This window comes from Ruditapes philippinarum, unplaced genomic scaffold, assembly GCF_026571515.1.
Source record: "Ruditapes philippinarum isolate M1 unplaced genomic scaffold, ASM2657151v2 ctg9565_1_1_1_1, whole genome shotgun sequence".
Lineage (NCBI taxonomy): Eukaryota > Metazoa > Mollusca > Bivalvia > Venerida > Veneridae > Ruditapes > Ruditapes philippinarum.
In genome coordinates this window covers 1-65,659 of record NW_026858713.1, presented here as the reverse complement: position 1 = coordinate 65,659, position 65,659 = coordinate 1, and the positions used below count along the sequence as shown (strand labels likewise).

Genomic DNA, 65,659 nt, shown 5'->3' with positions numbered 1-65,659 from the left:
GCCATTACTGTAATAATCAATATAATAGTCTTTAAATCCCAAGATAAAGAATGGTGAATAAAAAAGAATTACATTCTAATCTTGAATTTCTATCAGTTTGTAGAAATGTTTTTTTTTTACTTACATATTGTCCGATGCTAGTTAATTAATTATTACCATCAAGTGCAATAAAATCCCAAAGACGTTTGATGCATACATTGTCCAATTAATTGTCATTTAATCCGCTAATAAACACTTCAAAATAACTGACCGCCGTAAAATTAACTTTAATTTAACCGCATTACTTAAAACATACCATTTCACAGGTTTTTGTGATTTTAACGCTTATCACCGCTATTTGTAAACCAATCGATAGGGAGAATTTAAATCGTCCTTTGCAGGGTAAACATTCTCGATTTTACAATTGTTTTCACACCTTTGGTATTTCCGGTTTTTGGAGGAAAATTGCATTGATTTGACTTATTTTTTGCATACCCTAGTTTACCGCTCTATGCTAGGCTATGGCATGCAAAATACGGAAGGGACAGTGTTGTAATGTTTACTTTTGATCATCCCGGACATTCTGCAATCTATTTACAATTCATGTTTGTTCAACATGCTCAATGAATTTTCGTTGTAGAAACTGTGCTAAGGGATTCTCTCTCATAATTACCCAATAAAAATCCCTTACATGAATTAAAATACTCAAATAAACTTCTCAATGTTCTAACTTTTTTATTGGTATACATTAATATTTCTAACATCTTTCTTTATTTAAACTTTGTTTTCTCTTTTCCCACCTGAATATTTCCAAATATTAAAAACCACAATAACATTGCAAGCAGATGTAACATGACAAGCAGAAAGGGCAAAAACTCTTAAACCTCCCTTTTGGAAGGTTTAGCACCAGTATTATTGATAAATATCTTGTATCATAGTTTGGGGACCTTTCTGTTTGGAGAATGTTTCAACAGTTAAATTTGTAATACTATACAATACCACAGTGCGTTTAACTGGGTGCGGTATTAGTTTAACCCCCACTCCAGAGCATGCCCCATTGATTGACTCATTTTCTGCGTGGGGTTTACTTATTTGGGCGTCAGAAAAACTCGAGTAGCGATAGAAAATAATTCAAATTTTTTTGGTTACTTTTTCCCCGGGGATTCATAATTGTTTGATAAAGGGGAACGTGTTTTCATGTTTGTCAAAAGAACATCAAAACACTAGCAAACTGATTTATACTCGGGGGCTACGCCCCTTTCGCACAAATCATTCGATGCCCATTCTATTACTTATCTCTCAATATTTCGAGGTAACCCTAGTGTAAACTGACAAAGTTAAGTATTCTATATTGATGGCGAAAAGATTTAACTACGTGTTACCATACTAAAAACAAGCTGACTGACTCCAAAATTATCTATAATGGTAACCGATGATTGAGTTACCTAAACAAAACAATTGCAGGCCTCTTGGCCAGAATTTATGAAGGCAACCGTTGACAGGGTTACCATACTAAAATCACACACACTGCTCAACAGATTAATATTAATATATAATGTCAACAAATGAGGTCTCAATTCTCAATTTCTCACACAAAATCATATTGTATTTTTCTCAAACTATCAGCTTTTTTTCCGTCAATTTTTACAAAATCTCGCTTATTTAAATTAAACATAATATGAAGTACATTCCACCGACTTCTGTTATCTCATGCACGAGATAATGGTACCTGTCGTTTACATGTAAACGTGATAACCAATTATTACGTTTGTATTGTTTGTTTTTTTTCCTTCAAACATATTAATACACCCAAGGAGTCTGTAAACAAAAGTATTTTTCACATAGATGCTAGTAATTACTTTGCATACAATTAATAAGAATTTACTGATGTTGATGAATATATAGTTTACCACTATGTTCTATCATATTCTCAGACCCTTTATTCGCCTTAAAGTTTTAATTTTACGAAAAATACCGGAAAAGATCCCTTCGACTCCAAGTCCTTGTCCGGCACAAGAATAATTTCCCATTATTAAATAATAATAGCAGTACTTTATTTTTCAATCCCACACATATTCTATTCACTTCTTTTCAACATGAAATATCTTGATAAAGAAGGTATTCTATTTGTTTTGTATTTACATTGCTTCGTTGCTAAGTTTGGAAATTATTTTTTAAATAAAATTTTATCTAAATCTAACATATTAAACCTTTTGAAAAGCTGAAGGCTGTTTTTTATCAACAGATTTTACATAAATCCTTTTTTAATTTGAAAATGGTACTTTGCATATAATTGATTGGTGTTTACAATATTCGTTCTTACGGCTAATTCATTCGTATTTGTGCACTTGAACATTACCAAAAGAAAAAAAAACGTAAATCCCCTTCACGTAGCCTTCTTTAACAATAAAAACTTTCAAACGACGGTATTTTTTTACAATCCATAGAACTAATTACTGATTGGAACGTTTCGTTTGTCCAAAATAGCGTTTTTTCGTGCGTGGGGTTTTCGTATATCTTGCATTTCATATATCTTGCATCGTGCGTTTTGATAAAAACGCTTTGTCAAGAGTGCATCGGTTACAAGCGTTTTTACGGTTAGCGTGTTTTTCGTGTATCGTTTTTTGTTTATCGTGCATTTTTAAAAACGTGCGTTTGCTATCACCACTAACGTTTAAACGTGTTTAACGTGCGTCTGCGTTCGTCCAAAACGTTTAAGTACCGTGTTTTGCGTCTGTTACTTTTTGCGAAATTAAAGAATATCTTAAATAGATCTATTTTGTAAATTTCGGGTTTCTTAAAGATGTTATGTGTCTCTTTCGAAAGAATAGAAATATTATATATATAAATATTTATTGTGATGTTTACATTAAAGTTTGTGACCTCATGGTGAATACTGGATATCGTCGTGTTTTTTACGCCGAAGATAAGAGTTTTAATCCTGTTTTTTGGTAATATTTAATTTAGGCCCAAATTTTTTTTCCATTTTTTTATTTTTTTTTATTAGCAAATTTATTTTTTGATATGTAACAAAACTGGCAGGGAAAATCGAAACCCCCTTTCACTCGGGAAAACCATTCCGGGCTCTTTCCCCCTGAGTATTCGGCCGCTTTCACTTTAAAATCGTAAATACTTTAACAGTTCTAAAAACCGGGAAAATTTCTTCCCTTTCTAAAATATGCAATTTGCTTTTCGAATTTTCCCCCCGGTTTAAAGGGGAATTTTAATTAAAATCTGGGCTTTTTGTCAAGTCACGGGGTGAGAAAAAAGTGCAGGCCTACCCGGGGCTCCCAAAACCGTCACTCATCACCATAAAAATTTAAATGCAAAACATTTTTCAAGGGGTACATGGGAAACCCTACACTGTAAAAAGTATTAGTTTTATTGGGGTTTGTCGAAACTGGATGTCGTAGGACCAGGTCTTCCCTCCATTTAACATAAAATACAATATATAAAATTATTAAAGTAAAGCTGTCCCAAGGGTGAATTATAAACACAAACAGACAGGTAAGCCACCTTTTCAATATTGCCATAACTCTATAATAGAAAAAACATGAGCCAGTCAGATGGTTTTTAAAACCTTATTGAGGCAGTCAAAAATTAAAGCCATTTAATTTTATTTTTTTTTTTTTTCAAGGGGGGGCATGACTGGGGATACCCCGGTGTATGGTGAAATATGATCTCATCACCGATATTTTGATTTTGTTTATACTTGAAATTTTCACGTAAAATTCAACTGAAGGGAATTGTTGGAAATTACTGAAAAATATACAACAAGAGCACAAAAAAAACCCCCAAAAACCACAGAAACTAAGTTTTCGGGAAATCACGTATATCTTGGTAAAAGAAAACTTAATATTATTGTGGTTATTCTTCATCTTTATTATCTGTATTGATTTGTAGATAGCATAGTGTAAGAAAAAATACTGAAGAAGATAAATATTTGATTAAGAAGATAAAAGGCAAATTCCTTGATAAAGAAAGATTTAACTTCTTAAATAGGAGATGTGTATTTTTGCCGTAATTGTATTTTAATGGTTATTGTACTTATAAATTAAACGGCCCCTTTCCTTTCACCGCGTGATACTTTTACGGTCCTCTGCAATGATAAATAATAAACTTTTTAAATACGCATGTATACATTCTCTTCAATTGTACTATAGATAACCATATTCATGGAAAACTGACATTATTAACGATTCGCAAGATTATTTATCTAAACCCAAATATTAAAGTTATTGCACAGATATACAATCTTCATATCTGCCTTAATCTTTTGTTTGGGGATTACAGCTAAAAAAACATAAAACTTTTCCGGGGTTATATTTTAGTAAGCTTTTTCAGGTTTGTTTTTTTTTCATGAAAATTTAGTTTTTAATTAAAAATTTAATGCCGTTTAAAAATAAACGATCTTTTGGAAACATACACATTTCCAGCAAATTTTTTTTAACAAATTTAAAGGTTGTTCGCGAAGGGGGGACCCCAAAGCTTATATAATAATCAAAAAGGGGTGCAAGCTCTGGTTTGGGATTTTTTGATCTTTGGGAATCTAAATCTACTGGGCTATCTGTATTTTATTTTCCCCATATAAGTTTAAATTTTTTTTTTATTAAAAGCATAAAACGGCCATTTTTTTCCCCTCTTTTTCCCATGTTTTTAAAGGGGGCCCCAAAAACCCTGTGTTTTAAAAATAGTAAACCCCCTTGTTATGCCCGGGTTTTTTCTATGCGCCCAATACAACAGGGCCCAGTAAATTTTTAAACAACAACAAAAAATGACGATTTGGCCTGTTTGCCAAAAAATCATTGGGCGCTCTTGTTATATTTGAAATAAATTATTATTCGCATGGGCCTTTCCAATCGCATTAACGGCGAGCAGCATTCAACACCGGGTAGGGAACGTGTTTACAGTTATTCGCGTTTTTCGGTTTCAGTATAGAATTTTAAGATGGAGGAGATTATTTATGGGAAGAGAGGTAGGTCGATTTTTAATTCCGCCTGCGTCCATACTACAAGTAGTTTAGTTTCTTAAAAGATGTTTTTGGTGCTTTGCTGTTAGGAAAACAGAATCCGCGAGTAATTGTCATATATTTCTTCAGACCCTTGCACCGCCAGATTTATCGCTATTTGTCTCAAACATTTGCAGAATTTGACAGTTTTGGAAATTTGAATCGAGAGACCAACGCATTTGTCTGCAATTTCGACAATATTTATGCATGCCTAGAAAAAGTAAATCTGCAAAACGTTAGTCCTTTATGTTAGGAAACGTTTATAAAAGTAAATGACAGTTGAACCTATTTTCCTGTTGGTAAAATGCGTTTTGAAAAAATAAACAATGTTACAGTATAGAGCGAGGTAATTTGTGCAGGGTTACAGCATAGACCTAGCGATTTGTATCCGATTTTCGTTACAGTTTATACCCAGATTTCGGTTACAGTTTAGACTTCGATATTTTCTATATAATTATACTAGGTAAAATGTATGAATGTAACATAGACTTTTAAATCTCTGTGAGCTTATTGGCACGATGGCTATTCGTCCGTCTGTCGTACACATGTGTGTGCAATCTCATCCGCTCAGTATAACTACTTGGACTAAATGTGATGAAATTTACATGACTTTCTACCAATTAAGTTGTTCAAATGGTTTCGGTTGCAATCGGGGATTCGAAAAACCCAAAACATAGATTTTGAAAAAAGGCAATGTTTTAAAGACCCTTCTCATCTCGAACCAAAAGCATTCAAAATCAAATCATGATCATGGCGTCATTTCGAATGCTTCTTTGTTGAAGTTACGATTATTTTGTCATTATTAAATTAAAAAGTCGTTTTTTTTATTTCAGACATCCTGTATAGCAGTTTTCATGTTTCTGAAAAAGAAAATAATATTGAAAGTTATAGAGTATAAATTAAGGTCAGCCAATTACAATATCTTCTCTAGTGATGGAGGTACATAATAGTGGCAGAGTCGGGATAAGGCCATCGACTTCAAATCATCTTTCATTTACTGCTGTAGTTGAATTCAATCATGAAACTTTGGATTCTTTGTATGTGAGGAATCTATCAAGCTAATTTACGGAAGGTCGGTGGTTTCTAGTCAGGGCGCTCGTGTCTGAAATGTTTCACAAAGGGTATCTGGGGTCTTTCTTTACTTTTAAAGCAGGAAATGTTTTCAAATGACCTCACAGTGTCGTTTTGAAAAACTTTAAATCCAAGAAAGCCAAAACGTAACAAATAGAGTTAAAACAGAATCCCTAAAAGAATTACCAACATAACAAAAATTAAAAATGTTCATAACCTTTTAAATACTTACAAATACATTTATGGTAGATGGAATTCCAACTTAAAATAGAGTTGCAAGTATTGCTCACTTAAATACTGTTTAATCATTCTTAGGGTATTGTCTGATTGTTAATTGTGTCTTTTGACAGCTTATCGATGGTATTCAGGCTTCATAACCGCCGATCCCCTCTCAAAATTTCATTTTGTTTAGTTTCACTCATTGTATTCTCGTTTATGGCACACGCAATTTTTAACCTGGGGGGTAATATGCCGCTTTTCATAGAATGGCAATAACGTGTCACATTGAAGGTTCCATGATAACCGCCATATGAACACATCCACAGATATTAAAAAAATCTGAAGTGAATTCTGCTGAAGCCGGTGCTAGGAGGCGTGAACGGTAGCTTGCAGTTACACTACCGTCCATGAACAGGTTTAGTCAAACTGAGCTTGCAACATTTTTAATGTTTTTCCGTGTTGGACTTCTGTTAAGGATTCTTTTTTCTTTATTTTATTACTAATAGGCATTCTTATAATGTGTAATGAAATCAAGCAATAATCTTTCTTCTCTCATTACAATTCGATAAAAGTTACTGTTGTTGTCGTGACAACAGTCCTTACTTAGGACATTACTTATTCTGCAAAAAGTCTCAATCTGAAACTTAAAGTAAGAAAAATAGAAAACTATCACTTTTCTGCTGAAGAAAAAAAGTAATACAACCTTTCAAGAATGTTTTAAATAGAAAGGTATGAGTTATTTCATAAAAATAATGGATACACGAACTTTGTTTGAAATTTGGCAAGTATCTAAACTGTAACCGAAATCTGGGTATAAACTGTAACAAAATTGGATCAAAGTCGCTAGGTCTATGCTGTAACCATTCAAAATTAACCTCGCTCTATACTGTAACTTTGTTTATTTTTTTCAAAACTCATTTTACCAACAGGAAAATAGGTTCAACTGGTCATTTACTTTTATAAACGTTTCTAAACATAAAGGACTAACATTTTGTAGATTTACTTTATCTAGGTATGCTTAAATAATGTCGGAATGGGAGAAAAATGCGTTGGTCTCTCGATTCAATTTTTAAACCGTCAAATCTGCACATTTATGAGACAATATAGAGATAAATCTGCGGTGCAGGGTCTGAAGAAATATATGACTAGATACCGGATTCTGTTCCTTACAAGCAAAGCAAAAAAACATCTTTTAGAAACTACACTACTAGTAGTACGGACCTGAATAAAAATCACCTACCTTCCATAAATAATACCTTATTTACTCGCCTATAAGATGGACCACTTATAAGACGGGGTCCTGATTTTGACTCAAAAATGACACTTTTTGCTAACACCCTCTTATAAGACGGGTTGAAGTTTTTTAAAGGAAAAATACTACTGCACCTCAGTTTCTTATAATTGGAAACTGTTAAAAATTATTAAAAATGAATTGATTGATTGGTTTCATGAATAACCTTTTTTCAAAAAAAAACCTTACATTAGACAATCTTAAGATCTCATTCAAATTTCTAAATTCTAAATATAATGTAATCTATTATGTTCAAAAGCTTGGCAAAAAAGCAATATAATACTTCTGACTGTTAGAAATTACCCATGACAGGTATATATTATAATCATAATAAAATGATCCTCTTTCTTTGAGTATAAAGGTCTAAAAGGCAAAAAAAAAAAGTAAAGAAAGTCTGGGATGATATAATTTTTGATATATAAGATAAGCAAATTGTGCACTTATATATGCTGATAAGTGTGAAAATCTATAATTCGAGAGCAATAATAAAAATGTTCCTATCAAAAAGCAAGCAAGTCATACTATAGAGTGCTAAGGGTTTTTTTGGGTATACTTGTTACATTTTTTTCTAAAATCAGATTTAGCCCTTTTATGATGCTGCACTCTCATTTAGACATTTATCATAGCAGAGTAAAAAAGTTTTTTTGGTATTTTTTTTTTATTTAATTTGTTCATTAAAATGTTGTGCCATATTTAATGTTGTGCCATATTTATGATGTTAGACACTGATTTTGATATCCAAATGTTAAAATAAAACAGTCTGAGTCAACATGACAGAAATGATTGGAGACTACACAGATGAGCAGACTTGGCCTGTTATGCTACACTGGTAACATATACAGGGACCATATTACTAACACTGATAGCCCTCATAGTGCACATTCTCAACTATGTTAAATGATCTACTTAGTGAAAATGCATTTGAAAATTGTATCATTATTTTCCTCCTTTTTATGTGGTAGGATTTTAAGGTCAAATGGGGACTAAAATCCCAGCTAAAAACAAAAAAAAAAAAAAAAATTATTGCTGAAGACGATCTCATGGCCCTCTCATCTGCATTATTTCTTGGCACAAGTGCTGGTAATTTGAAATCTGTATTATATAAATGTGGAAAAGAAAAATGATATTAAATTATCATTTTCTTTTTTTTAACGCCCTCAAGAAAATGGAATATGATTATCTAAGTATGTCAAACATAGAAGTGTTATTTACTATCTACTTTGTGACAAATCTCTAACATTACAAAATGTGTGCTTAATATAATTCATGAAATAATCAAATAAAAAAAGTTGGATATTTTGTTTCTAGTGAGAAAATAGTACAAACAAAAAAGTGTATGTTGAACTAGAACATGCCTATTCAAATATAACAAAGAATTTTCATATTCTAGAATGATCATTTATTGCAAGAAATGTCTTGCTTTAAAAGCTGAAGCAAAAATATGCCGAAGTAAACTTTAGAGCAATTAAGAAAAAGATTTGAGAAAAGGTATTTGTTCAACAAGCAAGCTTCATTCTACAAGTTTTATCAGAACATTCTTTTTTTTTTGGTCATATTCATTAAAACTTCTTTTCTTTTCTATAAAAATTATCAAAAAAAATCAATAAAAATTTAAACAAATAATATGAAAAAATGTTTATAACGGTAGTCAACCTACGGGATGTTCACAGCTTACCCCCTGAACTGTGACCACCTACGTTTGCTCCGGCACCCAGAGTTGTAAAGGGACATAACACACACAAGTGATTATACAAAAGCACAGCACAATTAGGAATTGCTTCCCTTTATTGCATTTTTTGTGCAAAAATAAAACTTTTTATTTAAATGTATAATGTATTTATTCAGAAAACTAATTTAATAGTTAAAAAAGGTTAAGAATTGTTGGTTTATTTAAAATCTAGTATGATGCGTTAAGTCACATGATAAAATAGATCCCACTAACATTGCCATATATTAAATGCTATAATTGATTTATAAAGCAAACCTATGGCGGGCAGGGGTCCGTACTCGACAGCGAAAGCTGCTTTTTTGTGCCCTTACGGGCGGATGGACCCTCATTAAGCATTAACAACATACACACACAAACTATGGCGGGCTTTGTCTATTTGCAAGCCCGCATAGCTCAATGGGTTAGAGCGCGAGACTTGTAATCTCGACATTGTGGGTTCGATTCCCGGGCTGGCCAACTAAAATTACTAATCAGTCTTTCGATTGAGACTTTAAATTGAGGTCCCGTGTATGGGTGCTTAAACACTTGGCACGCTTTAAAAGAACCCAGGAGAAGCTTCTGGAATTGGGGGGCATCTTTATGTATCTGGTAATTGCACTATCTTCCAAAAATCTAAAAATGACTAATACTCTTCTGGAGGACTCGTCCATATGGGCAACCGGTGGCGAGTATAAATAAACGCAAATACACACACACAAATTTGTCTATTTTGTTCACCTTTTTTTGTTGACCGTTATAAGAAATGATTTATAATGCATTCTTACTATCTCATATATATTCTTAACGGTAAGGAAATTACATTAGGATTTATGAATTGTGAAATGTAGCATTTTTTACAAAACAAGGACCCGTTAATATAAAATACTCCAAACTGTTTTACACAAATCAGAACATTTCGAGCTTTTTCTCCAAATAGAAAACCATTTTGTTCCGAACAGAGACTTGTGAGCGTAATTTCAGTTCTAATCGTTACAAGTCTTGTACAGAAACCGAGTCTGTAATTTTCATGTAATTTATTGTGATTTATACTTCCGAGGGATCACTCTTTTATAAGTTTATCTTCACCTTCGAATGTTACGAACATGTCTAAAGGGGTCGATTTAAGAGATAAAATGGCAAAAATCATAATTATTTTATATCATAAATACCATTTGCAATATAACTCCTGTATGTCTTCAAAACTGCGGTTCGAATGTTGGAACAAAAAACGTGTTTATGAAATTGAAACCACAAATGAAACAAAATTTTCGCTTTTTAACTGTATCATTAGTTTTTAATTGATTGTGAAAAAGAATTAAAGGAACTAGCTTGGAAATATAAATTCATATTGCTTTGTTCGTTTGTGACGCCATTCAACTCCTTATCATTTCTGATGCCACTGGTCACGTGGTATGGCCAAACTGGTCGAAAAGGTGATCCATTTTAATATATAAAAAATATTTGAATACATGTCACTAAGTTAAAAATTACATGGAAATAAAATCGATGATAACATAGGATAATTAATTGAATGAAGTTTTTTTATGTGAAAACATATAGAAATATACACATACATAATTTTGTTATTTTCTTGTTACTTACATAGGTTTCATAATATCATTGGTAAGACATTTTAAGTCGGAACAAGTGTACAAGACAATAAAAATATTTTTTTTAATTTATGCTGATCTTCTTATCGATAAATTCAAAATGGTGGACGGATGCCGCTATTTTGTCAACATTCGATAAATAATTCAACATTCTGGTGAAAGATCACGTTTTACTGATTTGTGATATTTTAATCATGAATGTTCATTATCAATTTATCATTGGCAAAACGTATCACGCGACCTAGATGAGTCACACATTCGATCGATATATTCATAAAATATTTAATATCATTTAATTTAATAAGCAATAAACACATTTTTTATAGCTGCTACATCAGAGTTTAAATAGCACTAAGTAAGATTATTTAATTGCACAGTGATGTAACAAAGTATCGGCCGCCATATTGAGGTCCATTATTTTAAAATCAATAATAAATCAGATCGAAAATAAGCCAGTAATCAGTATTTAAAATGACCAAAAAGTGTGGTGTGAAGTTTGCCGCACTTTGAGGTCCAAAAGTACTGCGGTGTTCACTGCCGTCTTCGCATTTTAACTGCCTGCCTCTTGATGTGTCATAATATTTCATGAAAATCAATCTTGATAAAGATTTTATAAAAGATTTAAAAGAAAATAAGTTCACTTTCGATTCAAGAATTTGACAATATCTTTTACTTAAAAATACGTTTATAAATTTTTCATGAAATCATAATGAATCTGGAGGCATATGCTGCTTTAATATTTTTTGCTCTTTTTTCATTTTGCGGTGTGATAAAAGAAATTCTCACCTGTATACATTACTATTTGAAGTGTAATAAAATTTTCAGTATTACTTATCAACCGTGTATATCCATTAACGCCGGAATGTGAAAATAACGCACGATTCGTGCAATAAGTAACGCAGAATTGGACGAATCGTGTGTTATTTTCTCATTCCGGCGTAACTAGATATACACGGTGTTATCTACAAAATTTCCCGTTTGTTCACTTAATCTAAATTTAGTATGTCATGTATTATTGATAAGCGATATGTAAACAAATGAACGCCAGGGTTTACGTCGCACATTATATTTAAAGGCAAGATAAACACCAGACTATGCTAGTGATTTGTACTTTTTTAAGATTTTAATTCTGTTTGATATTCAGATAAAATGGCCATAACACAAATATAATATCCTACAGTTAATTATATGTCATAGTGATAAAATGTTATAAGACGAAGGTGGATGTTTAAGTCTAGATTTATACGTCAAGATTTCGACATAGAGGTAAATGTTTACATATATATGTATTACCAAAACAAATATAACAGTCATTTTAGTTTTAGATATGTCAACGAGTATATATTATTGTTTATCTTTTAGCTGAAAGTTGGAACTAAGTGGCTATGAAGCCGCTACAAAAGATTAATGTTCTAGATCATTTGCGCTGATATATCACCAAGCCTAAACATATTGACTGCAAGACCGACTTATATTTCATAGATGTCATTCTTTAGGTGTCTATCAGTTACAGTCAAAACTGTGCCGGAAACTGATTCAATTTTCATTTTCTTAAAGGCAACCTATCATTCTGGCATGTTCATTTGTTTTCTATAACTGTAACTAATTTTTAAACGTTAAGAGCCTAATTTAAATGTTTTGTCTTTCGTCTGATGCACGTCCAGTATAAAAACGGGTACGCAGAAGCCCTTCAGTTACAAGCCGTCGGGTTAGCTCAATAGGTATAGCGTGACTGTGTATCGGGCGACCCGTGTGAGATTCCCGGACGGCGCAAATCATTTTCGTTATACTTGATCATGAAATCCTCTCTACAGTCATTCGCACTGCAGCTCAGCTCTTGCATGTAGAGAAAAAAAGTTCCTTGCGAAAGTGAAGTAAACTAGTACTGCATGGTTAACTGCTTGACAGCCTGCCCAGTAACGATGCGGTGGCTGAACTGTGCTCTGGTAAATTCAAGGCTTACTGCCGTGTTCCGGAGTGAAAACTCCCACCACCACCGCAACCATCACCTCCACCTTAAGTTACACATTGCATTGATTTGCCCTAGAATATGTTTAATGTTGTTCTTTATGTACTAGTTATCATACCCATATATAAAAAGTAGAAAAAGGATAAAAATTAGATTTTTTTGTTATATTGTTACAGACAATGTATACAACATCCAAGTACATAAATTATGGGTATGCCATTTCATAGTGCCACAAGTTTTTCACCGGGTGGTATTATCGTCTATTTTTTTTGCAAGTTACCACAGTAAAGTCCAAACCACTCCAAAAGATATGATCGTCATGACATGTACATTAGAGCCTGGTATTTACGCTTGAAATGCATAAACAATGAGAACAAACAGAGTTGAACACACATGCAAAAAACCTTCACTACTATTTAATTGGTACTTGTATTTTAAGTAAAATTCTACATGTAGACGGTCTTTTTTGATAAGGTAATTCCTTACCAAGAAGTATTTTTACATAGTGAGTGCAAAAGAGGGTACCGATGCTTTAAACAAATTGAGAGACAAGATTCCTGTCACAGAAATTTCCAATAGTAAAGAGGTATCCCGTGCCGCTGAGAAACCGCAATTAAGGTTTTTTTCTGAATTTAAAATGCATTTTCTTTCCACTATTTCTATTATGTTTTTAATAGTTCTAGAAATAGATGATTTTGTATGACAGACCGGACCCAATCGTAGCATTTGAAATTGTGAGTTAATTGATTAGAATTTAAGACATAATTAACTTTGACAAAGGGTCAAAATGTATAGACAAAGGCTTGTTATTCTATTTCTGATATAAATTTGTTTGTTTATGTATATTTGTATGAAGACAGTGTTGTCTTCTCTTGTATTCTTTAGAAACATCATATTTTGAAAGCTGTTTTCTGATTATTTTCTTGACCAGGCGTTATAAATGAAAGATATGCAATCAATGAATATTCGGTTAAGGCTTCTATTTATAGTCCAATTTAAATATGTTCTTAGGTTTTTATTTGTACAAAAATTCATGTCCGGACACTTACGGAGTGTGGCTTATCTTCTACGAACCCACTCACACGATGGGTTGTGTAGCCGACTCACACAGCATACTGACTGGTGAAGTACAAAATAATTTAGCTGAAACTCCTGTATATTGTGCGATAGCAAATAATGAACATTGAAATATGGTTTATAATATTGCAATATTGTACGATAGCAAATAATGAACATTGAAATATGGTTTATAATATTGCAATATTGTACGATAGCAAATAATGAACAATGAAATATGGTTTATAATATTGCAATATTGTACGATAGCAAATAATGAACAATGAAATATGGTTTATAATATTACAATATTGTACGATAGCAAATAATGAACATTGAAATATGGTTTATAATATTGCAATATTGTACGATAGCAAATAATGAACATTGAAATATGGTTTATAATATTGCAATATTGTACGATAGCAAATAATGAACATTGAAATATGGTTTATAATATTGCAATATTGTACGATAGCAAATAATGAACATTGAAATATGGTTTATAATATTGCAATATTATGCGATAGCAAATAATGGACATTGAAATATGGTTTTATAATACAGTTAATATTATGTTTATGTTTCATTGCCAATCTGTGATAAATCAAAGCACAGAAGGCGCTGAATTTGTTTGGGTCTCAGAATGTAAGAAAGGTACAGGTTGTGAGATTATATGTATGCTTTTCAGCGTTTTAATTGTAGTAAATTGGCTATAAGACTAATTGCAACGCTGATATTCAATCCAATATTTATTTTACTTAAACAATTTGAAAAAAAGAGTTGCCTTTACTGGGATTAGAACTCCAGACCTCTCGCTTCCTAAGCGAGCGCGAAAACCCTTCAGCCACGGTGAATTTATATGTGAACGGCCTGAAGAAAACCGTATTATTCTAAATTAGGGCTTGTAACGACTTTAACTGTTGTTTAACACAGATGTAAATAATCCTGGAGCTTACTATAAGCATGTATATTTATAAAAAAATCAAAGGGCTGCAAGTTCTTTGGTATTTTCTGATCTTTGCAATCTAATTCGTACTGTATATCTGTATGTATTTTCCTGTATACTAGTAAGTTTATTTTTATGTATTATAATTCATTTTGCAAGGCACCAGAGTTTGATACATACGGAATTCTGCATAACTAGAGTTGCATAAAAATATCATTTATGTTCATTTTTTACGACAGCTACACTTTATCCTTGCATATCATGGCTACTTCCTTAACAAAGACACTTAAAAAAGAATTTAAAACAAGATTGCATTTGAGAAAAATGCTATGCCACCGCATGGTTCAAATTTCATAGCTGTACATCAAAGGACAAGAAAGTAGGTCACATCATCAAAATCTAGGTCAAAGTTCAATTTTACATCTAAAACTGTGCACATGGTCAAAATGTCATTGCTGTACATCAAAGGAAAGAAAGTAGGTCACTGTCCCCTTGGGCAAGGCATAATTTTGACCCAAGGGATTAATAACAATCTTGATACAGGTCCACCAAACAACATTTCAAGTCAAATATCTAAGCTATAGCTTTCTCTCATTCAGAAAACATTTGTTTTATTTTCTGTTTTTACTATGTGTACATAATGAGAATCACTGCCCCCGGGCAGGGCAAATTTTTTACATTTGAACAACTTTGGTCGAGGACCTATAGATGATATTATATATCAAACATCAAAGCTCTATGCCTTGAACCTTCAGACAAATTTTTTTTTTCACGATATGTACATAATGAAAATCAATGACCCCCGGGGCGGAACCAATTTTGACCCCAGGGCCATAATTTGAACAATCTTGCTAGAGATTCAGTACACAATGTTTCATGCAAAATATCTTAACTCTATCCTTTGTAAATTTAGAGAAGATGATTTTTTAAGTTTTAACTATATACATATAAGATAAACCTATGGCTCCCAGGGGCGGGGCTAATTTTGGCACAAGAGGCTTTGGTAGAGTACCTTTAGATGATATTATTTAACAAATATTAAAGCTCTAAGCCTTGTACCTTCAGACAATAAGATTTTTTTTTATTTTTTACTATATGTATATATTGAAATCAATGACCCCCGGGGCGGGGGCAATTTTGACCCCAGGGCTATAATTTGAACAATCTTGCTAGAGGTTTACAACACAATGTTTCATGCAAAATATCTAACCTCCAGCATTTGTCAATTGCTAGAAGAACTTTTTTTTTAAAGTTTTTACTATATACATATAAGGTAAACAAATGACCCCTGGGGCGGGGCCGATTTTGACCCCAGGGCTATAATTTGAACAATCTGGGTAGAGGTCTACCAGACAATGCCTTATGCAAAATATCTAAGCTCTAGGCCTTTTGGGTCTTTACAAGAAGGTGTTTAAGTTTTTACTATATGTACATATAGCGAAAAATCAATGACCCCGGGGCGGGGCCGATTTTTGACCCAAGGGCTATAATTTAAAATCTTGGTAAGGGTCTACCAGATGATGCCTTATGCAAAATATCTAAGCTCTAGGCCTTTTAGGTTTTTTACAAGAAGGTATTTTAAGTTTTTACTATATGTACATAGTGAAAATCAATGACCCCCGGGGCGGTGCCAATTTTGACCCCAGGGCTATAATTTGAACAATCTTGGTAAGGGTCTACCAGATGATGCCTTATGCAAAATATTTAAGCTCTAGGCCTTTTGGGTTTTTACAAGAAGGTATTTTAAGTTTTTACTATATGTACATAGTGAAAATCAATGACCCCCGGGGCGGGGCCAATTTTGACCCCAGGGCTATAATTTGAACAATCTTGTTAGAGGTCTACCAGACAATGCCTTATGCAAAATATGTAAGCTCTAGGCCTTTTGGGTCTTTACAAGAAGATTTTTTAAATTTATTCTTATAATTCCTTTTGGTTGCCATGGCAACCAGATTTCTGCATGGAATGAAATTCTTTGAACAACTTTGGAAGCCCTTCACCCAAGGAACAATCCTGCCAAGTTTGGTTGAAATTGGACTAGTGGTTTTTCACAAGAAGATTTTTTAAGTTCACTATATAATCTATATAACACACACGCACACGCACACGCACACGCACAAACACACACACACACAAACACACACACAGGTGAATCGCTATATGCCACCGCATCGCAGATGCTGCGGTGGCATAAAAAAGTTTCCTCGACTGGGATTTGAACTCCTGACCTCTCACTCACTAAGCGAGCGCGTTACCCCTGCACCTCGGAGAATTATACAATGTCTGAATAACATCAAGTCATTCTAAATTTAGAACAAACAATGTCTGCATTTCGGGTTTGTAATCCTTATTAATTTCGAGGTATTTTGTTCAGAATAAGCCTGTTGTTTAAAATTGAAGTAAATAATTTAGGGAAAATCTTCTCGCCCAAACAGTCCGACATGTAGAATCTATATATTCCACTACTCGGTTTGTGTAGTATTCGGTAATCGGTATCGCTAAAAATAGTATTTTCATTGATAAAATCATATTCATCCGCGTAATTTGTGATTGTGCATTTATTGACAATTATATAAGCCAACGCTATTTTTAAACTTTGAATGCGTTGTAATTTGTTGGATACTTGTAACAAAATAAAAATATTTCTTTCTTTTAAATCGCTAGTTTTAAGCTGTTTTGAGAACTACTTGTTGTTAGGTTTGTCGTAAACTTCTGTGTCAGAGATTCAATGCCCGCTTTGTATTTACTTATTTCGATCAGAAAATACAATAAAACAATATTAGAAATCTTCGACCATTCGGGAATTATTTTGCATGAAAATTAATGTGCCTGTCTTTGACAATCTTTACGCAGTGATCTCCCCTGAATTTTTCGGCGTTAGTGTACATATAAAGGGAAGTAACCGCTTCAAAAATGTGGACTAATTTCGGCATTTGCAATTAACAGCATTAGACTCTGAAATTTCGCTACCATTATTTGTTTGGTCTGACGACCCAAACAAGTAAAAACGACAATGCAGGTCACGTATACTAGTATGAATCTCTCTCTCTGTTTCAAATCTGAAGTTTTATAATTACTGTGCATTAAAAAGATCTTGATCTAAGCTCATCTACTTTACAAAAGAGTTTGTACATGAAATTTTACGGGAGTTAGGTATGGGGGAGACAAATCTTTGATTTTTCTGATAAGGGAGAGGCTGTTGTTTAATCTTTCCTTATTTTCTCAATGAATACCTTTATCATATTCTTGTGTTGTTGTTTATCTTGCATAAATGATTATTTTCGTTTAAGCCAAGAGAATTAGAAAATGAAGGACTATACTGTCATTATGGCAGGGGGGGGGTATACTTGTCATATAAACAGTTAATTATAAAATTCAAATAACTTAATATTTTATTTTTCATAAAGCGTCACTTTTAATTAAAAAAGAATTTAAAATAGATCTACTTGGAATATTTTTGTACAGGGAAATGACCGTGTATGTTGTATGTATTTTTCAATACCTAATATTGATCGTTTTATCTCCTTTTACATGAATGAATAATAGCCGTTATGTATTCAAATTTAAATACTGTAAAATTTAACTCGTCAAGAATCACTAACCAACCGGAACATCTCAATTCAATCGGATCATAAACGGTGATCTTATTTAAAAGATTTCAAGATTCAAGATTTTATTTCAAAAGGCATAAACATTTTACAATGTCCGTCGCCATAAACAGAATGACGGTTACAAATAGTATAGGAGAAAAGTATGTAACTGAATACAAATAATTTTTACATTAACATTTTTATATTTAAAGAACACATAATTATACATTGTATTTCAATATATGTTTGTAAATAAAAGTATGCTATATATACCAATATCATTATTTGAAAACAATCAATCATTCGTTCTATCACGTAATGCATTTGCAAAGTAGATATATTTTGATAATCTATTAACAGTTCCATGCTTAGAATTTTTCATTAAAGATATAAATTTATTTAAGGTAGGCCAAGAGCAATAATATTTTGGTAAATGTTCTTTCCTTAATTCCCTATAAAAAGGACAAACAAATAAAAAGTGATATTCTGTTTCAATTTCATTCATATTACATTTTAAACAAATTCTCTGATCTCTGTCAATATTCCTAAATCTACCTTCTTCTATCATAAGTCTATGTGCTGAGCATCTAAATCGTGACAAAGCTATTCTAAACTTTGGATTTTTTACTAAAGAAAGGTATTTTTCAAAATCAAAACTATCTTTTATAATCTTATACGTCTCTAATTTTGATGAATTACAAATTTCCGTTAACCATCGTTGATTATATTGATCATATATACGTTGAATGATGGTTTTTAAATCAATAACATTGGGGTTATCAAAAATATTAGCAAATCCTAAATTCTGAAACAATTTTCTAACCTCAATCGACCATTTATTAGCATATTGATTATTTCTATCATTCATCATTAACAATTTATACATAAGAGAATCAGGTTGTTTAACTATTCTATACCAATATTTTACAACACGTATTTTGCGTAATATTAATAAAGGTACCCTTCCAAATTCACCATTATACAGCCGCATTTGATGTTTGCTGTCTAACACCCAGAAGTTGTTTCAAAAACTTTTTATGAACATGTTCTATGTCTGGTGCATTATGCAAACCCCATACTTTAGAACCATAATTGAGAATAGGCAAATAATTTTAACTTTTCCGATATTTCTAGAGACACGTTATCAAAAAGCGAATTAAGTGAGTAAAGGGCCTTTAAAGCTTGTTCTGACAAAGATTTTTGTGCTTGAAACAAGCTACCGTTTGACGAAATAGATACACCTAGATAAGTAAATTTATTAACACATTTCAAAATTTGATCATTATACATAAATACATCATTTTCTTGTCTAGTACCTTTTTTTACATATCATAACAACTGATTTTTCTGGATTAACAGTGATTCCCCATTCATGACAATACGTATATAGTTTATCTAGTAACAATTGTAAACCACTTTTCGTATATGAAAACTCGGCGAACAAAAACAGAAATAATTTCATCTCTTCTAACGTAAACATCTCAACATTATCGTCATACAAATATTCATACATATCATTGATAAAAAAGATAAACAACAAAGGAGATAATGGTTCGCCTTGTTTAACACCATTATTACAGTCAAAATAATCAGTTACAGACCCATTAACTCTAACACATGCTTTAACATTCTCATACATAACTTTCAACATTTTGACAATTTTAGAGGAAGCTCCATAATTCAATAATTTTAACCAAATACCATTTCTATATACAACATCAAATGCTTTACGAAAATCAATAAAAGCACAATATAATTTCTTTTTCTCACTATTTATAACTTTATTTATTATAGAATTTGAAACAAAAATACAATATATGGTGCTTTTGCCGTTACGAAATCCATACTGGTACTCCGATAACAAATTGTTAGTTTCGGCCCACTTGCGCAAACGTGTATCTAACATTGTAGAAAATATTTTAGAAAAAAAACACTGGTGAGGGTAATACCTCTATAGTTATTTACATCATCAACATTACCTTTTTGGGGGATTGGAACTATCATACCTTTTGTCCATATCTCAGGATATACACTATTAAGAAACATAAAATTAAACAAGTTATAAAGACAAGGAAGTTAAAGATCACTACATTCTATAAATATTTCACTAACCAACATATCTACAACTCCACTTTTACCTCTTTTCAAAGAAGAAATGGCTGAATTTACCTCATCAATACTAAATTCTTTATCAAGTTGTTCAATAACATATTCATCTAAGCTTTTCTGGCCCAATTCATCCTCAACTTCATTATTAATAAAAGCACTATTTTTATAATGTTTTAAAATGATTGAAAAAATGTTCTTCAGAAATATCTCCAGCTTTAGATTTTTTGTTTTTAATTTTTCGTATTTCTTGCCAAAACTTTTGAGGCTGGTGCTTGGCTAAATTTTGTAGTTTTGTTCTCTGTTTCCCATTAAAGTCAGACCGTGCTTTTCTTTTAGCTTTTTTATATACTCGTCGTTTAGTTTTTAACAATTCAAAATTTTCTACAGATTTAATTTGTTTAAGAGACCAGAGACAAGCAGATAACAGAGATAAGCAGCTCCTATATACTCCATTGAAATATCAGTCATGCCCATAAAAAAGTGAAAAATTAGGCATTTTGTAGCAAATAAAACTTTATGGATGTACATTTTATCCTTTAATATTATATACCATTTGAAAGGTAAATCTTTTATCTATAGCTGCATGTTAAAATATTGGTAACTTTCCATGCCTTTCACTTAGAAAAACATAGCAGAACATACCCACTGAGCCAGTTTTTTCATCACATGAATAGTTTTGTAACAAAAATTAATAAGTAGTTCTCTTTAAAAATCGATGTATCATTTATTTAAATAAGAACTGTAAATATTTTTACCTGCAGCCATAGACAAATGCATAAGCTTTCAGAAAATGTTAATAATATCTGTCATATGTTGCGGTTCGGACCGGAATATCCGTCCCGAGGGGACCCGCCCATTGGGCGGGTTCCCGAGGGACGGATATTCCGATCCGAACCGCCAACATATGTTAGATATTTTTTCTTGCATATTCTGCCATATTATTTCATATCTAAAATGGTTTACCTCAATATGATATATGTTCATGGAAATTAAAGTCATTTCATCCATAACTATTTTCTTACAATAGCGTATGAACTTACAACTTAAATATAACAACGGCGAACTGACGTCATCCTTAGCACATATTTCCCTTCTAAAACGACGTCATTTTAACGCGGTTCATTCATAAAGCGCGCAAAAATGACGTTGTTGTTTGGCACGCGACTCATCTGGCACCCCCCATGCCAGATGAAATTTCCGGCATGGGTAAAACTCACGGAAACGCCAGTCTGATATGCAAGAAATTATTTTCCTGATTTTGATATCTGGTTAATAAGTTTTACTTGCTACAAGTTTTAAGTTTAACAGGAACGCATGATATTTTAACTGGTTAGGAAGTTGCCTATCTCTGTTATCTATGTCTCTGAAGAGACTTATTAACAGTCCTAAATTCTCGCCTAGCGGCCTCACATTCTTTATTAAACCATGGGCTCTTATAAATACGTTCTGTTACTTATATTGCTGTTCTTCTTCTTCTTCTTCTTCTTCTTCTTCTTCTTCCAATACTGTACATAACCCACTCTGGAGCATTGACGTACAGGGTGTATGTACAAAGTGATGTGCGGCGAATAAGTGCAGATTTAAAAGAAGAACATGTTAAAAATAAAATCGACTCCGGCATATTAGGGCCCCATGACTAGCCTCAAGGTTGACTGCTGTGACTAGGTGCTCTGGAAGCTGGTTCCACAGGCGGATATTTTATTACACGTAGTTTTACCAAAAACACTTTTAGTTTTATCATACAAAATATTAGATATTTCATTTATTCCAGCGCTAACATTAGTTTCTTTTGAAACAATACAACTAACAATGTCATTTATATTAGACAGTTCAGCAGATATAACGTCTCTGTAATAATCAACTTTTTCATTATCCCATACAATTTTTTCACATAATATAGTAGAATCTATTATTTGTAACATTACATTGTTCATAACTATTTACATTTAAATCAATTTGGATAGGACAATGTGGTGAAAAAGAATATAAATCATAATGTACTATAAAATTTGAAGCCAGGGGAAATAAATCCTCCGAGCATATAGCATAGTCAATTAAACTATTATCGTTCGCTGACAAATATGTGTAACTTCCGGTTCCGGCATCATCGCCAACTCTACAGCAGTGTTATTCAGTTACTGGTGTTAAATATTTTATACGTATATCTCGATGTGATACACTTTACGTGTTGAATGATATATATATATTTATACTGATGTATTTAGTTAGATAAAGATTACTCCATATGGAGTGTTGGATTTAAAATTGGATATGAATTAATTCCAAATGAAACCAAATGAGGTAATTATTTTTGGGTATGACTTAATACCGGATATGAGTCATATCCGCGGATATGACCTATTTTTTAAAAAGTAATTATTTTTTTATAATTTTTTCTTGATAGGATGTTTTATAATAATAAAATGAATTTACATGCCAAATGTCGTTAAATTCGGTTCATAAATAAAAAAGTTATAAGTTATATTCGAATTACGTTCTATAAAAAGTCATATGACATATCCGTGGCAGGTAGACAGACATTTCACTATTGAGACGGTTCACACCTTGACGTTTCACTCCCTTTTTATACCAAAATTATTTTGATACTTATGATATACTTGGGTCTTTTTCAATATTTGTCATGTATAATCATTTTTTGTGACTAAAATTCATTATACTCAACATCACTAATTCCGCGTCATCACTTAGCTCACGGTAATGGCGTATTTTCATGTGACCATTGTTATAATTGGTCAGAATTGACATATTTTATTCAAACACCTTAACAACAAAGTTTTTGTGCAAAATAACCTAAATCTATAGATTTTTACGTAAAACTGAACAACATTTTACAAACTTCTGCAAAAAGCAACAATAGTCCATTAAATTTGTGCATACGTCTGAAACAATCATCATTTTCTAAAAGTTCTTGTTTGTTGAAAAAATTAATTTTGAGTTACAATGTAAAGATACTTTTAATATTTAAAATTATGCAATATAACTTAAAGAAATTTTAACTGAAACATGAAAAAACTGAAATAAAACACCATGTCATTACTGTTACATCGTGCATATCAAATAAATAAAACAGAATTTTAGAACACTAATTTTAATGGCCTAGTGTATAGTAATCACTGATTCAGTGCCAATAATGGCAATATCAATTCGTTTCCTAGCTTAAGGTCTTCAGCGTACCCGTTTATATATATGACATGACGTGAACGCTGAAGATAACCCCGTAGGGAAAGTCCACCAATAATCGTGCCAGGAATCTGACACGCTCGTATTTATTTATCGCACATGCCACGAAGTAAAGTGAAGCATACCTTGATAAAACAATATATAATCTGTTGATAAGCGAAGGATGGACAAATAAAAATCTTATTAGGAACATAAACTACCTAATAGTTTCCGACAGGTAAAAATTTCGGCACTTGGCCGCCATATTGCCAAAATGTTTGACCACGTGATTACGAGATTGACCTTTATGAACCCATGTGCCTCCAATATTTTTATAGATTACTTTTTTTTAAGATGTTGAAAAAGGTTATTTACTGACTGTTATATTCAATAAAATCATATTTAAATACTAAAAAATTAATGAAAATAAATAAAAACATTATCTTGAATAAAAATATTGAAATCATGTCAACAAATTGTTCTAAATATAGTACACAACTCTATTCAAATCTGTTCCCGCGAATGACGTCATACGAGGTCTCGCTTGACACTTGAATGTCATGGCCGACTGTAGTCGGCGAAAATTGATGTTTTACAGTTAAAATGGCAATTTTAATGACGGTATTAATATTTTATTACTTGAATTGGTATAGAACGATATTTAAATAATTGTTTTACCGTAAAATGCACAAGAATTGATCGGGTCAAGTGTATTTGCAAGTGAAAAACAAGAATAAATCAACTTAGGTTATTCTGGTTAGGTTTCGTAACGGGTCTAATCCAAAACTTTAATGCCGCATCTGATGAAAAACAAAAATGTTAAAAAGCGGCTTATAAAGTTTTGGAAGCCAGAACTATTCGTTTCCCCACCCACTGACCCAATCACTGAAAACTGGCCATATTTCTTTATCTGAGCATTGTCATAATAAACTGTGAACAGTTCTTATAAAACAGGAGTTATTGCAACATTATTACAACTTACACTAAGGGAAATACTTCTTCACTCGCAGAAAATATCTGAAATATGTATAATCTGTTTCGTTTTTTCACAAACAGGAAGTTGACAGTACGACTTTCGGATTGCTCTCAAATTTACCGCTGTTTTCAATGAGTGTCCAAGATAAGGTACACTATTGCACGCAGGTCACAAATCTTCAAAAATAAATACTTTGTCCAGGTCCAATGTTGAAATTAAAGGGTATATTCGAAAGATTGATAATTATTTCATAAGAAACGCACATTTACTTGAGTGTAATGGGTTTGAAAGTGAAAAATATTTGCAAATCTTTTCTTTCCAATTTGATTTCGTTTAGAAAGGTGCGGGTTCAACGATATAAAAATACGGTTACACATTAATTAATGTTTCTATTTATAAATGCAACTATTTTTACTGACCAACGAACTGTTGTCTAAGAATAATTTACAGGCAAAAACGTCATGGGTTTCCCGATTTATTGAGGTCAGACATTTTCATTGGTCTGCGCACTTCGTTGCGCAGCGCCATCTAGCGAGCGTAGCATTGCTACTTATGGAGAAGTTTCTGTGTTTAAATTGGATGTTGTCAAAAAATATTTTAATAGTCCAATAAACAACTGATTAGTAAACTGTTGATGCTTAGTGCAGTGTTTATACAACTGATTTAATAGTGGTGTCAAACTGTTAGTTGATAGTCTCAGTGTTTATACAATTAATTAGGCGATGAGATAACACCACAATTACTTAAGTTTGTTTAATGGTTACTGTTTAATAAATTGATGAAGAAAATAATTTTAAAAAATAATTTATTTTATACACATGTTTCGCATTTCATTGTTTAAGACTTAATGAAACATTATAATGAATTTCCTTTTTACACTGTTTGATATTAATGAAATTAAAATTTTTTTAACTTTTCTAGTAAACATCTCTAAAAAATTGGGAGTGAAACGTCCATACAATTGACAAAATGGGAGTGAAACGTCTAGGTGTGAACCGTCTTGGGAGTGAAACGTCTCAATAGTGAAATGTCTTGGGAGTGAAACGTCTGACATTCTCCGTGGCAGACAGAAGATGCCGAATATGACTTATTTTTTATGAAATGATTATTTTTTATGATTTTTTCTCGATAAGATGTTTTATAATAATAAAATGATTTACATGCAGAATATCGTTAAATTTGATCCACAAATAAAAAAGTTTTAAGTTATATTCGGATTACGTTCTATAAAAGTCATATCCGTTGTGGACAGAAGATACGGAATATGACTTATATTTTATGAATGGTATACATGGTTCATGTTTAGTAAGGAGTTAAAACTTTATGTTTATAATTAAATGTTGTAGGTTCGAATCTTAATGAAACATTATTTTTAATGTTTGTTTTTAATTATATTTTTCGAAACTTATATAACTAAGTTTTTGTGCTTGCCAATCATCCATTGTACGACTGTACAAATCAAAACTATGAAAATGTGCATATACATCTATTATGAAAGTCCAGGACTTTATAAACAAAGACGCTGATAAGTTCTTAACTTTACTGTTCCTTGTATATAATCAATCAATCAGTAAATCACTGAAAAATACAAATGAAAAGATACCATAAGTATTATGCACCTTAACATACAATTATCTGCACAAAATTACAGCAATCAGTCTCACACTATAGTTTCAATATTACACAGTCTTATACAATGCTTACTAAATGATAAAACAGTCATAGGTGTTCAACCTAAAATTTAGTGAACTCTGACCTAAACCTTCGACCGGACAAATCTATACCGTATACTGGCTTTTATTCAAGCCTTAGAAAATTTGACCGTAAATTCACATATACAAGCTAATTTAATATCTTATCAAAACAATTTACATGTAGGCAATTATCATAAAACATAGAAGTAACAAAAACAGGTCAAACTTACACCAAGGGGGCCATAAGACTATTATATTTGTATGTTTTGTAACGGCAGTCCTGGACTGCATCCGCAAAACGTGATTACAAACGTCGTAAACATTTCAAAGGGCGATAACTTCGGATAACTTGATAAGTATAAATTCCGTCTTTACGGAACACTCGTACAGTACGGCAGTCAATGAAGCAGTACACCTCCTAGAGGTGACGTTACACTCCCTGCCTGATATAATTTACTTTGAATTGTATCACTATATGACATAAACAAATACTTGCAAAACAAAAATCTAACAAAGGAATTGCAAAGGTGTAACAAAATTTCTGCTCGCAAGTTATCATACAAAAAATCGCAAGCAACCGTACAGAAAAATAACAACTAAATGTAGGCTCAAAAATTGTAATACAAAATACTGACTAGTGAGAATTATTGTACTTTTATCAATTCTAACTATACCATTAAATGCCCCAGTTACTGTACCATAAGATTACATCATTGTATATAAACACAAGCATAGTTTCATGCTCAGAAACTCTACAAATATGTACTGCTCATCAAATCTGAAAGTTCATACACTTGGCAAAAATACCTGGTGTTTGAACAATGCAATATAGTGACTATAAATCAATTCTATCAAAAGGATAAGTTCTGTACAGAAAATCACATAAATTGTACTGGAAATATCTCAAGTTCTTTGTTATATTAACAATATAATGCTTTAGTCAAAATGGCAATTCTTGATTAAAACCCAAAGAAAAATCATATTTAATCTAAAATTTGAAAATAAACCACTGTTTGGAATAACATTTTACTCAAAGGATTTTTTAATGCTCAAAAAATTTGGCCCCGAGGTTTTCATTTTATTTTTTATTTTTTCATAACTTCTACAGAACATTTTTCCTAACAACCCACATAACTTTGAACCCCTTTTTTCAAAAGCCTTTTGGGCCAGTCTTTTCATTACCGATTTTCGCAAAAGCACTAAAACACCTAACAAATTTTTTTCAGAGTTTTTTCCAGACCCCTTCCCGGGGTTGAATTGTGACAAGTTTTTCCAAATTTCCCCCACTTTCCCAAAAATTAAAGCTAAAATTTGGAACGCACCCACTGTGTTTTTAACATATTTTTTGTATCTAAATGACGAACTTTGAAACAACTTTTTGCATTTTTAGGGTGAAGAACACAGGGGGGGACAGAAAAAGGGGGTTCTCGGGCTGTTTAACGGGTGGAAGGTCTCGCTTTCACAATTGCCACAAACCATCCCATAATTTTTTGACAACCCCTTCATGCTTAGGTCCTTGTTTTTTTTTTCGAGTAAAAAGCATCCAAAATACCCCAAGAAACTCCTACATTCTCCCCCAAAACACCCCCAAAATTGAGAAAAATAAAGGGGTTAAAAATCCAAACGTTTCCAACTCGTTAGGAAAGTTAGAAAATTTTTCTGTTTTTCCCAACTTTTGACAGCTTCGCCCCCAAAATTTTCTTCCGTACCCCCAAAAAAATTTAAACCCCGTCGATCGAAATTTTTTTGGAACCGGGAAACCTTTTTATGAGGAAAATCGTCCAGACCAATGAAAACCGAATACATCTCTTCACCACCAATGTTATGGCTCTGAGAAAAAGCAAGAAAAAGGGGAAAATCCCCCAACTTTTGAGTAAAACTTCCCCCCTTTTAACGAGGGGTTTAATAACTTTCCCGGGCCAAACACATCGACTCCAAAAAGGTAAAGGGGGGGCACAGGTGTTTCTATCAGCAGGTAATTAGACATCATTTGAAAGGGGAAAGGAACCCTGGTTTACGGCACCCCACCCCATAAAGTGGTTTAAGGTTACCCTTCATCTTTTGCCACCATTTTACCCAAATTTAACCCGGGCTTTTCAAGGGCCCCTTCTTTTAAATTTTGCGCCCTTGGTGGGGGCCCTTTTTTCATGAAAATTTGCACGAAACCATAAAGAGCTGTATTGACGTCCAGGTAAAGAAAGGATTTTTCCCCTTTGGGGATTTGAAAAAATTTTTCGGGCCCTTACCCCCCAAAACCGAAATTTTTCTTCTTTTTTTATTAAAAAATGGTCCCCAAAGACCCAAACCAATTTAAATTTTTGTTTGGAAAACTTTTTGCAAAATTCCCAAAACTTTAATATTTCCTGGGGAAATTTTTCCCCTTTTTGCATTTGTTTAAAAAATTTTGGCTTTAAATTCCTCTAAAGGAATATCCCGTGCCCGACAATTGCCCACAAATTTAGAAGTATGCCTCTTTTTTTAAAAACCCCCGGGACAAATTTAAAACAGAGTTAGAATACAAAGGAAAAGTCCCTTCCAATTGAAAAACTTTTCAAAGCGATTTTTTCCAAAATTTTAAACTTCATTTTTTAAAGTTTGTCACGGAAAATCGAACCAAAAACCTAAATTTGGGATTTTGGGGGTCATATTGCCCCCAAAAAGATTCGGAAATGATAACAAAGGTAGCCAAAACCCTTTTGGGTGCCCCCCATTTCAAAAAAGGTTTAAAAACCAACGGGTACTTTTTTCACCCGGGTTTCCATTTTTTTTTACGAAATTTCCTTTGAGTATTTTGGAAAATTTTAAAGGGAAATTCGGAAACCTTTTTTTTTCCCTAAAAGACATAAATTTTCGGGTCTTTTTTAATTAAAATTTCCAAGTAAAAATTTTATTTGGTAAAGGTGGTACTTTTAATTTCTAAAGGTTTAAAAAAGGGATAAACTCTTCACCAAAATCTTTTTAAAGAAATTTTCCCACCCCCAAAAAACCTGCCCCAACCCGTTTTTAAATCTGGGTTTATTATTTCCATGTTTGGGTGCTATTTTTGGTTTTACCGAACCCCATAAAAACTTTTGGTCTTTCATTTCCAAACGGTTTTAAAGGGTATGCAACACGGAAATAGTTTTCCTCAGAAGCTCACGAAATATAGGAAGACCCCTTCTCACGAAAAAATTTCACACTGGAAAAAAGGGTTTCGGGTACCTAAAAATTTTGAAAAACTTGCAGCTTAAAACCCCCAAAAACCAACCATTTTCTTTTTCAGAAGTAGGCAATGGTTCTCCCAATCCTAAAACACTGTCAGTGTTTATCCCCCTTGCAAATTTTCCCATTTTTCTTTAAAAAGGTGAAAAAAAGCCCTAAGGGATCGAAAAAGGCTTTTGAAAATTTGGGACCCACAGTTGGGGGTTTAGTATAGTTTTTTTCTCATCCGCCCCAAGCTAAAAATTAAAAATGAATCATCATCAAGTCCCCCAACAAAGGGTCCATTTCCTTTTATGTCCCAGGAAAATCTTTAGTTTTGATTTTTTTACTAACCCTTCCTAAATAAAGTTTCCCAAAACCCTTTGGTACTTTTTACACCAGTTTTTTAAAAAACCGGTTTTCCTTTCTTTTTGTAAGCTTTTTGGGTGTTAGCCCAGTAACGATCAGTTTCTCTCCCCGTCGTAAAAGTAAGCCCAAACCCCAATAAAACCCAAAAAGGGCATTACAGACAAATCTAAAAATTAGTTTAAACCAAAATGGGTTTTCTTGCAGCTTTTTTGGCTATTTTTGGGGGCCCTTATTTGCCACGCAGGTGGGGGGGCTTTTTCCCCAAAAAACCAGCACCACCATGCAAAAACTAAATTTAAGGGTTTATCGAACCGTGTTTCATCCCAAAGAGAAACCGTAAGAAATTTTGCGTGTGTTTCTTTAAACCCCGGGGAAATTTGGGAAAAAACATCTGTTCATTTTCCCCAATACCCTACCCTTATCTCTTCTGAATCCCCATCAGAAAATCCCACCCAGGCTATTTGTTAAAATCTGGACCATTTAAAGAGCACGCGTTAAAGGGACACTCCATAAAACTTATTTAAACAATCCCCCCAAAAATACAAATTTTTGTCCTTTTCCTTCGGGTGAAACACCAAAAAAGGGAAGATCCAACATTTTTTTCCTTCAAGTTTGGGGAGCACGTTCCAATACCCTTTTTGTTAAGTGGAATTTTCCATAAAATCTGACTGCTCGGAAAATTTAAGCCCGATCTCCTTTAAAACGAATTTTCAAAAGTCAGCCCTCGATAGGCTTCCGACCCGATTTTTTCGGGTAATTTTGATGGGGGGCGAAACGAAAGGAAATGGTTGAAAGCCGTACCAAATTTCTTTTTATGAAAGTGTTGTGTCCATAAGTTTAAGAAACTCCTTATCTTCTAAAGATAAGCCTGGCTTATCATCATTCTTTGTATGAACAAAAATGTCATTAGCCCCGACCTGGTCAAGGTGACAATGTTTAACGGTAATCTTATTACTACATGGTTCAAATATGGACGGTCTTCCACTTTCGCAAACATAAGTCTTCATAGTCCGTACTGGTGGTCTGTGCGATGACAAACAAACTTCACCAATGACTACCCATCCCAAAACCTAGACGCTGAGCAAAGGGGGCACCTGGCTTCTCAGGGGATATACGTTGTTCAAATACATGGTGCACCTCTGCTACGTCACGTCCTATGAGAAGCACTATTTCACAGTCATCACGCAACCTGGGAATGGGGACATCTGACAGGTGTTGGTGGTATTTTACTATATATCCGGTGGGGGTTTTTCCCAACCGCGGTCCGGAATGCACACATTCTAAAAGGGTTGGGATTTTTTGAACAAAATTGCCCATCTAAAATTTGAAACTTCATTTGTCAATATTTCGCCTTTAAAACAAAAGGGGACTGAAACTTTGATTAAGTTCTTTTAATTTTTAAATTCCCTACGGGGTTTTTATTGCTAAAAAAATTTCAAACTTTTTCCTTCACAATTTCTATTTTGCTTGATCATAAACCCAATTTACGAAACACCGACCTTGAAAACCCTGGGAAAGGGTTTGTTTGGATTAATTTTTACAGCAATGTTTTTGAACAAATTTCCCCAAAAAAAAACCAAATCACCACAAATTTTTTTACATTTTTTCCAGGACTAGGGGGGGGTTTCTTTTTTAAAATGGGGTTTTACGGGGGGGGTTTACGGCGGGAAAGGCCCCCTCCCTGCCAAGTTTTTAAACCGGGTTTTTCCCCTTGGACGATCACTCCCCGTTTGTTGATTGTTCCGTTTAAAAGGGAGTGAAGTCTCCCAGGATTGGCTTTTGATTTCCCAAACACCCCTAAACATGCCCTTTTTGAAAGTGCGGGAATAACTGTATTTTTTTGGGAGTTAAACCCTTTTTAAAACAAATTTTATTCCTTTTTAGGAATCTTTTACTTTTCTGAGCCCGACCCTTTTTGAAAAAATTTGGTCATAAAATTTTGTTTAAGATGTGTAAATTTGGGCATTTTTTAATTACGGGGAACCATTTTGGGCCAGAACTCTACAAAATGTCCCATGAGAGGCAAAAAATTTTACATTTTTCCCTGACTTTAAAACCAGTTTGGTTCTGACACGAACAAAAATTTGTTTTAAACCTATTTTTCTCTAACTTTCCAAGTAGGACACGAAAACCCCCGGCAAATCTTTAAAACATGTTTCAAATTTTCTCATAAAGGGAAAGGGTACAAAATACCCCTGAATGGTGGAAAAAAACGGGGTTAGCTTTTTTTGTAATTTTTTGGCCTTTAACATCCTTTTGTTCAAATTGGAACGGAAATTTTTTAAAAGGAGGGGTCGGGACTCCATTGACGATTTCAAAAACCAACAATGGTAAAACCCATTCATATTTTTTTAATTTTTCGTTTTCCGACAAAAAACAGCAAAGTCCGTATAATTCACTATTTATTTTTAATACGTGGAAAACTGTCATCCTTTTTAATTTTTTCTAAAAATTTCCGGAGCCCCAAAATCTTTGGGAAAAAAACCGTTCCCTATTAATTCGGGGCTTTAGATTTTTTTAGGGGGTTTTCGCTGTGCGATTTTTTGCCCCCTTTCCTTTTCGAATCTGGGACCAAGTTTATCAACAATAGATTAACTTTTCCATCGGTGGATGCGTTCAATTCCATTCATAATGTTCTTGAAATTTGCTTTCAGAGTTGAAATTGTTCTGGTTTATCATTATAAGTGTTAAGTCGTTGAATCATCAAGTCCTTTTCAACAGGAACACAGATAAATCTGACAACTGTGGTGCAAACGGTTTTGCATTGGGATTTAAATGAGAGATCTCGTCAAACATTGGCTCACGTTGTGGAATAGCTGGTTTTGGTGTCATTAAATTAATTCTCCTTGGTAAACCCGATACATCACTAAGTCTACAATGATTTGTTTTTCCAAATATCTCTGATTTTCACACTTGCTTCAGAATGCGAGTTTTTCACTTAGATGTTCCTCGAGAGTTTCTAATTTTGTCAATTCTATAGCTACTTCTTTCTCATTGTTCAACAAGGATAGTTTTGTGTCTAGTGAAGCCATTTTTTTTCCTTTTAAGGCAGATTTTTTTTGCTCGGTATTCCATTTTGTTTTTCGCCGCTTCGAAGGCTTCGCCTTTTTTCTCAATTAAATATTACTTTTTTCGGAGATTTTACACTGATGCATTTTTGGTTTGAAAAAGTTTCTAAAAAAATTGGGGCCCCACCTTATACTTGGGATGTGAAACAGATACAAATTCTTTATATACTCATTTCTATTTCTGTCAAAATCCATAACGACCTTTTTCAGCATGTTTGCGTTATAAATACCTTTTTCGCTTGCTAACTCCATTTTTAGGCTTTGTTCATTCCTTTTCCTTTTCGAGATAGTTATGATACTTCTTGAACATAATCATAATTGTCATAAATAATTTGTTCAATTTGTTGCGCATTTCAACAAAATCATTTTTATCCAGTTCTTCTGTATTCTTATACCACCAGTATTATCTCTTTCTATTTCTCTTCTATAACTCATTAGTTTCTTTCTATTATTTTTCTACATTTTCTTCATACAGTTTTTCTGACTTTTCTGTAAAGTCTTTTCACTCTCTTCTCTTCAGTTTCTGTGTCAGTTGTCTGCATCGTATTCAAGTCTGCCATGGCTGGTGTGTGGTTGATTTACTATGAAAGTCCAGGACTTTATAAACAAAGACGCTGATAAGTTCTTAACTTTACTGTTCCTTGTATATAATCAATCAATCAGTAAATCACTGAAAAATACAAATGAAAAGATACCATAAGTATTATGCACCTTAACATACAATTATCTGCACAAAATTACAGCATCAGTCTCACACTATAGTTTCAATATTACACAGTCTTATACAATGCTTACTAAATGATAAAACAGTCATAGGGTGTTCAACCTAAAATTTAGTGAACTCTGACCTAAACCTTCGACCGGACAAATCTATACCGTATACTGGCTTTTATTGAAGCCTTAGAAAATTTGACCGTAGATTCAGTTATACAAGCTAAATTAAGATCTTATCAAAACAATTTACATGTAAACAATTATCATAAAACATAGAAGTAACAAAAACAGGTCAAACTTACACCAAGGGGGCCATAAGACTATTATATTTGTATGTTTTGTAACGGCAGTCCTGGACTGCATCCGCAAAACGTGATTACAAACGTCGTAAACATTTCAAAGGGCGATAACTTTAGATAACTTGATAAGTATAAATTCCGTCTTTACGGAACGCTCGTACAGTACGGCAGTCAATGAAGCAGTACACCTCCTAGAGGTGACGTTACATCTATATTTTAAAGTTATTATTTTCTTTTAAGAAAAGACACCAGAGATTAAAGAATTTATCTATCCACTTATGCTGCATAATTTTTATATGACAAAATATAATCAAAGAAATCTGAAAAAAAAAGTTGAAGATTTGAACTTGCAACTTCTCGATTGCTTTGTTATCAAACTTACCACCAGGCTATCGAGACGCAGGTACAAAGTACCAAGAATGTATTTTTTATCTAAAAAAACAGTTAGTAAATCGTAATAAATTATGGAAACTCACGAAAAAGCTCCCGAAAATTAATGAGTCACTGGTTAATATTGCCAAACAACAAATTTAGAATAATCATTGGTGCATTGAAATAAAATCTTTTTGTATCACAGTTTGGGGATCTTTCTGTTGAAAATTATCACAGACTTTACATAATCGTATACATATACATGCACAGTGCATGCGTTAACTGGAGTGCAGGTATAAGTTACCCGTACTCCAGAGCATGCCCATTGATTGGCTCATTTTTGCCGGGGTTTACTTATTGTGACGGCAAAGAAAGGGAAAGCGATAGAAATATCATATTTAGAAGCTCGTTCATTGGTACTTTTTTTCTGGGGTTTCATATTGTGACAACAGGGAATGTGTATTTATGTTTGACTATGATACAAAAGAGAAAGAACATCAAAACACTCGGCAGTCTGATAAATACTCAAACAAATCAGATAGCCTCGTGTTTCGATGCTCTTACTATTACATTATTATATTGTAAAAAAAAAAAACAACGAACAGAAACAAATGGAAAAAACAGAAGAGAAGGAAACAACAAATTTGGAAAGGTAAAGAAACAGTATTAAACATATCATCGAGTAAACTTACGGAAACTGATTATTTACTATTAAGTAAAGGCTTATCATTTTGTCCTAAATCGCGAAGTCATGACAAAATTAAGTTAGCTGAAAATTCGTTCAAATTTACTAGACGCCTTAGACTTAAAGAGTTTTTCGAAAGTGAAAATAATGAATCTACTGAAAATGAATATAAACAAGAACCTTTTTTCAATAAGAAACAATCTACTTTCACGCCACCTGCCGGGAGAGATACGTATTTGGATTTTTACATAGAAGCTGTGAATCAAGAGATCCTTAAGGCTGAACCAAAACGGAGGAATTATACGAATATTTCAAAACCGGAACTCGAATCATTGAAGAGTTTATCCAGCGATGAAAGTATAGTGATAAAAAAGGCTGATAAATCAAGTACTATAGTGATAATGAACAAAGAAGATTATATTGCAGAGGTGAATAGACAACTTAATAATCCCCAGTATTATACTAAACTCGATCATGATCCGTCATCTTTAATTCATAGCAATATTTTAAAATGTATTGATGAATTAGGTAAGGTAAACGTGAATATTTTAGATGAATTTGACATTTTTCCGGTAGATGTACGTACACCCGGCTTTTATATCCTTCCTAAAATTCATAAGCAGTATAGTGAATTGTACCCTTTAGGTTATCCTGGACGCCCGATCGTTTCCGGTTGTAAATCAAGAACAGAAAATATTTCTAAGTACCTAGATTCCATTTTAAAGCCATTAACACATAATCTACCTTCGTATATCCGGGACACTTCTGATTTTATTGCCAAACTAAAAACCACCTCTCTTGGGGCAGGAGAACATTACCTTGTTACGTTAGATGTTACATCTCTATATACGAACATTCCCCATACAGACGGAGTAGAATCTTGCAGACATTTTTAGAGAGAAATCCCCCCAAAAATCTTTCATGTAATGAAATATGTAAACTTCTTTCCTTAGTCCTAGAAAATAATAACTTTCAATTCAACATCATTATATACAAAAAATGGGAACAGCAATGGGAAGTTCTATGGCACCCTCTTACGCTTCGCTTTTTATGGGTAAATTTGAAAATGACTTTTTAAGCCAACGTTCTTTAAAACCTAGTTTATGGTTCCGTTTTCTTGATGATATATTTTGTATATGGAGTTATTCCCTTGATGATTTGAATGCTTTCATTGATAGTTTGAATAACTTTCATCCATCTATAAAATTTACAGCGAACGTTTCTAAATCTCTCGTATCATTTTTAGATGTAAACGTTTCATTAGACGAAAACAATATTATTCACACTGATATACATGTTAAAGAGACAGATAATCATCAGTATTTAGAATACTCTTCCTGTCACCCAGTATCTTGTAAAAATGGTATTCCGTACAGTCAAGGAAAACGTTATCGCCGTATCATTTCTGACGATAATGTTTTTCAAACGATTCTTTACAGAATTTACGTACATACTTCAAAGCAAGAAATTATCCTATCAATGTTATTGATAATGCACTAAGTAAGGTTTCATGTCTAACACAGGATGAGGCCCTGTGTACTAACAACAAAACAAGTGATGGCAGTGTTATTCCCTTTGTTGTTGAGTATAACCCAACTTTAACCTAATATTAGTAATATAATTAAAAAAGTATTGGGATTTACTTAAACTTTCAAGTAAATGTTCTGTGCAAAAGCTTCATGAAAGTAAACCTTTGGTTGCATTTAAAAGACCTAAAAATCTAAAAGACATTCTCGTTAATTCTAATATTAGGTCTAATAACAAAAATGCGAAAAGTTCATCAAAATGTAATAGAAGTAGATGTACACATTGCAGCTCCATTATTGAAAGCAATATATTTAGTAGTACTAATATTCCTGGTAAGAATTATCATGTAAAAAAACAATACTGATTGTTTCTACGAAAAATGTTATATATCTTGTCACTTGTCACTTGTGATAAATGTAAAGAGCAATATGTTGGTCAAACGAAGCAACAAGTGTCTAAACGCATGAATAGCCATAGGTTTGATATTAACAATTTTTTCCGATCCGTTATTTTCGACCAATGTCGCTACACACTTTAATAAAACCAATCATTGTATGAAGGATTTTAAATTTATGCCTATAGATATTGTCACCGATGATATGGAACGCTTATTACAAGAATCATACTGGATTCATAAGCTTAACACATTATCTCCTAATGGTATGAATGCAAAAGTTTTGTACAATATATAACTTTGTCATTATTGTGCCGGTATACATATACATGTAGTATGTTTGTCCTCATATCAAGGTTTTTTTATTATTATTAATTATGAGAATTTTTGTATCACATTTGCAGATCCATATTATATGTGTAATTTATTGTATATTGCTGTATTCATGAAAGATTCTGTATTTATTTGACAAAGTTTTTATTCCCGCGTTAACGTCACGTTCGGTTTAGCGTATAGTTAAACGGACGTTGCGTCATTTGTCATTTGTTATTTTATAAACGTCAATTTTTCTGAAGAAGACTAAACGTCGAAAGCTTAAGAAAAGCGTTTGTTTTTATTGAACTGATTATTATATTATTATATTGTGAAATACGACACCTTTTTTGACGTCATTATTGACTTATTTTATACCTGGCCTTTAAGCCGAACTCGATTGTTGTAGTCATTAATCGTTCGTACCATTATGATATAATGGGTGGTTTAAGTTCTCCAATTATTACATTTTGAATTTTCATTGCAAACTAGAAGAATAAATTTGGATGTGGACACGTAAATCTGAGTAGAGTATTGGATAATGAAGAACTCAGGTTATAATGAAACATGGTTTTCCGAGTTCGAGTTCAAATCTTCAACACATGCACATGTTTACTTTCAGAACACATTTTTAGAGTGTGTCACGTAACTTTAAATTTCTCTTTTTAAATTTTTTTTGAACATTTTAAAGTTAAACTTATGACGGATAAGCAGAATTTGATGTACCTTATAATACCCCCGCACAACAAAGTTGTTAGGGGGGTATACTGGAATCAGCTTGGCCATCGCGTCCTCCGGCCTTCCGGCCGTCCGTCGATTTTTCCTTGTCCGCCCAATAACTTAAGATTCCTTTGACCCACAGTCTTGATATTTTGTATTTAGATTGGCCATGGAAAGTAGATAAGTCCTATTGATTTTGAGGTTACTGGGTCAAAGGTCAAGGTCACAGGGGCCTTGACTTCAAAAAGCTTGTAAAAGCCAATAACTTATGATTCCTTTGACCCACAGTCTTGATATTTTGTATTTAGATTGGTCATGGTTAAAAGATGATCCCTTTTGGTTTTGAGGTCACCGGGTCAAAGGTCACAGGGACCTTGACTTCAAAAAGCTTCTCCACCCAATAACTTAAGATTCCTTTGATCCACAGTCTTCATAATTGGTATTTAGGTTGGTTATGATAAGAAGATGACCCCAAATAGTTTTGAGGTAACAGGGTCAAGGTCACAGGAGCCTTGACTTCAAAAAACTTGTCTGCCCAATAACTTAAGATTCCTTTGACCCACAGTTTTCATACTTGGTATTTAGATTGTTCATGAATAGTGAATGACCCTATTGATTTTGAGGTCACTGGGTCAAAGGTCAAGGTCACAGGGGCCTTGACTTAATAAATCTTGTCCGCCCAATAACTTAGGATTCCTTTGACCCACAGTTTTCATATTTGGTATTTAGAGTGGTCATGAATAGTAGATAAACCTATTGATTTTGTGGGACCCCCTCACAGGGTCATAAGTCAAGGTCACAGGGGGCCTCGAGTTCAAAAATCTTGTCCGCCCAATAACTTAAGATTCCTTTGACCCACAGTCTTCATATTTGACATGGAGGTTGGTCATGACCATAAGGTGACCCCTATTTATTTTAAAGTCACTGGGTCAAAGTTCAAGGTCACAGGAGCCTTGACAAAAAAAAGGCTTGTCAGCTCAATTGCTTTAGAATGCTTTGGTCAACAGTCTTGACATATTTGGTATTGGGGTTGTTTATGACTAGTAAATGACCCCTTTTGATTTTTAGGTGACTTTGTCAAAGGTCAAGATCACAGAGATTTTACTGTAATGAGCATATCTGCTGTAATGAGCATATCTGCTCAAATGATTAAGAATGCCTGTCCGCAGTGTATTGATTTTGACATTTTCACATTTGAAGCATGTAGAATACATAACTTAGCAATGCACTGGCTGAGTAACCTCAGATTTGGCAGGGAGGTTGTCCTTGAGCTCTAAATGGCCACTGTTGATTCTGAAAAAGTGGTATGCGGGGGTATTCACACCATGACAATGGCAGTTTTAGTTTGTAACTGTCATTGAACAGATTGAATAGCATTATTGATTTTATTCTGTTTGAAACACTGAATTCCATCGCGACCTTTTTAACGATGTCGGCTCATTAATTTATACATATATGTTTTCTTCCATTGTACATTTTTAACCCTTATCAGGATTGTGCTGCCTTGTGTAACCTGTTGAATGCGAATGTGTGTATAACTACATGTTCTAAAATATCATTGTCTGAATATGATTCTAGGGGATCAAAAATTCAGTTCGTTAAAAAAAAAGCTAAAAGAAAAAAATGCCTTTACCCGAATTCGAACTAGGGGCTGGGGCTGTACACTCAAGATCGAACACTCGATCATTACTTCGCTATTATGCTATATGCATAATCATAATAAGTGTTAAAGATTTAGGCTATAAATAGTACAATTTTATATAAGAATTATCGGCACCCCAATTCGTCAATACTGATGAAAGGAATAGCGAACACGAGCTGTAGCCTATAAGCTATACTAGTAAAAACATATCTGATAAGACTACTTTGATCAAATCAGATTAATTCAAGATGAGGTAACACAGTACTCGATAAACAGTTATAATAAGCGCTTAAAATGTAATTATACTTGTAAATAATGTGGTTTGAAGCTATAGAAAACAGGGAAATAAGATTAACGTTAATTATATCAAGCTATGTTCATTTCAGTATATCTTCTGTTATTATAAATTTAAAATTCAAAGTTTGATACATGTATATCTGCCTATACTTTCAGACATTGAATTACTGCATTTTTATTTCTTTTTAACAAGCACTGTCATCTTAAAGAGTATCAAAACAATTGCATTTATTTACTGTAATTATAGTACATGATGTATATCAAATACCTGAATACATATCTAAATTAAATTGTATTGCATTACACCTTTAAATGATAGTGAAAGATCCCTCTTGAAATGTAATTATATACTATAGCATTTTACATAATTATTTTTTTCAGGTTAACCTCGGAGCTTAGTTTACAAGACATGTCAGTGTATATAATTCTTTAAGTTGGAAGACACAAAGTTTGCAAGTAATGGCTTCTTATAGCCCTAAACTTTTAGAAAAGAAATACAATAACTGGGTTAAATCTCAATTAGCAGTGTTGATTACGAAAGAAGGTATTGAACCTTTTGTTTGCAATGAAATCAAACAATTCCAATTGAAATGCTTAGATGATATATGTTACCAAAATGGACTATTTAGTGGGACGTTGTGTTCGAATTGCTGTACGGAAAATGTTATTAAATGTCCAACAAATAGAATATGTAATGTTGGACGTGGAAGATGCAGTTATCATCGAAATGCTGCAACAAGGTATAATCCTGTCGGCTGCCCGAACAAGATATGCCATAATTTCACAACTGAGATACAGAATGCGCATAGGTACGCTGGTCCATCTTACAAAAACACTGATGCTTCACAGTGGTGTAGTAGTTTCTGGGAAGTGGCGAAATGCTTCATGCCTCCAGATGGGTATAAAGATAAAACATCTACAGCAGAAACAGACTTCAATGGTATAATCAGCGTTATTCTCAATTACAAAGGCTTCCAGGGGAAAATACATGAAAACCTGAACAATAAGAAGAATATGTTTGAGGAGGTAAACAATATTTAGATACTATTTATGAAGACTTACGTTTGGTCCTTATTTACCAAAAAAACAACAATTGCATATTTCATTGATCTAAAGTAAGATACAACAGTATTGTATGATATATATAATACCCTTAGAATGTTGTTATGCTTTCTGAAAATAAAGCACATTGTTACATATGGGAATGTCGGTAAGAAGGATTTGAAGTATAAAGAATTTATTCTGCTCGCAACGTCTGTATTTTTAAGATCTTTTACTTTCTTAGAATTTTCAAACTTTATTTAACAGAAGTATTACCACCAAGTGTGAAGATACATTTTGAGATGGTTTCGCGATAAGAAAATATACAGGGCAGAATAATGATTTTTAACCCCAAATTTTGTGCTGAATATAGAGAAATGATCTTCAGTAAGTCATCAACTTCTTATCTTGTCATTGGGATTAAAACAAATTCATCTGAGCCTTTGTGCATTTCAATTATTTTTGGGTAAATTGTGGCCCATTGCATTTTGTCTTTTTTGTTAGATAATTCCTCAGTAATTTTTCACGAAGTGTCCATTTTTGAAACAATTTTTATATCGATTTTGATATCATAATTGTATGAAAGAGGGGTACTGATACGTAACACTACAACACATTAACTATTAATATTCCCGGGAAAATATGACAACGACCCTTCGCAGACGGCAGTGGTTAATGCAACAAGCAGACCACTCCTCTAGCAGACCACTCCTCTATCAAACCACTCCCTAGCAGACCACACCCCTAGCAGAAAACACCTTTAGCTATGACATTTAAGCTCACCAGAGCTCTTATCGTATTTGTTTTTCATTATTTATACAAGTCCTAGTAAGTATTATTTTACTACATGTATAACGTAACAGTTTCTCAGTAAACGTATATATTTTATACTCAACCTATAGCTTTTAGGTAAATGTAAATAAGAATTGTTATTCCATTTTGACCAGGCAAGAGAAATTGGAAAATCTGTGCGACATTCTTCAACACTTGAAGTAGAGGATACAGATCTTCAGAAATACTTCAAATTATTACAGAAATTACTTTCTGATCAAGTATATTTAGCTACAGACACGCATGCGCAGAATGCTAAAAAGAAACTGACAGAGGTAAACATCTAAACTTCTACTATTACTACTTACTACTAATTCTAACTATTACAATTACAACTACCAATTACTTTTGCTACTAACCCCTTCTACTGCTACCGCTACCTCTTCAACCACCAACACTACCTTTACCATCACCACTACTACTACCACTTCAACAACTACTACAACCACCACCATAACTACCATCACTACTACTACTACTACTACTACTACCACCACTACCACTGCTTTTTCTAGTACCACTACTTTTACTAATTATACTACTACTACTACTACTACTACTACTACTACTACTACTACTACTACTACTACTATTATTACTACTACTACCACTGCCACAACTACCACTACTACTACCACAACTACCACTACTTCTACTACTCATTCTTCTTCTTCTTAAACTTCTTATGCTTCATCTTCTTCTTACTACTACAACTTCTTCTTACTACTACTACTTCTACCATTACAACTGTAGCTTGCTACTGCTACTTACTACTGCTACTTACTAATACTACTACTACAATTACTACTGCTTCTTTGTACTGTTACTACTACTACTACTACAACTACTACTACCACTACCACCACTTTCACTTCCACTTCCACCACATTTTTTATTATTTAATTCTTATTATTTGTTCATTTTATTTATTATTTATTTTTTGTATTTTTTTAGCTCACCTGTCACAAAGTGACAGGGTGAGCTTTTGTGATCGCTTTTCGTCCGGCGTCCGTCCGTCCGGCGTCCGTAAACTTTTGCTTTAAATGACATCTCCTCATAAACCACTGAGCCAATTTCATCCAAACTTCACAGGAATGTTCCTTTGGTGGTCACCTTTAAAAATTGTTCAAAGAATTTAATTCCATCAGGGCTCATCCTGGGGGGAAATTTTAGGGAGAAGTGACGACCTCGCGAAAATTAGAGAGAAGGGAAACAACCCAATGTGTATGCATTAACATGCATGGCTATACATCCTTTAATTATAATATAAACACAATTAACATCACTTATAATATTTCTCCAGTTTATTAATTAATAGTAGATTAATTAATAGTATATTAATTAAAAGTAGATTAATTATTTAGTAGTAGATCAGGCAATGGCATCTAAATGTTTTTGAGCTGCATATATGAATATAAAAAATTATATTTGATATCTATTGATCAGCTATTTATAAGCTTTCTCTAAATATGTGTTTATATATTTTCATGTACATTTGTTGATAATAATGTGTAAGAAAAGATATGATGATAAAATCAATTTCATATTTTTTACTTTACTTTCTTCACCTTTAGAAGAAGATGAAGTGACATTGGATATTGATTAACAATATCTGTTCTATCCTGTTCTGGTAACAGAAATTCCTCTCAAAGTCCTGAAGGTTGTAATGTCACATTTATATGCATATAATTATGCTTATAAAACAATTTTCAAACATCAAAGAATATGTAAAATATGTACTGCAAACACTTGTGCACATTATATTTCTTATTGAAAAATTTGACTGAGAAATTGTAGAAAATTAATTTCTAATTACCTCCCTTTATTTTCATGAAATGTTAAATTCGGTAATATCTTTATAAATAATGCTTTTTAAAATTTACAATATTGATAAATCTTAATCTGAGCGTCATATTTACGAATTTATTTTGAAACAATAAGAACACTTCTTTCCAGACAAATGTTGTTGTTACATGATATACGACCGATATGTCTAGTTAAGACGGGATGTCTTTTAAACTGTGTCAAATTTGGCATTTCTACAAAGAGAACAATGCCAAACACCCCTACTGTCTACAACATACCAATCGCAAGATAATCTTAGATTTTTGCGAATTGGCTTTCTTAAATTTTCGCGTAGGTGTAACTATCAGAATCAGTGACTTTCTTACTGCTCGGTTTCGGCATTTCGCCTTGTAGCCATGACGTGAGCGACATAACAATTTTACAGTAAAAATTGATGTTAACAGACTGAAATCATTCAAAACTATGATTAAGTTTTTAATCTGGTTGCTGATCATTAATGAAATTGATTATTAGCTCACCTGAGCACGAAGTGCTCAAAGGTGAGCTTTTGTCATCACTCTGCGTCCGTCGTGCGTCGTGTGTCGTGCGTCGTGCGTCCTTCAAAAAATGGCGTCAAACTTTTCAAACAACATCTCCTCCTAAACTACATGGCCAATTGCAACCAAACTTTACAGAAATGATCCTTAGGTGGACCCCTTTCAAAGTTGTTCAAAAATTTAAATTCCATTAAAAACTCTGGTTGCCATGGCAACCAATAAGAAAAAACTTAAAAAAATCTTCTTCTAAAAAAACCGTAAGAGCTAGAGCTTAGATATTTGGCATGAAACATCTTCTAATGAGTGCCTACCAAGTTTGTTCAAATCAAAGCCCTAGGGTCAAAATTGGCCCCGCCCCAGGGGGTCATTGATTTTCCCTATATGCATATAGTAAAAACTTAAAAAATCTTCTTTTAAAGAACTCAAAGAGCTAGAGCTAAGATATTTAGCATGAAACATGTTCTAATAGGTGTCTACCAAGTTTGTTCAAATAAAAGCCCTGGGGTCAAAATTGGCTCCGCCCCGGGGGTCATTGATTTTCCTTATATGTGTATAGCAAAAACTTAAAAAAATCTTCTTTAAAAAAACCCAAATAGCTAGAGTTTAGCTATTAAGCATGAAACATCTTCTAGTGAGTGTCTACAAAGTTTGTTCAAATCAAAGCCCTGGGGTCAAAATTGGCCCCGCCCCGGGGGTCATTGATTTTCCTTATATGACTGTGTATATAGCAAAACTTAAAAAATCTTCTTTGAAAAAACCCAGATAGCTAGTGTTTAGATATAAAGCATGAAACATCTTCTAGTGAGTGTCTACCAAGTTTGTTCAAATAAAAGCCCTAGGGTCAAAATTGGCCCCGCCCCAGGGTGTCTTTTGATTTTCCCTATATGCATATAGTTAAAACTTAAAAAATCTTCTTTTAAAGAACCCAAAGAGCTAGAGGCTAAGATATTTAGCATGAAACATCTTCTAATGAGTGTCTACAAAGTTTGTTCAAATAAAAAGCCCTAGGGTCAAAATTGGCCCCGCCCCCGGGGGTCATTGATTTTCCCTATGTGCATATAGTAAAAACTTAAAAAATCTTCTTTTAAAGAACTCAAAGAGCTAGAGCTAAGATATTTAGCATGAAACATGTTCTCATGGGTGTCTACCAAGTTTGTTCAAATAAAAGCCCTGGGGTCAAAAATTGGCCCCGCCCCGGGGGTCATTCATTAGCTTGACTTTTTTTTTTTTAGATATAAACATATTATATATATACACATATATATTTAATATAAATATATATATATATATATATATATATATATATATATATATATATATATATATATATGTATATATATATATACATATATATAGATATATATATATATATACATATATATATATACATATTATGTATATATATATATGTATGTATGTATGTATGTATATGTATATATATTATATATATATAGATATATATATATATATATATATATATATATATATATATATATATATATATATATATATATATATATATATATATATATATATATGTATATATATATATATATATATATATTACATGCATACATATACAACCAAGTTTGTTCAAATAAAAGCCCTGGGGGTTAAAACTGGCCCCGCTTCAGGGGCCTCTATACAGGTGAGCGACTTTGGGCCATCATGGCCCTCTTGTTTTTAATTGACTAACAGTTTTGTGATAGCCGTGAAAAATCCATTGCACATCGCCTTTACTCGGGTTAAAAACCCACCATCGAAGTGCATCGTGTATATCAATTAGGGAAGATTGCACGTGTTTAGATAATCAAGGAAAAAACAATTTATAATTATCGCCAAATCCCGTATTAAACTCGCAAAACTATCACACAATTATACCGTTTCGGGCCGATGCTCTCATTATTTACTGTTTAGAGTAGGCGGTCTATCGCTTCGCTTACAGGTAGAAGGGTAGTATAAAGCGACGCTCTGATTGGATAATGATAATTAGCGGTCGTCATATGGGCGGATACAATCTCTGCTCTTTACATCGCTAAGTAATTACTATTTGGGAATTAAGATTTTATCGGCGATGTTGACTTCTCTTTGATCAATCGAAAGAGCGAAATTGGAATATACACGGCGAAGTTTTCGCCTGAATCGCCCTTCCGGATGAGCCCTGTCCATGCAGAACTCTGGTTGCCATGGCAACCGAAAGAAAAATCTTTAAATATCTTCTTTTAAACAACCCTAAGAGCTAGAGCTTAGATATTTGACATGAAACATCTTCTAATGAGTGTCTACCAAGTTTGTTCAAATAAAAGCCCTGGGGTCAAAATTGGCCCTGCTCCAGGGGGTCATTGATTTTCCCTATATGCATATAGTAAAAACTTAAAAAATTTTCTTTTAAAGAACCCAAAGAGCTAGAGCTAAGATATTTAACATGAAACATCTTCTAGTGAGTGTCTACCAAGTTTGTTCAAATAAAAGCCCTTGGGTCAAAATTGGCCCCTCCCCGGGGGGTCATTGATTTTCCCTATATGCATATAGTAAAAACTTAAAAAATCTTCTTTTAAAGAACCCAAAGAGCTAGAGCTAAGATATTAAGCATGAAACATCTAATCTTCTAGTGAATGTCTACCAAGTTTGTTCAAATAAAAGCCCTGGGGTCAAAATTGGCCCCGCGCCATGGGGTCATTGATTTTCCCTATATGCATATAGTAAAAACTTAAAATCTTCTTTTAAAGAACACAAAGAGCTAGAGCTAAGATATTAAGCATGAAACATCTTCTAGTGAGTGTCTACCAAGTTTGTTCAAATTAAAGCCCAGGGGTCAAAATTGGCCCCGCCCCGGGGGGTCATTCCTGTACGAAAATGCCTACCCTGACTACACCCTGATTTGACATGGGATCAGAAATTTATTCCCAGCCAGGTTTTTAAGCTATTCAGTTGACTATAGAGAAGACAGAAATCTATTTTTAGATTTTTTAGTATACAATAAAGAGTGTTTTCAGGGTGGATTCAACGAAATATTTAAATGAGCCAGAAAAAATACCACCCTGAAATGGAAATCCAGGGCAGAATTTTCACTCACACAGATTTCTAAAAATAGATTTACTTCTAGTTAAATAAAGAGTAATTTCAGGGTGGGATTAATTTGAAATATTTAAATGAGCCATAATTCACCCTGATTTCTGTTAACAAAATCAGGCCAGACTTTTTTCCTCCTGTTATTATCCCGCCCCAAAATTTTGCAAATCCCACCCTGAATTTAAAATAAAAATCCACCCAGATTCCTGTTCTTTTTGATATTTGACAAAATAATAATTGAGATTTTTTTTTCACTTATCTGTTTATTGATTTTATACAATTCAATACATTTCAAAAGTCATTCTTGCTTGATATTGTCACTAGGTAGCTGCACACTGTATTACATTATTCCACACTATAGTATCTGGACTACACAATCTGTAAACATATGAAAGCAGTGTAGGAATATTCTATAGACAACTTTCAATTTATATATACTGTATTAATCTAAAATAAAATGTAACACCCTAATAAAGAGAAATATGTCCATACAGTGTAGTTTTAAAGGTATAATATTTCATTAATTGCAAGAACAAATGATTGATGAAATTATTTTAAAGAAGAAACAGCATTATAAACGTATTTGTACTGACTTCATAAAGTCATTAATTCCATAAAATTTGCAGGGATGAATACTTTTAATAATAAAAACTGAAACTAATTTTGATATAAAATGAAAAAAGTAAAAATTACCAGTAATATTTCTTCTACTGTATTCTTTTTTTCCAACTACACCATTTTCTTTTTCTTCATCCTCTTGTCACATGTTACTGAGCTATTTGGCTTCAACCTAAATTTTGGAAGTAGAAAAAAACAAATATGCAATCATGACATTTTCAGACTTCAGTTTTTTTAATGAAATGATCAAAATGTATAGTTTATTTAGAAAAATTAAGAATGATTTCATTTTCCCTCCATATTTTAAAACAAGGTTTTTCCTGGAAATTTATTTAAAAATCTGTTCAGAATACTGAGCTTACAGAATTACACAATTTTAATGAAAAATTAAAATATTAAGAACTGTAATTCAATTTAAAACTTACCATTTATCTGTTAACAAATTGGTGCTTATTTCCCTCCATTTTTTCAAATTGAACACATCTATTATGCTCCATGTTATATATAAGTTTCACAATAAATTTCCGGCAAGAAATTTCTGTATAGCTGGGGTTATTGAATTCTTAAATCACATTTTCTATGTAATTATCAAAACTCATTTAATGCATTAATATATAATTGGTAAGTTGAATTTATTTGAATTAAAATCACAACTAAAGCCTCTCCAATCTTTCCTAAGAAAAGACCATGTGCTGGAAATAATATTCAGGGTGTGGATATTTGCTCTGGATTTTAAACTGCTGTTTTTTGGTCAATCTGTGGTAACTTCTCTATTTTCATCTGGCCAGAATATGCATAGTAATAGTAAGTAATAGTTTATTTATGTAACATAGGCTCCGGCCCAAAATACAACATAATACAAAAGAACATGAAATAGCAATGGTAAAATACAATGAGATGATCATTGATATACATGTAACATAGTAAATTGTAATATAAACATTGGTAGACATCATATCAATTTTTTCTTTTGAAGATATATAGAGATATTAAGAGAAATTTCGTAGATCAGTTGTAGAATACACTATATAATTTCCTTTATAAAGTTTTATGTATGTATTATTTTTTAAGTACTGAATTGGCGTCTATATTTAAGTGAATGATCGAGAAAACGTGCGATAGTCTTATATAATGTCACATCTGCGTTTCTTAGAACAGATATAAATTTTTCACGTGAAGGATTTTTCACCAATATATCTGGTAGAATATTTTTACGTATAGTATTAAAGTGAATACAAATCAAATATTATTGAAGAATCCAGTGTTATAACCCAAGGGCAGTAAACCGCCTCTTAATTTTACAATGAGCGACCTGTAATATGAATTTTCAATTTGATCTAGGTACGATTCTCTTATAAAGTCAATTTTAATAACTTTTATAAAACAAACAGTCTACTAGATGAATCAAGAGCCTCCGCCATGTTTGAACATCAATATCGCGCAATCTTTGAGATAATTCGCGACAGAACAAGTCAATATTTCCTACTCCCTGGTTAATCCATACATGACCAAATCCATTTATGAAAAGAACACGCCTAATTTTGAAATGCCCAGCAATCAATGTTATTTTCTGCCCACCGGTATTGGACTTTATAGCATAATAAAGGTAATCTATTTTCATTCATTTTTAGAATCCTAAACCAGTATTTGATTGCTTTAAGAACTCTGTTACAATATAGTGAAAAACGGCCCAACTCTCCATATACATACTTATTAGGAGTTGACCAGTTTTAATTTCAATGCATATTTACAAAACTTGTTATGTACGATATCAATATCTTTAGCTTCATAAGAAAACCAAATTTCAGAGCCATATGTCAATATAGGTTGTATTTTTGTGTCAAAATTTTGAACAATAGAGATACAGGAAGTTGTCCGAATCTGTATAAATTAGTTTTAAGTGAAAAAATAGCTTTATTTGCTTGTTCAGATAATGTTTTTTGACACATATACCATGATAATCTAGACGAAAACACTATTCCTAAATATTTATAGTAAGACGTTACTTGTATTTTTTCTACGCCATAGAACCATTTTTCATAAGCACGCAGGTAACCACCATTCCTGAAGACAATGACCTTTGTTTTATCGAGATTAATTTTTAGATTCCAATTATCACAGTACGACTTTAACCGATTAATCATTCTCTGAAGCTCTATTTTTGTTTCGGCAATTAGAACTAAATCGTCGGCGTAAAGTAAAGTGAATATTTGTTTAAGCTCTAATGAGACACCATGGCAACCATCACTAACATAATTATTAAGGTCATTTAAGAATAGAGAAAATAGTAATGGTGATAGCGTACACCCCTGCCTGACACCAAACGGGCATTCAAAACTTTCTGTTAGTCCAGATGGGGATTTAACTCTTGCTTTAATATCATGATATAACGATTTGATCATTTTTAAAAACTTTGAACTAACATTATTTGAGCATAGTTTATTGTATAGAGCCTGTCTATTAATTCGGTCAAATGCTTTTTCAAAAATCAACGAATAAAGTATAAAAACGGCCTTGAGGTTTTTGTAGATACTTGGTTATAAAGGTGCACAGGCAAAATATATTATCTATAGTGTTATAACCACTCCTAAACCCACCTTGTTCTTCACTCTAATACAGAGTTTGCACCACACCATTTTCTCAAGCCTTCTATTTAAAATGGATGTAAATATTTTACTCAGTACAGGTAGTAAGCTGATTCCACAATAATTGCTTGGATCGTTTGGTTACCCTTTTTAAGTACAGGTGTGATAAGTGAAATTGACCAGATTTGTTGGGAAATTCACCGTTATCGTATAGCTTTATTATATAACAAACATAAAAATCGGGATAAGTCTGTCCAGAGGCTGCTTTAATAAACATAGCTGTAATGCCATCAATACCAGCTGATTTGCCTAATTTGAGTTGACCTATTGCCCAGCTGACCTCAGAGGAGAGGATTGGCGGAATCAAGAATATCATTAAAATATTACACTGTCGTTTGTGGTATCATCAAACTCCACTGTTAAAAACGGGATTAAAATAAACTATTTAAAATAATTATACCACTCTTTCAGTTGTTATATTAACACGATTAAGCCCTGTGTTTGTCTTTAAAATAATTCCAAAAAAATATTTTGGGTTATTACAATTGGCAAGCAGCGACAAGTTTTGATCGTTCATTAGCTTCATATCTTAGCTTAAACATAACGACATGTTTCTCGATATTCGGATTTAGCTAATTTGTAGTTGTTTAAAGCGTTATCAGTTGCGTGATCTACGAAATTCCTCTTAACCTCTGAAGAAACATTTGGTACGAAAGTCGTTTACAAGTAGAATTATACCATTTTTGACATTTTTTGGTTTTTGTATTAAGATTATTAAACACCATTGTTTCTATTTATGTTTGATCCAGCATTGTAAAAGCAATCTGTTAGTCTCTGTATAGCTAGATGTATATCATTATTATCTAAAGCAGTATTAAAAATAGTCATACATAGAGTCAATACCTATAATTAACTTTTCAATGTATTTTTGTTTATTATTTTCATCCCATTTCAGTTTAGTATATAGGTTTTCAGATACGTTACTAAATACTTGTTCAGAAAGACTATCTTCTAATTGTGTTGAGCTCTTAATTTTAATGTAGACGGGCATGTGTATAGATTCAATTCGGTTTTCAACATCAAAATCTAAGACATAATCAGATAATGACATATCAGACAAAATATAATCAATAAGACTAGGAGAATAATCAGTATAACAAGTACAACAACCTTTGCCAGCATCGTTACCGATTCTGCCATTACATATACGAAGCCCAGTAGCAATACAAAGCTGAAGCAATTTTTGGCCGTAATTATTTATAGATTTACCATCAGAATTAGCTCTAGTGGCGGAATAGTATCTTCAATATAAAAAGTATCACTTAACAATGGAAATTCACCATCCATAGCAATATAATCAGGGTTTTCGGATGTATATGCATTAAAATCACCTAAAACAAAAATGGAATTGACCCGGATAGTCACTTTTGAAAATAGCAAGCTCGTTTTCAATGATATCAAACAATGCCTCATTTCGAATGTATGGACGAATTTTCTGGAGAAATATAAACAAAACCTAATAGCATATTATGAAAAATATTAACTTTAGATTTAACAAGTAGCCATAAAATATTGTGACTAGAGGATCTTTAATTGTCTAATTTCTGCATACTGAAATATAATATTTTTTACAAAAACAGATATTCCACCTGAATTTCGCTTTGCATTTTTAGTTAATGGTCTAATAACATCAAAACATGTATACCCAGTTAATTGAAACTCACCAATAATTCTTAGCCCAAAGTTTCTACAAAACCATAATGCTAAATGACTTAATATAATCAACAAAAATCTGTTGAATCACAAATATCGTTTCTTCCAGACAATTTTTGATGATAAACCAGAAATATATTCCACACACCTATTTCATAGCATGAAAATTTACGTCAAAACCAGAATTTGTAACATCATGCTCCAATATTCAAATGTTGGCAGTTTATTATTCAGACCTTGGCCACTGTCCTATTTCTCGGGAACAATATCATCCTTGTCAAAGTCAAAGATATAAGGTACACCGTCCACAATCAGCTTAAATCATATCTAATAAACGATCTTTTGTTCTGCTTCTTGAAGATGTCAATATACGGAATAAGTTTGGACCTGATTTTCCTAGTATGCGATGTAAAGTCTTCAGATACTCGAATATCGTCATAATCTAGTTGATCGCTGCTGAGTGATTTGGACTTTCGGACTTGGCAGTATTTTGTAGAATTAGATCTTTATCTTTGAATTTGTTAAACTTAACAATTATAGGAGAGGTTACTTTTTTGTCCAGTTTAACATAAAGTATTTTGAAATACTGTAAAAAGTTCCACTTGAAGGTTATTTGTTTATATAAACTGAAAGCTGACCTTAGAAGTAGGAGATTCTGTACAGATTGTGAGATGATGGATACAAACTAAAAATCTTGTACATTACTATTGCTGACCAATTTATGCATTAAATAATAAATTGTTTGACATAGGTTAAATATAAATACAATCAATTACTAGAAACAATTATCAATTTTATAGATAAAAATAAATCATGTTGAGCTAAATAATCTACATAATTTCAAAAAAAAAAAGAAAAAAAAGAAGAATTCAGTAAATGAAAAGAATTTTTGTTAAATAGAGTTTACCATAAATCAATTGAAACTTTCCTGAAATAGACATTATAATATATTTTCTTCTGAATTAAAAATTCAATTTTGTCTGAACAGCAATGTAAACTGTACTATGAGTGTATTACAATATTTCATTTCTAATAACTCTAACTAAGAAAAATCAGGCTGGAAATGAAGAACTTTTAAGACTGTATTGAAACTGGTTCTTGAAAATTTTTTAACTTTGAAATATCTGGGTAGATTTCGCTTATATTTCTCCAAGTCAGTAAAATCCGTGTCAAAATATTTTCAAAGTGCAAATATTCTTGCTTCCACCCTGACTTTTACCAAGATGAAGACGATGTCAGGGTAGAAAAAACTTGAATTCCCATGTGAGATTTCTTGAAAATTCAGGGTCCATGTCTATTTCACCCTGATTTTGCCAATTCTGGTTCAAAACAGGCCTGAATCGGTCCTGTTTTTCATAAAAGCCATGCTGATTTTTCGTACAGGTTGATTTTCCCTATATGCATATAGTAAAAACTTAAAAAATCTTCTTTTAAAGAACCATAAGAGCTAGAGCTTAGATATTTGGCATGAAACATCTTCTAGTGAATGTTTACCAATTTTGTTCAAATAAAAGCCCTGGGGTCATAATTGACCCTGCTCCAGGGGGTCATAGATTTTCCCTATATGCATATAGTAAAAACTTAAAAAATCTTCTTTTAAAGAACCCAAAGAGCTAGAGCTAAGATATTTTAGCATGAAACATCTTCTAATGAGTGTTTTACTAAGTTTGTTCAAATAAAAGCCCTGGGGTCAAAATTGGCCCCGCCCCAGGGTGTGTCATTGATTTTCCCTATATGCATATAGTAAAAAACTTAAAAAAATCTTCTTTTAAAGAACTTCAAAGAGCTAGAGCTAAGATATTTAGCATGAAACATGTTCTATGATGGGTGTCTACCAAGTATGTTCAAATAAAAGCCCTGGGGTCAAAACTGGCCCGCCCGGGGGGGGGTCATTGATTTTCCTTATATGTGTATAGCAAAAATTAAAAATCTTCTTTGAAAAAACCCAAATAGCTAGAGTTTAGATATTAAGCATGAAACATCTTTAAGTAAATATCTACAAAGTTTGTTTCAAATAAAAGCCCGGGGGTCAAAAACTGGCCCTGCCCCAGGGGTGTCATTGTTTTTTAACTATATGTGTATAGTAAAAACCTTAAAAAATCTTCTTTTAAAAAACCCAATGAGCTAGAACTTAGATGTTAAGCATGAAACATCTTCTTATGGGTGTCTACCAAGTCTGTTCAAATAAACAAATAAAAGCCCTTGGGTAAAAATTGGCCCGGGGGTGGGGGGGGGGTGGGCCTATATACAGGTGAGCGACCTCAGGGCCATCATGGCCCTCTTGTTTATTTATTTACCTTTTTCAAATTTTATATTGTATATTTGTATTGTATTTATAATTACAGTTAGAAAATGACACTTTAGTCATTGGTAAAGATGATGTAAGAAAAGTACTAGACGATGTGGCAAAGGCAATTCAAGACAAGATGAAGGCTGGATTAGACGAGCAATATGACAGAATTAAACTAGATATGATAAAAAGAAAACAAGAAGATCTTCTATCTCTTCAGTCACAATTAAAAGATGAAGCTGATGCTTCTGTTAAAAGAATGCATGAAGAACGGGACAAAGAAGTTGGGAAAATTCATGAACAAGGAGAAAAAGAACGAGCAGACCTGGCTGGATTAGGAGAGACGTTATGCAAGAGACTTAAAACAGCAAATAAAGACGAGAAAAAAAAGGAATATATTGATTCTAAACAAAGTAAGTGATATTACTCACATAACTTAATTTGTTTTCTGTATATATTTACTAAACGTATTCTTTGTACTTCACCCCTTACAACATATAACCATTGATACTTCAGTTTTGCACCATACAAATGTTCTAATATCATCAATTCATTATTTGATCCAATTCTTATTATTCTCTGTATCAATTCATATTTTATGCCATCTAGCATCGCTTTTAACCCCCAAAATTATAATCTATTTCAAATTCAGTTAATATATCACTAGCCTCGTTGTCAAAAACGTTCATAATTATCAAATTCATATTGTACTCTAAGTGACTACATCGTAATAGACACTTTTGTAATACTGAAACGCCATAATTGTTGATCATAAGTATTTTGTATGCCCCCCTTCGAAAGAAGAGGGGGTATTTTGTTTTGCTTATGTCGGTCGGTCGGTCGATTCGGTGGGGTGTGTCTCTAGACCACAATGTTTCCGCTGATAATCTAGAAAACTATATATCACCAAATGTATTTTGTATTTCACATTCTGATTAGGGATAACTAGTACATCACCCCTGTGGGTCACTTAAGTCAAAGGTCAAAGTCAAATTGACCTTAATATTCCGCTGACTATCTTGAAAACAATGTCTTTATATATCACATACTGATTGGTCATAACTAGTAGATGACCCCTATTGATTTTGGGGTCATTATGTCGAAGGTCAAGGTCACAGTGGCCTTAAATGTTAGAATGGTTTCTGCTGATTATCTTGAAAGCTTTCAATCACAAAGTCTTCCTTTTTCATAAAGTTATTGGTCATAACTAGTAAATGACCCCTTATTAATTTTGGGGCTATAAGGTCCAGGTCACAGGGACCTTGAATGTCAGAATGTTTTCCGCTGATTACATAGAATACTTTTCATCACAAAATTTCATGTTTCACTTACTGATCGGTCCTAACTAGAAAATGACCCCTATTGATGTTGGGGTCACTAGGTCAAAGGTTAAGGTCACAGGGGCGCTGTATGTAAGAATGGTTTCCGCTGATTATCTTGAAAACTATTCATCACAAAGTCTTCATGTTTCACATACTGATTAGCCATAACAAGTTAATGATGCCTATTAATTTTTGGGGTTACTAGGTCAAAGGTCAAGGTCATAGGGGCCTTAAATATCAGAATGGTTTCCGCTGGTTATCTTAAAAACTATATATCACAAAGTCTTCATATTTCACATACTGATTGGTCATTACTAACAGATCACCCCTATTGACTTTGTGGTCACATGGTCAAAGATCAAGGTCATATGTGCATTTAATGTCAGAATGGTTTCGGCTCAATATCTTAAAAACTATTTATCACAAACTCTTCATATTTCAAAATATTGATTGGCCAGATGATGACCCTTATTGATTTTGGGTCAAATGTCAAGGTCACAGGGTTTTTAAATGTCAGAATTGTTACATTTTATATGATAATACATATTTTATTCCAGCTCCCCTCCAACAATGACAGCCTTCTTTCAGTTTCAGGTCATATATTTGTCATATTTTTTCTTTTCCATTACATAATACTTCCATGTATCCATGTATAGCACGTTTCATAACAAAAATAATATCAGTCAAGGGCTGAAAGGGGGGGGCATGTGTTGTTCGACATTTCTCGTATTTAATTCAATTTGTTTTCCCTGAAAGCATTAGTTGTGAAAAAAATGTTAAACATTGTTGTGTTACCATATACTAATTCTAGCCAGCATATTTTATCACAATGCTAATATAAGATAACCAATGTCAATAAGAGGGAAACAGGGCAAATGCAGAAAAGGAAGGTCAATGTACGTACTTTTGCCAATACGAAAGCGTTGATAGGAATTTAAAGAGTGAAAGTCGTTATTTTGTTTCAAAAAAAAAATTAATAAAATTACAAATGTCTTTTGATCAAATAACAGGTAAATATGAAATCACCCGATCACGATTATACTAACCATTCCCCAACGATACTGTCCGTCTTATTCCTCCACTTTTTGAAATTTTAATGCGTCATTTATCTGCTGCTGGTAGCATTGTTCTGGATGAAATGAGCTTGTTGTTTTAGATTAATGTAGCACAATGCGCTCAAAAGTGAGTTAAAATTGTGATGACAGTGTGTCCGCCTTTTGTCGATGTCCACATTTTCGTAAAACAACAGCTCCTTCGAAACCACTTGATAGATCTTGACCAAATATGCAGACATGATTTTTAGGTCGTCCTAAAAAGTGGTATAAAGTTAACTATAAACAGTTTCAGTCTTGTGCATTAGTAGGTTGCAAAAGATCAAAATAAACTTCAAATATGATCATTAAAAAAAACGTGTTCTCAGAAACAGTAATACCTCGATCGCAGATATGTGACATGTAACATCGCCTTGTTGTCATTAACAAAGGATATATAAATCATGCTCATTGGATGAAAAAATATTTATTTGCCCCCCATAAGGGTTCACCTAACTGATATAGTAAGTGTACACATAAACCATTTAAGTCATCGTTTATGCAACTATAATTCCATAGCTTACATATTTTGCATGTAGCACGTGCTACGTGGGATATCTACATAAATGTACACGTTACGTCATCGCCCCTGGGGTTAAAATATCCACCTTTGTTGTAGTGCGTTGCTTAGTGTTACATATACTTAATAAAAAGTCATCTTCTCTGGGCTTTAGATATTGAGATGAGAGCCATCACTTGAGAGCAATAAGGACACTTAGGCCGATTAAGATGACTTCTAGACCCCTGAAGCTGTCCTACTCAGGTTTTAAATGAGCTGTTCCCCGTAACCCTAGTGGCTAAGACTTTTCCGACTTCGGCTTGTAAATTGTGTTACGTCGAACTGAATTTGGTGGATGGCGCCTGGTGTTAAGTAAAGAAACGACTATGAAGTATGAGCACTGGGGGGCCTCAAGGCGTGTGGTGTCATTAGGAGAGAAGATGAATTCAGCATCAGGAACAAGTTAGTTCCTTGATGTTTTATGTTCATTGTTGATGTTACTTAGATAATTGTTGTTTTGGCTAGATTTTTTAAGTATGGTTAAAATTTTCAAAATGTAAAAAATTGGCTGTTTCGCAAAGAGATAACGCAAACAATGGTTATTAATAATCACATTAAACAAAACAAAGACAAAAATTATCGTGATCAAAATACAAGAATTCAATTTTTAGTTACAGATAGAATTATTGTTGTATCATCCGCTGTTATAATGCCGTGTATTCTGCGTAAAAAATCTAAAATTAAATTTTCAAATTAACTGCCATTGCAAGTCCCAGTTTTAAATTTCCCACATATTATATATAACTATGAGGCGATATTAACAATGACGAAATATAAAGTTTTAGAATTGATCCTATCTGAATCGTATCCTTAAATCATTGTGTAACATGGCCACATATAACATTAAAACAAATACCGTCTGCCTAAATTTTAATTTAAAATGACTCCTTCATAAATGAATATTAAGTTTTAACATTTTGCCCTGAAAATCAAATTAAGTTAGCTTTTCTGCCAAAGCGGATGATACCTTCTTTTACAATTTAACTACGAAATTTAGTCGTCTGTTTCTGTTTATACCAGGACAGATATGCGCGGCTTGTGACCTAACGCACAGAATGTCGAGATCGTATCAAACATTAGAGGGGAACAAATAAACTGCTTTCGTTTTGATATTTGTAGTAACTTGCTGCAACTCAAAATTATAAATTTATTAATTATACCATAAGTCGATTTTTTTAAACTTTATGAAAGAAACATTAATATTCTACCGCCGAGCGTACGCGGATTTCCGGGCATTTTTCCGAACCACTGTTGTGACACGTCAAAATGTTGAATGAATTAACTTTTCGTAATTATACTGGCTACGCAGTAGATAATGCAAAGAAAGGAACACAATAATTATAGTGACGCTTTTGTCAAAATTCTTTTCTTCAATTAAGATGATCAGTAATAATAGATTTACACATTAAACCTTAACCAGACCAGTATAAAAATTAACCTTTTACTGGATTTTTTTTCATTTTATCAGCTTGATCCAGGGCTTAAACGAAGATCTACCCTAATTATTTTGAAAAAACTCTATGCAATGAATCCTAAATAGATTTCTAAATACGTATGGCCCAGTTTTGGTATTGTGATCATTTTGGCCGCTCATATACTAAAAATAGAATAAAATATAAATGACACTTTTCTTTCACTTACGCGTAGATTTTCAGGTACTCTATAAACTTATTGCTCAAATGGTTCGTTCTATCTCGAGCAAGAGGGTGTTCAGCTAAAAAAGACTAATTATCAAACACAAACAACCTAACTACATGTTGTTTATGTAACATCGCGCTAAGAGTACATAATGATGGATAACATTTTTCAACCCCATCTCTTCACGTTTAGGTAATGTTAGTGTCAAACCAGAAATTACCTGTCTTTTGGGGAAAACTGGATATCAGCTCTGTTAAAGCCTTAAAGTGTGAATTAAATGCAGTAAGCGTTACGAATGTATCCCGTGCACATGCACATAGTAAGTGTGCCTACGACTTGTAACATGTGCAATTCACTTAAATGACTTCGGCAACACAACTATAACTTGCGCGCACCACTTTATTATCTATGCGCTGACTCAGTAAACAACTGTGCACGAGATAAAAAGAAACAAATTTAAATTCACTCAGTTGCCACCGTAAGTTTTCTCTTTGAACTTTAAAGTATATACAAAAACCTCGACAACTTGGGCTCATATCATAAAATCTTCCCTTACTGTTCCCAGTATATGATAGTCTGAGTGCTGTCTTCAACAATATAGAATAGATAGAAAGCAAATGTATAACGGATGTTTAATCATTAAATTGATAAAATTTTAATTATTTAAACATACAAGTATCATGTTAAGAAAATATATATATACATTCTAGACATAAAGAGTATTAGTTATTGTGTTGTACAGAAATGTTAATACATGTGATAGTTGAATTGAATACTAGCGGCTCGCACGGTTAAGAAGTAAATCACAAAGGGCATGACTTTTCCTGTCTTCAATTTGCATGGATGTGATCAAGAACATTAAGGTGATCCCTATTGATGTTCGCAAGTTCCACTGGGTGACAAGGCCAAGGTCACGGGTCTTTAACAACTATCATAGCTGCCGCCTCAAATGCCTTAAAATGCTGTTCACAGATGTATGCATAGACTTTTTTCCACATTGAAGCAATAATTATGTTCTCATAGATTCCATCATAAAACACAACCTTAGCAAACTGCTGATGGATAGGCGTGGGGGTATTCCAAGTCAAGCAGTCAAGGGCGGAAGCGACTTGATCTTGCTGACGAAAAAATCATGTAGAATACATCACCTTAGCCAGCACTTGGCTACTAAGCCTCAGATATTGACAGGCGAGGTTTCCCTAAGCTCTAAATGACCACTGTTATCGCCAAAGCGGTGAAACGGGATATCTTACGCCATGGAATGGCAGTTCAGTCTTAAATGATTCAAATGGACCTGTACCATACTAAGTAACATATTTGTGAGTAATATCCATCAGCAAGTTGTTATCTTTCTAGGTTGCTTTTAAGTTCACATCGAAACCTTAAATGTCCTAATGCATTGTCTGCTTAAACAGGTACACTGGAAGCTCGATGTCCCTTGGCATATTCAAGCACAACGCGGGCACGCTATAGAATCATCGACGTATCAAAAGCTTAGTTGAAAAAGCTGTCTTGTGAAAGAACCCAATGCCTGGCAGAAATCGAACTTTTTGGATGAAACGGCAAGTGGCTCGAGGATACAAACGGCTCACAAGCCCAAACCTTGCACGTTGTTGCTTTATCTGATTCTGTACAGTGGCAAATAACCGTAGAGTTTGGGTCATAAACTGCATTGGATCGTAGAAAAAAATCGGCCAATCCCATCATAACTTTTAAGACTTGGTTTAGTTGTTTGTTGGAAATAAGAAAAAATCTCAAATTCAAATACAACTGAGTAAAATCGCTTCAAAGTATGATGAAAGGCTCTTTCCTTTGCATCAATTTTAACACATCAGAATTTGCGCAGCAACGATTCAACCAGAACGGTGGCACAAATTGACTTGTATGTGTGTGTGTTTTTATCAAATGTACTGTGCACGAGATACTATTGGTCGTGGCAGGAGTTACAAGTCGGCACGAGATAATTATCCTGTCACGAAGATAGATGTCTGCCAGCGGGGAGAGAGTATGTTGGGCATGAGAAAATAAAAATCTGGAAAAAGGTGACCCCCGGAAAGCACTTTATCACAACAAAAAAACATGAAAAACAGACTCGTAGATGGTCATACGCATGAGGGATAATGAGTAAGTGCAACATCCCTCACGCCCGCCTAGACACCGCTTGAGCTACCATTTCCAACACTGCCTGCATCAAGATCCCGAAGGACCAGAAAAATATAACACACTGGAGTGAATTACGGGCAATTTTCAACAGCTGCCACCACGCACTACACCTGCGTTGTGAATAAAAATCTAGAAAAACAAAGTGACCCGAAGCATTACCCACAAAACATATGTTAGAAAAATACAGACTCCCTTTGATTTAGTCGCACAGGAGGGATAATAAATAAGTGCAACATCCCACCGCCCCTAGCCACGGCTGACGGACTCATTTCAACACTTAAATAGTGCTGGCATCAATGATCCCGAAATACCCAGCAAAATATAACAACACTGAAGTGAATACGGAAACGTTTACAGCTGCCACACAGCAACTTGACAACCTGCTATTGGGAAGTATAAAAATCTTGAAACAAAGTGATTCCCTCGGAATTAAACAAAACAAAAATTTAACATGAAAAATTCGGTTGATTGATCTCACAGAGGATAATAAATAAGTGCAACAATCCTCACTGCCCCAAGCACCGCTAAATAGCACTAGGAAAATAAAATAAAAATCTCTTTGTAAGCGTTGAGTGTTTTTATCTCGGCGCACAACTTAATATCGTTCCAGACGCCTAAACCTCGTGGCCACGACATAGTATCTCGTTCCCGACTTAATATCTCCCGCCTCGACAAGTAACTCGTGGCACAGTAAGTCAGCTTAGCTCGTGCAGACAGTGTCTCGTGCTCAGAGATATAATAAAACACACACACTACCTTTGGTGCACGTAACCAATTAAGACGCCGAGATCTTCAAAACCATATTGCATGTTTCAACAAAAAAAAAAAAATAATGGAACGCCATCTGCCCCTCTAATAACAACATGTATTCTAAAGTGATAATCATGTTATGATTGCTATTTATATGATGTCGTAATGGCGAGGGATATACGTTATCGTTATACTGGTGCGTCGTTTGATAGGAATGAGCTACGTTTCATAATATCGTTTGAGTAAGATGGGAGTATAAAAGCGTGTTGCTGCATTTATAGACGGTGCTGCGACTTAAAATAATAGATGGTAATGTCGTTTAATAATGGATGCATTTTAAAGATGGTGAAGGGAGTTGGAAACCATAATATGTGTGTGGCGCTAGGGCTATGTGTTTTAGATCCTAACTGTAGTTCGTGAATGTGAGGTCATTTGAAACCATATACATATCAACAAACAATATAATGAAAATCACAGCCACAATCTAACAAAAATAACATCACCTATATACCAAAAATATCAAAATATAGCAAAACCGATTAAAACCAAAACCATTCTCGATCATATCAACCATTTATCAAAATGACATCGCCATTTATCAAAATCAGAGCACAGTAAACTAAAAGAGAGCACCATAACTATAATACAGCAAACATCTAATCTAAAAAACATCACCAACATCAAAGCAACGTAATATATTATCAATAATCCGCACATAAACTAAAAAGGATGCCACTCACTTAGAAAAGTTATATAGCGCGGTTCCTATTAAATCACAGTATATGCCTACACGGTATACATGTTATGTCAACTACAGAAACATAACATATAACATAGCCCAGCAAATAGTGCTTTTAATTATATACGATGAGGTCGCCCTCGTAAATACCAACATCTGTTAATATCATTGTAAAGTCGCCGCTCTGCGTGAATTAAGATACCCCGCACAACAAAGTGTTAAAAGGGGGTATACGAATCAGCTGCCGACTCCTGCCGCCGCCCGGCGTCCGAGCGGTTTTCTTGTCCGCCCCAAAAATTAAAGACCTTGACCCCTTAGTCTCAATTGGCAGGAGGTTAGTCATGATTAGTAGATACCCCTATGAATTTTGAGGTCACAGGTCAAAGGTCAAGGTCACAGGGGCCTTGACTTCGAAAAAGGCTTGTCCGCCCCCATAATTTAAGATTCCTTTAACCTTTAACCAATTTCTTTTCCATATTTGGCAATTGGAGGTTTAGTCTTTGATAAGAAGTTTGCCCCCCTATTGTTTTTTGGAGGTCACTAGGTCAAAGGTAAAGGGTTTTCACAGGGGCCTTGACTTAAAAAAAGCTTGTCCCCCCAAAAATAATTTTAAGATTTCCTTTTTGGGCCCTACATCGTCATTTTTTGGAAATGGGGGGTTTAGCCCATGTTTTAAGTTAGATGACCCCCTATTGTTTTTTGAGGTCACTAGGTAAAGGGCCCAAGGTCAAAAAGGGGCCTTAAAACTTCAAAAAGGTTTGTCCCCCCAAAATTTGGGGGATTTCCCTTTGACCCCAGAAAGCCCCATATTTGGCAGGGGTTTTTAAAGGTTCCATGTTTTAAAGTAGTTTGACCCCTATTGATTTTGAGGTAAATAGGTAAAAAAGGTTTTCCAAGGGTTTCAACGGGGGCCCTTTTGACTTAAAAAAAGCTTTCCCCCCCAATAATTTAAGTTTCCTTTTTGCCCTACAGTCTTTTCATTTTTTGGGCATGGAGGTTATTTCTTTATTTGTAGATGCCCCCTATTTTTTTTTGGGGTTTCCACTAGGTAAAAAGGTTTAAAGGTCACGGGGGCCCTTTGACTTCAAAAAGTTTTGGTCCCCCCCAATAACAAAAAGTTTTCCTTTTTGCCCCAAAAGTCTTCTTTTTGGCATGAAAGGTTTTAGTCTTTTATTAGTAGAGGGCCCCCTTTATTGATTTTGGGGTTTCACCGGGTTTCCAAAGGCCCAAGGTCCGGGGTCTTGACTTAAAAAAAAGCTTTTTCCGGGCCCTAAAAAACTTAAAAATTCCCTTTGGGACCCACAGTTTTCATTTTTTGGCTTTGGGGGTTGGGTGGGGTGATTAGTAAGGGGCCCCCTATTAAACTTTGGGGGTCACCATTTCAAAAGGAAAAGGTCACGGGGGGCCTTTATTTCAAAAAAAGTTTTTTGTCCGCCCTATAACTTAAGTTTTCCTATCCCCAAAATTTTTTTTTCTATTTTTGGAATGGAGGTTAGTCTTTGTTTAAAAGTAGATAAACCCCAAATTGTTTTTTGTGGTCCCCCGGGTCAAAGGTAAAGGGGTCACAGGGGCCTTGGGGACTTCAAAAAGCTTTTTTCCGCCCAATAAATTTTAAGTTTTCCTATGACCCACCAGCCCTTCATTTTTGGGAAAAAGGGAGGTTAGCCAATGTTTTAAGTAGATGACCCCTTTTTGTTTTTGGGAGGTCACTGGATAAAAATTTAAAAGGGTTTCATGGGGGATTTTAATTTTAAAAAATTTTTTTTTGCCCCAACCCTTTAAAATTTAAAATTTTCCCTTGGGGTTTCCACGGGTTCTTAAAAATTTTGGCATGGATTTTATCATGATATAAGGTGACCCTATTGATTTTGAGGTCACTGGATCAAAAGTTCAAGTCACGGACTTAACAAAAAAAAAGCTTTCTTCTAAATTGCTAAAGAATGTCCTGTCTGCAATGTATTGATTTGGACATTTTCACATTTGAAGCATGTAGAATAAAAACTTAGCAATGCACTGGCTTAGTAACCTCAGATTTGGCAGGGAGGTTGTCCTTGCGCTCTAAATGGCCACTGTTGATTCTGACAAAGGGGTTGCGGGGGTTATTCACGCCAAGATAGGGCGTTTAGTTCAGATTACATTTGACAATGTTTATATTTCAAAACTGTCACATAAAACACACAGAATCTGCCAATAAATTCAATTTTGTGAAAAAATGAATATTCGGGGAGAAAACTTTTTTGGATTAAAATCTTCATATTTGACTTTCCAAACCCTTAATTGTTACTATGTAATAATCCAATATAGTGGGGAAATCTTTATTCGTTTTAGCTTTGAATTTTATATTCAGTTAACTGTTGGAAGTTTTCCACATCTTAATTTGAAGATTTTGACCCTCTGTCCTTTTATACTTGCATTTTTGGGGAAGAAACCCTCATGCCATAAAAACCCCTGAAATCACCAAATGGCAATCGCAACTTTTTCAATCTTCGGGTAAGGACACAGAACGGATGCTTTATTTTCGTTTATTTACACTAAAAACTAAACATGTAACAATTAGTATTTTTTTAATGCTCGGAGTTTTTGACAAACTTTTTTCCAATATTCGAAGTAAAATAGGAGAGAAATAGAATCCCTAAAGAAAGCCCAACACGGCAAAATTGAAAATGTTTGCAGGCCCCTAGCATAGCTTAAGTAAAAGTCCACCTAAACTATGTGAATTCATAGAAACAAAAAGCAAACAAACATTATTTATATATTATGATTATTTTATATTATTAATTATTATTTTAGAAACCGAAAGTACAAATGCCATCTGTTGACATTTAGTCGGATTTTTTTTAAATTGTACCCCAGTGGGAATTTTGAAATTTAAAATGGTTTTCAAAAAATTTTTAATCATTATTTTTTACCGAAACAA

The 65,659-nt window shown here is 33.4% G+C and overlaps 1 protein-coding gene across 1 annotated transcript; it reads left to right on the top strand.

Moving 5' to 3' along the window:
• Positions 1–22,322: 22,322 nt before the first annotated feature.
• Positions 22,323–54,893, top strand: LOC132754029 (uncharacterized; the record flags this gene model as incomplete). The annotated part of the gene is made up of 4 exons (XM_060744616.1): positions 22,323–22,860; positions 40,370–41,014; positions 41,977–42,135; positions 54,536–54,893. Coding segments are annotated over exons 2-4 (1,084 nt in total), but the record flags the coding sequence as incomplete, so codon positions are not given.
• Positions 54,894–65,659: the final 10,766 nt, after the last annotated feature.